This window comes from Mercenaria mercenaria, chromosome 9, assembly GCF_021730395.1.
Source record: "Mercenaria mercenaria strain notata chromosome 9, MADL_Memer_1, whole genome shotgun sequence".
NCBI classification, from domain to species: domain Eukaryota; kingdom Metazoa; phylum Mollusca; class Bivalvia; order Venerida; family Veneridae; genus Mercenaria; species Mercenaria mercenaria.
This window is the reverse complement of record NC_069369.1, coordinates 18,572,201-18,644,289: the sequence shown is the minus strand read 5'-3', so window position 1 is coordinate 18,644,289 and position 72,089 is coordinate 18,572,201. Positions and strand designations below refer to the sequence as shown.

The window sequence follows — 72,089 nt, the reverse complement described above, 5'->3', positions numbered from 1 at the left end:
GCAGGTTACAGTCAAGGGTACGGGTTCGGCCGCGGCAAGGGTTTCGGAGGAGGATACTAATTTCTGTTATGTAAGTTTCGCAAATCTATGAGTTTTATTCGAGCGCATTTTATCCTCCGTGGCAAATTTGAAATTTTGAATATTAAATTCATCACGAGTCTAAAATAGATTAAGATATAATAGTAGTTAGAATTAACAGTTATCTGGTTTGCAAGATATTCATTCTCTATTCATTTAAAGAATAATATTTTTTCATAACTCTACCCTTCCTTAATTTCAGATGACCCATCCAACGTCTTTCCCTGACTGATGCTTTGCGTGTTGTGTCGTTGCAAAAATGTATAATTCCGTTATTTTAATAAAACGTTTGTTTGTTTTCTACAAATTATTTGTTGTTTCTTTGTAACTGGTACAGACACTATTTTCTGTTTTTGTGACTAGCCTTGGCTTTCTAGTTCTTCAAAACTAGTAAGATACGAATTTGTCATATCATCAATGTTTAAAAATGAAATCTACACTAAGACTTTGAAATTCCAAATTTGTGTTTTGATCTGCCTTTATTATATGTACACAGCACACAGATTGGGGTGAATGCACCAATGCGCATGCTACATCACAACATGTTTATTACTATAAATGTGCCCCACGAAGTTACAGCAGCTTGAATATTTACTACTTAAATCAAAGTGAAATACACACCCTGAATAAAAAGATAATGAAGTACACCAAAGTCCAGATATTTCTCTGAAACAGCTAGCTTACGGGAGGCAGCTGGTTCTATTCAGGTATTTACACATTTCTGAAACAATGCTCGAAGGACGCCTGGGATCTTCTTAATCAGAAATCATGAAAAGTCATGATATTATCTAAATTGTGTCGATGTCACTCTAAATCTAGCATAAAAGACCAAACCAATTCATTGTTATAATTCTGCAGACAGTGATGCCATCTTTTAGTTTCACCGCAAGGTACTCTTCTCATAACAGAGTTAATCTCCGAACGTGTTGACTTTACCTACATCTTTCCGGATAATAATTTTGGGTTAATAACTTTTATTATCAACCCTATTACTAATAGCAAAGTACATGTACTTATATGATATCATGTAGCGCCAAGATACACTGAGAACTACTTTCCTTAGAAAAGCATAGCACAGTCCATGTTCATCCCTTTTGCAATCTGGAAGCTAACGAAGAAGGTAGGCGCGCTGGCGCCATCTTTAAAATTAAAAAAAAATCTTTTACCGTAATTAAAATGCTCTAAAAGATTTATTTGAAAGTCAACAATTCAGCAGTATATGTTGTTGTGTTTCCGCTAAAAGTAACTGAAATGTACAGCAGGCAAATCCCATAGCCAAGTTATCAATTAAGCGAGGGTTTGTGGCATATTACAATGACATGGCCCCGTTTTCACAAAACATTTTTTTCGGTCTCAGCTGTGTTTGAGTTTGAAATTTTAATTTCAGTTTTACTTAATCTTCAAAGGTAAATACCACCTGACACTGACCATCAATACTGGATAGACATTTGAAAACAGTTATTAACTTAAAATTTAGTTTTAAACATGCTATTTAGATATAAATGACATATAAAGTTTCATTATCAAACTCAGCTGAAACTGAAAATGTTGTGAATGTGGGGCCAGAACACAAAGTTCCAACCTTAGAAGGTTACAGCGGACTAAATATCTGTTCTTTTTTATTCTGTATAAAATTGACATATTTCCGATGGCTGCAGCACACATCAGGACCCATTTTGAATGTCTGTATTTTGCATTTCTTTGAAGAATATTGTCAGTGCAGAATTAAAATCAAAAGAAAAGTGGGGGTAATGTTTGATGCAAGAAACATATTTTCAGTCGGACACAAAACTGCAAAGTCAGCTAAAAATGAGACCCCAAGTTATAGTGATAGTGTATAATTTAAGTATCCATGACACATTTTGTCACGTCATTATTTCATTATGAAAATGCTACCAACATGTCAAGCAAACAGTTGCAAAGGTTCTGTACAAGAAGGGGGAAATCAAAATTGTTCAAAACCAGAGTTGTGGTTCTTGTGCTAGACTCTTCCTCTCGTTGTCACCAGTTGTTGTGAAACTCTTGCAGAATTTTCAGCTATTGACAGAACAAAAACAGAAAAATAGTTGAAAAAGAAAGATAATCAAAAACAATCCATGCAGTATTCAACTCTTACCGTGATGTAAAGTTCCTTAAGAGAGATTTATTTAAGGAAGAAAAAAACATACGTTATCCCTTGTTAGAAATTCTTTAAAGAAATTTAGTAGTTACCTCCCTTTACTATGAAAGTATTTAAAATCGGACATGTCTTCTGATTTCAGTATTATCAATTTAATTTTTTATATTCAATTTAATGTCTAGTTTTGCATTTGCGTTGATAAATGTTCGTGAGGATATTTCAACAACCTGAATCTAAAAGTAACTTCAAATAGCATGTAGCTTTCAAATTAACGAAGGAAGGTAATATTTATTCTACAAACTTGCATTTCAAGTGAGTTCAGCTGTAACTGTCAATACAAATATTTGACAAATATAATGAAAGAGCTCGTATATTCATATGATTCGTTAAGCAGAGTATGTTTATCAAATTTATACTATTTTCTTGGTTGTGCTGAACCAGGTTAGGAGAAATACCTCTAGTAAAAGCCGAACTGTGTGGACACATTTGTGGTGAGGTAGTTTCAAAATGATTTTACAGACATTTACCTTGTATAATTATCTTCCAAAACTATTGAAGCAAGCAGAGTATCTCAGGTAAGCGACCTAGGGCCATCATAACCATATTGTTTTGGGTCTGTTTTGTGTTAACTATGTCCACTGTGGTAATATACTGTATATTCAGAGTTAAAGGGACACCAGGCGAAGTCTTCTTGTAAACAATTACTTTGTATCTACTGTATTTTAAGCGGGGTTAATCAGACTTTGGCCAAGTGATGGATTTATTCCGGTCATTTATGTCACAGGGTGAGGGCACTTAACCAAGAAGAAGAGGAGATACAAATATTACAATAAATGTATTATACATATATTTACAGGTACGTTCCATCTATTTAAGAAATAATTTATAGCAAAACAGTGCTTTATCACTATTTATACACGATGGGCGGTTATACGTCGGGCGTAATAATTTCACGAGGGCGAAGCCCGAGTGAAATTATTTCGGACGACGTATATTCGTCCGAGTGTATAAACAGTGATAAAGCACTGATTTGCTATAAATTATTTCAATTCAAATATGTTCTTTATTGTAAAATTTATTTCAAATATGATGGAACTGTTTCTTCGCGCAAGCATGGCGCCAATAGTAGGTATTTGTTAAAACACGCCAGGACCGGAAACGGTAATACGTCTTGCGGCAGAATTCAGTTCGAGCGAAAATTATTGCGAATTATTCAGCAAAGCGAATAACTAATTCAGTATGTGTATAAATTAATCAAAACATTTGTGCAATGTGACATTTCGTTTAAAACATGTTATTAAGTAAAATATTTCATGAAATTTGAAAGCGCTATTTCTTGATGCGTACATGGCGCTATATATCACGTTGACTTGACGTCAACATAACATCGTTGTGATGATTAAAGCATTGTTAGCCATATTAGAATAACTAATGCACATCATATAATGTAATGTTTTCTCATCTTATTTTTGTCAGCACTTTCAGACTTGTCTCTTTGGCAGAACTAAATAGCCGACAGCAAATCATCCTCTTTAACTGAGCCTTGATCCAATCTTGTTGTATCAAAACAGTATTTCCCAAAATTGCAGGAATATCTTCACATTGCGATACTTCATTCTAGTAGATGAAGATGCATTTTCGATTACTAAACTGTAAACCACTGGTGATTTGTCAGTAGATGTTTCGGCAGCTGATGAAACAGTTCCGAAGATGTCCGGAAATACAAGCACCTGTTCATCTCCTTCATTGTATATGTATTTCCGCGATAGGCCCTCGGCATCAGCATTGAGATTTCCGCTTCGGTATCGAATTTGGCATTTATAGTTTGCTAGTTCTGCCACCCATCTATGTCCGGTGATATCAAGTTTAGCACTGGAGAAGACCTACACCAATGGATTATTGTCAGTTAACACGTCGAATGTAGAGCCATATAAATCGGGTCAGCAGCGTCATACAAGACGATTTTTAAAGTTTCCAATATAAACATATAGGGGAAAATGACCACTGACCTTGGCGGCCATGTTTTTTGATGAATCGAAAAATATTGAACAGTCTTGGTAGAGGGTCATACAAGGATCATATGTGTATATTTATTTTAAAATCGGGTCAGCAGTTTCATACAAAAAGACTTTTTTAAAGTTTCCAATATATACATATAGGAAAAAGTGACCATGTCCCCTGGCTGCCATGTTTTTTGACGAATCAGGATTATTTCAACAGTCTTGGTAGAGGGTTACATAAGGACCATTTGTATGAAATTATATCCAAGTCAAACCAGCCGTTTAGGAGAAGTCTTTCAAAGAGTTTTCTATTTTTATCCTTGACGGCCCTATGTGCAAATAGCGGAACCATTTGAACAACTTTGGAAGAAGACCACCCCAGGAACATCCAGGCCAATTTTCATCAACTTCCACCAAATGGTTTCATAGGAGATGTTGTTTAAAAGAAAGTATGGACGGACGGACGCCAGACACTGAGCGATCACAATAACTCACCCCGAGCATTTCGTGCTTAGGTGAGCTAAAAATGAAAAGAAACGCGTCAAAGTAGCTGAATTAACAATGTGTGGAAAAATTTACTTATCACGTTTGCATATATTCACTATAATGGTGCGCCAAACACAGAAAAGAAAGATAGCACAAGTCAGAGCCAAGGCGGATGAAGCAAAGAGAGAAGGCAAGACCAATTCAGCTACCGTGGTGGCGCCGGTTCGCGAGACCCCACTGACAGCTCAAACCCCTCATTTGGCTTTACTTTGTAACTGAGCTATAGGGTTCCCGTTAGAGGGCGAACTTTAACAGCTCATTCCTAAAGGACGCCAAAGAGTGAGCCTCAGCATGTGTTGAATATTTCACGCACAAAATGTTCAAAACAGTTTCAGCGAATTATGCGTTTCAAAACCCGCATCAAGCAGTCTAGAAGCCAAAACTGAGTTTTATATACCGCAAGATGAGCTTTGTCATTCTATACATAAAGCTTTCGTGGAATATCGGTGCGATCAGTATGAAAACCGCTACCGTAGTGTATACAAAAGCACTTTGTATGAATTTTGGAACGGTTCGTATTCCATATGGGCGATCACCTGGTAAGACCGGCAGCTGGGTGGCTTCCTCAGACCGGGTTAATGTCTTTAAGGGCCTTCTTGAGTTATTGTGTCTTCACAACTTTATCTACTAATGGCAGCAGCTTTTTTATTCAGTTAGCCTTTTTAGGAATATTTAACAGCTTTCGAAGTGTTGTGTAAACTTAACGAAATGCTAATCATTTAGGAAAACGTGACAGTTGTGTAGATGGTTATAAACAGATTTGTTATTATTCACTACTGAAGGCGGAGGGATATTGTTTTGGCGTTGTCCGTCCAGCTGTTCGTCCGGACGTCAGTGCGTCCGTCCGAAATTTATGCTTATAATTCAAAAAGAATTTCAGCTAGAATCACCAAACCTCAGATAGATATTAATTAGCACACGACTTTTGCTCACACATAGAAATATGCCCCTTGACCTAGTAAAAGCAGAGTTTTTCCCCTTTACACAGTGAAAGCAGAGTTTTACGCTTGATTTGGTAAAATGGGGATTTTTTACTGTATTTAAGTAACCTATCGATGGATCTTCATGAAGCTTTACACAAATATAGATCACTATATGGCAGTGATCTCTTGATTAACAGAATCTCTTCAGTAACTGCAGAGTTATTGTCCTTTAATTGATTTAAAATTCATAAACGAAGTAATCCATAGATGGATCTTCATGAAACTTGTAGTTCACTATAGAGCAGAGAATTTCCCCTTGATTTTGTGAAAAATGGGAACCAACAAACAGTTGCATCATCTTTTTGTACATACATTGTGTATATCTGGAAACAAAGTATCTTTGATATTAAACTCATTTACAAAACAACTTATTCGGCGTAGGATATAAATTCACTGAATTTGCTGATTTATAACTGATATGGACAAACGAAACTTTCGTTCCTATAATGATCTTTCAGGAAATGAAATATTAATATCTTCTTGATAAGTACTTAGTCCACTCATATTAACTAATAAACATGTTTACATATCAAACTACTCAAACTCCACGTTTTCCTTGATTATAACATACAGCTGAATTAATTCAATAATACGTTTAGATACATAAAGCAGCCAAGTCTGAGTTACAAAACTCTGCCTTTTCCAAAGTAACAGAAAAGAGTATGGACTGAAATAGTTACCAGACCAATTATATTTAGGCCCAGTTTCTAAGAACTGGAAAGTGTATACAGAGCATCCGTTGTACACATAAGTGCACACAATTTAAACAGTATTTATCAGTTTGTATATTTGTTTCGACTTCGTTATGGAAGCATAATTGTAACTGTTGTACAGGTCTTGTTGCTCAGGTTTGACAAGAACTTTGTCTATAACTGTCTTTGCGAGGACACTAGAACTCTATCTGGGTACCTTGTTTTGAACTACAGACACAAAAATAACGGTTAACAGTGAAGCTATAAAAATTTATTCAAGATTTTAACAATTCAAACTTTGAACCGGCTTTTCTATTTCTCGTTCACCATGCTTTTGATGTTCCTGCACGACCTGAAGCAAAAGTATGATAAATAAGAATAAAACACTGAGATGAATACCAAAAGTATAGTCTAGAGTAAGTCTCAAAATATATAGAGGATATTTATTTGTTTGAGTTAATATGGAATGTATCTCACAGAGAAGTGAGACAATTTCAGCGCAAGTGAAAAGTTGAAAGCTTTCTTATTTAAACAGTTCTATATTCAGCAAAAGCAAACTATTTTAAAAACATTTTTTTTGCATTATGAAGGTGAAATACGCATCTTACAATGCTTTTTTAGCAATGGAACACGGCATGCGTAAACATGGCGTCACTTGTGACGTTACAAAGACGCGCAAGACATATAGTTTCATTTCAAGATCATGCCCCACGAAATGTTTCAAATCCTAATCTGTGTTTAAAATTACGAAATATATATATTGCCCTGTCCAAAGACGGAACATCCAGTGAGCGATCAACTTAAACTTAACGTAGTGTCTTGGGGTCATGTGATCGGACCTACAACAGGACGCTGTGGCTACATTACATATATAATCAGGGCAGTAAACTTACTACTTTTTCTGCTGAAGTGAGTTAATTTTCTGTACCACAATCGCAAATAAAGTTGTTTTTGCCGGTACAACTGACATCAGTCATCTCCCAGGTGGACAAGCTGCTTATCCGCACACAGTTACTGTTCGTGCTAACACTTGGCTTGCCAGAAGCCCAAACCGTGTCTGTAAATTCTGTCCCCAAAGGTGCCTCAACAAAAGTACCTTCAGACATAGCGTCTAAGACCCCGAATATAACGTTTGTCACTGAAAATAGAACAAATATTCATCCGCCTGTGAAAGACACGTCTTCAGTCACGTGCTTAATTACTAAATTAATTTTCAACATACCTCGAATTCAGTTGAACACTCTAGCGGAGAGTAGGTTTGTGTATTTGATTCATTAATGCTTTTTTTAAATGTGTTGTTGGGTTTAACGTCTCACCGACTGAATTATTGGTCATATGGCGACTTTCCAGCTTTGATGGTGGAGAAAAAAAACCTGGTGCCCCTCCATGCTTTATTTCATCAAGAACGGGCACCCGGGTAGAACCACCGACCTTCCGTAAGCCAGCTAGATGGATTCCTCACATAAAAAAAATCAACGCCCCGAGTGAGGCCCGAACCCACATCGGTGAGGGGCAAGTGATTCGGAGTCAGCGATCTTAACCACTCCGCCACGGAGGTCCCTTAGTTCACTTATACTCGCCATACTCTCCATCGGAAAGTCATATGGTCAACATGCCAGCACTATTATATCTTCGAAGTTATGAATTTGCGTTGTTCCTGTGTCCGCAAAATATCTTTGTCCTCGTTTCTTGCTGCATCTTAAATGGTGGTTACAGCGATTTTCCTTGTTGCTTCATTTCAACCGGCTTTGTCGTATGGTCTGCATCCCGTCAATAGTCTTTTCCGGAATACTTGTCTCGGGAAGTCCACATCTCGTCATCGACAAGTCCGGTTTGAAGTCTAAAGATTTTGCCCAGGTGTCGATTCAGGGGCTGTTAACAATATCCAAACATTCTGACTCCTTGAGAAAGGTCCAACATCAATGATCGGCGAGATGAAGCCAAGTTCATGAAATCCCACTTTTTAGGGCCACGCTCCCTGTTTTAGTGATGTTAGGCAAAAAGGGCTAAATTTTGAGCTAGTTAGGGCCACATGTGCCTTCCTAGGACGTGCACGTGTGACGTGTACTCGGAGAAGTAGAGTAGGTTGTCGCACTAAGATCTAAAACTTAGATGACCACTCACAGTCTTGGCATTATCAATAAGTAAAATTGCTTTAGCCCTGCTCATTCTAGCGTCGTTTTAAGCGAACTTCTATTACAGTCAAATTGAATGCTCTCCATGATTCTAAAGGACCAGAAAATATAACAACACTGAGTCCATGTACAAGGAGACATTTTACAGCCGCCACATGGCACTCAAATGCTGCTGTTGTAATAATTAATAGAATTTGTGAGAAGATCCTTTTGATGCATAGAACGAAACCAAGCAAAAATAGATGATGTTTACAAAAAAACAGGCCCCAATTTTACGAAAATACCGATACTTAAGTTTATTGATTGACTTAAGTACGCTAATTTGCTTAAGAAAAGCAGAAACTTAAGCAAAATAACGTACTTAAGTCAATTAACAAACTTAAGTATTTTTGTGAAATTGGGGCCAGGAAAAGAATTTATTTTAGTTTGTCACTGACGTCAATGGAAAGTAAGATATTTCAAAAAGTTTGTTATACTTTACAGATATATATTTTAAAATCCAAACATTTTGACGATGGTCTAAAATAAATATTTACCTACTAAGCTGAATCTCTTGCGAGATTTTATTCTAAATAATTTGGTGAACTTTGAAAATACAAAATGGCTTAAGAACTATAAACATAAGTACAAATTTTAAATGTAAATACATGTAATCATTGGACGAAGCCGTTTATCAATTCAAAGCATGTTCCTAAATTGGAATGTAATATAACTCCAGGATTCCCAGAGTTGATCATTAAATGCAAAGTATTTGTTGTGTGCTAATTACACAATGTGTATCACGCAATTCAATATCCTTGTTTACAAGAGCCAGAAGGACAGCGCTGGAACTGCTTTACGCAAACCTTTCCTCAAGTTCTAGCTGACTGGTGGCATATTTCTGCCAATTTAATACCCTGTTATTTATGTAGACGTTTTTCTCTAAAAACTTTCTGTGGTTTTGTATAATGATTATGTATATCTTATTGTCATCATTATATTATACCTTGTTCATTATTGTATACAGATGTATACAGTGCATGCGATGAACATATGTTTTATTTGTTTTTGCCAATAAAATATTTGACTGAACATGAGTTTTCTGAATGGAGGTTATGAAAGTTTTCCTGTGAGTTAGTAAGCTTTGAAGACGTAGATGGAAAAAACACACACACCTCCGATATGTGTTTAAGTAATAACTTAAACATTCTTGTCATCCCCATAATGGAAGTAACTTAACGTAAGTGAATATTTGGGTGGCATTTTCCTGTTAAGATACTTTTGTGAATCTACTTGGAAGATAATGACTGAACATGTGACATTTTAAGAAACATTTTGTCATAGGTGGAATATATTCCACCATAATAATTACGCACAACAGAAGAAATGCTTATGAAAGTCTGTGAATGAATTACTTACAACCGTTTGCATTCCCAAAACTTTGCAGAGCTGATTTCAGACTTGCACTAGGAACAGCAATTTTACAACCATATCCCAAGCAATACATCTACAAATAAAACACGTTTAGCAAATTAACATTTTACAGGAAGACCTCTTAGAATCTGTTTAAAATGACTATTGAATGTAAATTTACAGGGTTATCACACACTCTCACTCACTCACTCACTCAATCAATCAACCAATCAATCAATTGAAATTAACGCATTTTTCACCACTATATCATTGTTTGGCAGATGTTGTTGGACCAAGTGCAGATCGGTATATCATTAACTGAACATTTTTTAATGTATTATTTGTATCAAATACATTTGTTGTAAAAGCATTCATATCAAAAGAGTGGATTTGTACCTGAGCATGTTGATATTTAACAGTTTGTTTAGATGCAATAAAGCAATGGCCGCTGTTTGCTGTGGATCCGACAGGACCTGAAAGATTCAATATAATAATAAGCCTTTATTTCACACCTATATATTTACATTCTCCTTTTTCTTTTCCATTGAAAATTATGTATTGACGTTCATTTCGTATGAACAGCCAAAGGAAATGCGCGGAAGTTACGTCATCACAAAAAGAAGTCTACATATTTTACACCTGAACATACGCAGTTTGTTACCAAAATTGACGAGAGTGTGCCTGACTATGAAATTACAATCGATAACTTTGTTATAACACGCAAAGAACGGTGTAGCGTGATTATCACACGGTCGTGACCAGGTCCACCGTTTATATATGTTTTTCAAAACCTGCCCACATACTTATTCTTTGTCCAGCATTACAAAATTTTGCAAAATAATTCCTGAAAGATAGCTTTTGGAACTTATATAATTTGAGTTTGATTTTATATTCCTGAAATTTAAATATATTGATTTGAATATGCCCAATTTGACGTATTTTACCGGCTTTTATGGTGCTCCTGAAAAAACTTGCAGAACACAGATACTTATCTTTTCCACGAATCAGATTGTCTTAAAACTTGCTAAAGATGTTAAATATTGTGTCTGGGACTGTTGTTTGTCAATAGCTACTCAAAATAATAAGATATACACGCTCTGAAAATGACCTTTTTGTCTTAAAATCTGCGAAAAACATGGCCGCGATATTCAAATAATGAGGTGCTTATTTCAAAACTGTCCTATTATTCTTCAGTGAAAACATGCCAAAGACAAAACCAGTTTTAATCGCAGCTGTGTATAGACCACCTTCTCAAAGTGATTTTTATAACAGTTCAGAAACAGTGCTTTTTTTTATCATTTTTAGAATTTAATACGAGAGAATCATTATTTTAGGGGACTTTAATACAGATGTACATGTATCTGAGAGGAAATTCTTTTAACAAAGCTCTGTGTAATGTTTGTGATCTTTTTAGTTCCAAACAATTTATTCACCAGATTACTAGGGTATGTTCATCTTCTATTATTGATCTTATCTTGGGATCTGATGAGCACAAAATTCCTCAAAGTGGCGTAATTGACTGTGCAATTAGCGACCATCAATCAATATTTTGCACATGGAAAGTGATTCATAAATGTATTGGAAAACACAATACTGTGAAAGCAAGATCACTGAAGAACTATTACAAAGATAGCTTTTTCTTGGATGTGACTGGTCAGAAGTCTTATTGAGTAACAGTGTTTGTGATGCTTGGAAAAAATTCAAAAAAATATTCATTGAATCCGTTGACAAATTTGCACAAGTAAAAGAAATAAGGCTGAAACAAAAGACTGAAAGATGGATCAATTCTGCTGTTCAAATGTATCAAATCACGTGACAAAGTATTTGTAATTTATAAGAAAGATAAAAGTGAAGAAAATTTAAATTATTTTAGAGAATTTAGAAATAAAACTTAATTTGAAATAGAGCTATTTGAAGCTAAGAAGAATTATCTTACAGAATCTTTAGAGAACAACAAGACAGATTCGACATTTTTGTGGAGTTACTTGAAAAAATTAAACTACATTACAACTATTAAGAAGGCTAATGCTTGATTGAAGTTCTTGTACAGAAAAAGTGAATTCTTCAATCCACATTCTAAAATTTTATTAGCAACATCTCTTATCCAGTGTCCTTTTGATTATGGTTGTGCAGTTTGGTATAACAGCTTGAGTCAGGAACTTAGAAATATGCTACAGGTCACCAAATGAAATGATCAGATTTGTGTTAGGTTTAGAGGCAAGAGCTCATATAGATCAGGGTCATTTTGTCAAGCTTAATTGATTACCTGTTTCGAAAAGAGTTGACCAAATTATGTTGTGTCATGTATTCAAAATATTTAGTGGTACACCAGGTTACCTTAAAGAACATTTCATTCCACGAAGTTCAATTCATAGTTATCTCACTAGGTTAAGAGTGTCAGTTGATTCTTCCAATGAATCATTTCCAGACACTGGAAGATTTTGTCTACCCAAGGTTAAAGGTTTTGGTAAGAGGTCATTTGCATTTCAAGGTTGCTCGTTATGGAATGAAATGCCACAGCTTTTAAGAGAAGCTATGGGTATCTTTCATTTTATGTCCGCTGTCAACGCCCATTTATTAGCTAGTGTCTGAGATTTTAATTCTATTCCTGTAGTACTATAAATAGTCCAATATGACTTAATGTCTTGTTTTTCGTTTTGGTAATTGTTTCCAAAACAGATAGCAATTTTTCTACATAGAAAATAATGATACATTTTCTGTCTGTGATAATAATGATCCCAAGCTTTATACTGCCATTTCATTTTTTCCTTTCATTTAATAAAACAGTATATGTTGTTCTTTCTTGTGTCAGCTAAATTTTGTTTAAGGACCAAATGGAAGTAAGGTTTAGTTTCTTTTTTTTGTGTCAACCTTATATTTTAATGTTGTGACATGGTTTAATATTTCTTATTTTTCCTTCTAATTATATACACATATTCTAATCAAAGCTATTTATTGGAATGATATATTTTTATTATAAATCTCTTATTCACGCAACCCTTTGTAATAATCTTATTTACAGAACTTGTAGCTAGTTTTATTTGTGTTAATACCATTTATAATTTAATGCAGTTTAACTTCCATCTTTTTCTTCGTTTGGCAAACCTGCTTTATTTTGTTTTATATATGTATATTATGCACTATGTTATAAAGTGTTGAAATATGAATTAAATGAATGAATCGCTGCTTAGTGATAACGGAGCGCTGGTTTGACGACGTCGCGAATAGTCAGGGAGAACGTTCCTTGGATGACGTCGCAGTTGAATAGAATGGCCGGGAAGCTGATTTTAATGTTAAATGCAACAAAATGGGTGCAATTTATGATATCATCTTGTTTAAAAATGGAAAGGAATTATAATGTAAGTATAAGAAATGAAACATTTTTTTCGGAATTCATCGAAATGAACGACAGAAAAGGATCGTCAAATTAAACATGAATCACTCGATTCATTGATTTGCCAATCCTATTCTGTCGTTCATTTCTCATGAACACTGAAACACATTTCATTTCTTAAATAAATTATACCAACAGATTGCTTTTCTTTCCGTCATATGACGATACAATGGAAACCAGTATTGTATTGTATGATTTAAAGTGCGTTTACGTTTTTTAAGTACATGTATATGTAATAAGGACTGATTACTTCAAACAGGAAGTTACTATCCAGTATTCCTAAATGTAGCTCCATGATGTTTATGAAATCCGGTATAATGAGTCATATGAGGGTGTGGCAGTGAGGGGATGTGGCAGTTAAATTTTTGGCTTAGTTTTATTGCTGATTGTGTTGAGAATAGATCTAGACCATTTTCATGGTGAATTTCCAGGTAATAGTTTTATTCATTGAGAAAATGTCTACATACTCGTATAATTGCTAAACGGCTATTTTCACGGGAGCGTTTTCAGTGGGAGATGTTTTTCAGAACAGATTATTTTTCTTATATGTAACACAACACGTCAATATTTTTCTATTTTTTATGAGAAGACATTTCATACTACTAGTAAATGACCATATATGGTTTTCATATCATAAAATTGCTATAAGTACTGAAAATGAGGAAGGGATTGAAATGGTATATTGCAACCTAGAAGATGAGCAGGGGTAAAAATTGAAAATTGTTTAGATGTGGCTGTAAATGGGTTAGTTTAGTCGGATTATAACAGAAAATTACAATTTCGGTGCAATTTTGCAGAGAAAGTGTAGAAAAACTAAACTGATTTCAATTTCACTGTTCATGGTGTATTTTTTTAACAATGCATATTTACTGACTAAATATTGCTAAATTCTAGGTGTAACAGGTGCGACTGGGTATATTTTAAGTAACAGTGTGTGATCTGAGTGTAGTTTAAAGTAAAAATGATATTATATGGCAAAAAGTCCAAGCAAGGAAAAGTGGTCATAAATCGCGACAGTTATTTTGGAGGAAATCTGGCGCTTTCATACGTTACTGAAACTGAAACTTTTTTCATGCATTTATATTTCTTGAACAATTTAAGTGAAAATAACACTTTTATAGTACAGAAAGTTTTCCTTAAAATGTCCAAAACCTACAGTCAAGAAAGGTCATTGGGCCAGTGTCTAAAGGGAGACAACTCTTCCGATTCCTTAGATCAAGGAGTCAATCGGGATTACTTCTCTTGTATTATGCATTCCGTCTGCAGCCACCAGCCACCAAATAATGATGAAAAACTGGGGTAACTTTCTTATTTCTAAATGAAATATATAAGTGTGAGCTCTCGGTTTCTAAGCTAGAACATTTCCTATCCGATGGGCATGGTTTCGGTTAAATCGCTGATGAAAAGTTGTTTTCATTTTTTTCTTTGGCGCCGGAGTAAAAGCATTATATAATGCACACATCTAACACAAACATATATATTTTGGGAGAGGAATATCAATTTCTAATGATTGTTGTATTTGGAAATGTTTCCAGTCGTCATTCAAAATGTATATATTTGCTTTTCTATCATTTCTTTTTTGTTATTATCATCATGGTATGAATTAAAGAGGTAATTTAACAATGTTGATTACAATACCGATCGTACAAAGTGGTAATAACCCATATTTGGACTCAGCATTCACCTAGTCAAGGTATACGGATTATATTACTACTGTGTACTCGTCCAATATAATAGGGTTGTTATAATAGTAGCTCGATCTGGGATGCTGTATTCGGCTAGAGATCGGACCTGACGGGGCGCACAAGCAACCTAGGGTGATCCAACCTTGCAAAATCCACGAGAGCCAAATACAAAATCCCAGATCTAGCTACTTTTACAATGACCCTTTTATTATGTACCTCCGACTTTGTGTTTATTGTTTTGTTATCGGACGAAATCTTCAATGCTTGTCGATGTTAAAATAGAATTTAGTGAAGTTTTATGATTGCTCTCTATAGAACGTACTGAGTCAGGTCATGCATATCTTGAAAATGAAAATAGTCCGGCAACATACAATATGAAAGGTACAATGTGGATTTTTTACCCATTCATATTTACTTGTGAAATACAAGCCGTATTTTTGACAGATTTTATATAAGCCTATATGATAAAATTCAGTATTGCACTCAACACTGTTAAATAACCTCATATTCCATAGGCCATTCCAAATAGTTGAACCAGAACATAGAAATATATATATATTTTCCGAAAACTTGTGGATAATATATTGACCTTAATGTTCGAGAGAGAGTATCAATGGATCTTTCAAGTACTCAGAAGTAATGCCATATATGTTTTGTACATCAGAACTACTTTTATAGAAAAAGAACAATGTAACTGACGAATGTTATATAAACATTTATCATAAAATACTTCTAGCAGCTTTGTGAAACACACGTATCAGTCCTAATAAAATGCGAGTATTTCTTTGAATACATAATTTATTTAGATAAATGAGTGCAATGATATGAATAATAATGTCTGTGAATTCAAGGAATAATAAAAACGCCAGAAAATTTAATTTTATTGAAGAAATGACGTTTTTGGTCAATTATTCCTCTTATCAATTTTGCCGAACATTAAAGGCAGTTATTACTAGATCTAAATCTAACATGTGGCAATGCAAGGACTGCAAACATGTGCAGTGGCTGGTATTTTTCTTGTGTGTGTATGACATCACATTTTATGACGTCCGAGGGTCATGGCGTCACTGGTGTAGGTAAGTACTATCCTCGGGCCAACATGACTTTTGTCATTTATCTGACTTGTTTCTTTCTGGACCGATGAAAATGAAAACAAATATAGATTTAGTAATAAAAAAATAATAGACAATAAAGAATTAATGTCTGTAATGATTAGATCTATAATCAGTAGATCTACATTTGCCAAGTGATAATAAAATAGTGCCTGCTAATTTTAACATAATAAAAAAAAAACAATTTCAGTGAATTAATTGATAACAAAAATACATGTAATGTCAATGAATTGAAAGATAACAAAAAAAATCATTTATGTGAATTAATTTTTCGAATACACATAAGGCCTACAAAGTTACAAAATGATAAAAAATGTATGGGAAGAAAAACTGTCAGTACATTTTAAGATACTAAACAAATAATCTCTGTGAATTTAAAGATTAAACATTATTTGTGAATTTAAAGATAATAAAAAATAATGTTTTAGATGTAAAAATTTAAAAAAATTACATGAAAATCTAAAGAACAACGGCAAAATAATGTATATGAATGAACTGGTTACAAAGTAATACTTAATAATAGATCTAATAAAGATAGCAATAACTGAAAAAATGAAAAATGATAAAGCATTTATGTGTATGAATTTTAAGTTTAAGAAAGATATCTCTGAACATATATGATATAAAGAAATAACGCTTTTTTGTAAACTTACACGCAGAAAACACTCCTTCTGTACAAAATACGACACAAATAACGCAACTGATGAACGCTGTAATATAAAAATCCGTTTGTCAAATTGAAAAAGTACTAGTATTTTATCAAAATATTAAACTAAATGTCTTTAATACCGGTTTTTATAATTTAGCCCAGGCATATCGGATTATTATATCTCTTCTTCAAAAACACGCAAAGTAAACAAAATACATACACACATCATCGTTTTCGTCACTCCCCTCCCTTTTTTGCCCCCTCCCCTCCCTTACAAACTCCACTATCATGATCCTAGCCCCCCTTCACGCATACAAAACTTATCATAATCCCTGTTCCAAACCCTCTAACCACCATACATGATATACACCTATCATAATTCTTATACAACATCTAAACACTATACTTACCACAATCCCTGACCCCACTACCATATCAAATATACTTACTGTAATTTCTCATCACATCCATCCATACACAATATACACTACTGGATGCACATGCCATTAAAAGGGTTATGAAATTGGCCTTAATTTTTTCAAACGTTTTAACAGGTCACCATTAAAATTCACCCATTACTTCTTACTTTTAATGGAATTTTCATGACCATAGTTTTAATGCCATATATTAAAAAGCCATGAAATAAGTGTATTAAAACACTGGTAAAATATACCTTGTTAAAATGACTTTGATGGACATGAAAAGCTGCTTAAAATAAACCATTAAAATAAGTTAATTGGCTCCTTAAAACTCCATGAAACTTTTTAATTGGCATGAAATTAATGTGCCATTAAAAATTACCCCTTAATTCCACATTAATTAGTAAAATACTAATTGGGCCATTAATTTTTTAATACTCTGTTAATGGCCGTTAATTATTAAGAATTGATTAATGGTCTCATTAAATATGTCAGATTCAATTTTAATGAGTTCTTAATATTTTAATGGTATATCAAATTAAGAGCCAGGAAAATTTGCCATTAGAATTAGACATCTTAAGATAATCAACTTCATATTGATATTTGCCGTATTGATTTAAACTACGTATTACTACACATGTAATAGTATTTCTACATATGTACAGTTTTGTAAAACGCTAGAAGAATATTTGATTCTTCTTTTATCTCACATTATTTTGTAATGTAATCACATGTAACAGCCTCGTACAAACATTTGTCATATTGTATCCTCATTCTGTCATATGTTCATATGAAATGAGAAAATAAATGGATATTGTATTGTATTGTGTTGTACTGAGAAGGGTTTGCAGGTACCGGTTTAATAGATAAAGTGACCATTTTTATATTGACAAACATTCTGACCAAGTTTTTATTGGTACGGACATTAGGCGTCAGGTGTCAGCGCACAATGGGCGATCACAATTTAGCTCTCCTTCAGTACTTTGTGCTCAGGTATATGCACTTAAACAGCTAAGAGCAAATGTTTGAGGGATTGCATCACAAGCAGCTCCCCCAATCAAGCGCACCACACTCTTTGATTCATTGAAACGAAGAAGCCAATAATCTGCCCATGCCCCAAATGAATTTAAATCAGACTGTAAATCTTCTTAGTTTCTACTCAAGGATTAGAAAATTTGAAAATCTAAACTGGTCTGAACACATTTTATAATGTAAATTCCTTACCCACCCACTTTCTTATACAAATGCTGATTATTTGGACAGGAAAAAAAAAAAGAAAAAGAAACCAGAAAAAGTGGCATGCATCAATACGTATTTACCCTTGCCAAAATAATGTAGATTTATGTTATCAAATAAATTTAAATTAATATATTTTCTTCCTACTTTCATCAATAAATCCGATTTTTTGTAGGAACACAATTTGGCAAACATTTGTAAAAAAAATGGCGTAATTACATAAAGGGGAAATAACTTTAATGCAGTTAAATATAACATCATGATATTATATATAGATGATGTATGCGTAGTATGTATTTATTTTGATTAAAGTCAATTTTAGAACAATATGGGACTGGAATTATAAGCATTCAATGGGACGAGTGCAAGCCAAAAACAAAAAAAGTAATATATCTTTTGTGCTTCTGAAAATATACGAATCACATTTTACAGAATGTAGGATTTAATGGGCACCACATTCTTGTTAAGGGCCATTAAGTTTGCTCTTAAATGAAATCGTACAGAACCTGAACATTTAATGGGCATTAAATCAAATGTAAGAGCCATGAACAATCCTGTTAAATATAAAATATACAGAATTTCAATGACAATTTTTTCAAAGCCATTAACTATTTTAGCTACCAAACTAAATTTTTAACGGCATGATTCATGGTCAAAAATGGATGTTTTAATGGTATTTTAACATGTAACCCATCAATATTGTGAAGCCTGTTAAATAAAGTGATGCAAGAATTAATGGGGTTTATTAACGGTTTTTCCTATTTTAATGGATATTTTACAGGGTTTTAAACCATGTTTAATGGTATGTGCATCTAGTAGTGATACTTATCATTGTTCCTTTCCCCTTCCCCCTCCGCATCCGCAAAAACTTTGCTTATTATAATTTCATAATTCTTGCCCCCTCTTCCACACACAATATACTTATCATAATTCATGCACCCCACCACTCCTGCACAGCACCCCCCCCCCCCCCCCCCCCCCCCACACACACACACTTCCACACTCAAAATACTTATCCCCGACTCCACTTTCAATTTTGAAACCTATTTTAAACACGGCGAAACATTGCACATTACTGAATACTAACATTATTTTTAAACATTTAAGAACAGCTCACAGACACTTAAAGCATTTCTCTTCCGCATCAGTTGGAAAAATCTTGTCAGAAATAGGTTTCGTGTGGCAAGCCTGAGAAGTTTCTCTGGTTCTGTTGTAGAAATCTGTTTTACCGAAAGGACAATATGGCCAAATCAGCCAATTAAGCCAAGTTAAAACCTGTTTTATCCAAGCAAATATCTTTTCTATCTACAGAAAGTGCAAAATTTGTACTTCTAGTTTGTATTTTTATTTATAAATATTGTTTTTAACTTCAAAAATATAACATGGTTAACTTTAATAATAAAAAGCTATGCATTTGAACATGAAATAATGAAAAACTTACCTTTCATTATTAGTTTGATTAGTAAATCAGTAACTTAACAAAATAAATTTAAATTTGTTACTAAACCCCTCCGATTATGGACGTACAATGTATATACTAAATAAAATATTTTTACATGTATTTTGTTGTCAAAAATATTACTTTTCCACTAAGTTGTAATAAAAATTGGCCACCGGCTATTGTTTCAATTAGGCTCAATAATTACATGTTTAATGATAACGTCTTCGTTCAATAATTATGTTGCTTCATAGATTTTATCATACAGTCACGAACTAATTTCTTCAATAAATAAATAAAACATGACGAGAAAAACAAAAATTTTCAACAAATCACATTTCCTTTTTAATTTTGCCACAGACATGTGAATATCGACTTTAACAAAGTCATCATTTTTAAAATACACGGTGCTATATTAATACGGAATACAGCAGTGTGTCATACTGCGTTTTGAAGTCCGTAATAGCAGTACTTGTTCATGTGGCACATTTCAGATCCAAACATAAAGTACACTCAACAAAATTCCTAACCGGTCAGTTTATATTGTAGTACTATTTTGTTAATAATATATGTATTTACACGAAATTTCAAATACCGACTTTTGAATATAGGTACTGCAGCCAATTATTAATTTATTTTTGACCGACTCACGACCAAAATAACCGCATTAGTCGTTTTAACCTGTATAGCATATTTTGCACGTGCAGGACATGTGCACCAATATGCACGTGGTTATGAACGCTTTTGGCATTATTGGCAAAAGTCCTACTGGAAAAACACATATCATCGTGAAATTTGACACAAAAGCGACGCGCCCGGGCTGTAAGGAATTATACAACAAAATCCAAAATCGGTCACTTCAATGAATAGTACTTTGGTTAAGTTTTGCCAAAAGAGCACGGATGGTAGATAACCGATTGAAGGTTCTTGTTAACGGAAATAGGGTTAGAAATGGAAATAACCATCAAAGTAACAGCTGCAAACAATTTATATCAAAATTCGTTTGAAGTTGCAAAAAATAATTACACAAGTGTCGTAAATGTGTCCCGGCTAGCAACATTCCGACAGCTCGATCGCGTTGCTCTTGTGTCAATTTCACCATGATATGTGTTTTTCTAGTAGGACTTTCGTCAGTAATAACAAAAGTGTAAACGAACACGTGCACATTGGTGCATATGTCCTGCACGTGCAAAATGTGCAATATTAGTCAGAACGCCTAATGCGGCTAATTTGGCCTCGAGTCGCCAAAAATAAATAAATGATTAGCTGCAGTACCGATTCAAATGTCGGCATGTTGAATTTCATGTACATGCATTATTAACAAAATAGTAAAATAAATATTAACTGACCGATTAGGAATTTTGCTGAGTGTATATACGTAGTTAATCAGGTGAAAAGTGTATGCTGTTAAAATAATGAATAAATACTGTACATAATTTTTAGTATATGTACAGAAATTAAGTACAAAAAGAGTCGTCAATATATCGTTTCTGTCATTTTACACTGAAGCAAAAAGAAAAAAAAAAAAGATGCACTAAATCGCGGATTCCAATTCGAGCAAAAGTAAGGGTATATAAAGAACGTATATATTATCAGAACACATGAGGAACACAGACTGAAAACTCTTTTTTCAAGTTGTTGTTGAAAATTTGGCGCTAAGGTTGGTTATTAATTATAATACTCGAGGACACTAGAACTCTATCTGGGTACCTTGTTTTGAACTAGAGACACAAGAATAACGGTTAACAGTAAAGATATAAAACTTTATTCAAGATTTTAACAATTCAAACTTTGAACCGACTTTTATATTTCTTTTTCACCATGCTTTTGATGTTCCTGCACGACCTGAAGGAAAAGTATGATAAATAATAAAACACTGGGATGAATACCAATATTATAGTCTAGAGCGAGTCTCAAAATATATAGAGGATATTTATTTGTTCGAGTTAATATGAAATGTATCTCACTGAGAAGTGAGAAAATTTCAAATATTTTTCACAGTTCTATATTTAGGAAAAGCAAACGATTTTTTAAAAACATTTTTTTTTTTGCATAACGAAGGTGAAATACGCATGTTAAATTGCCTTTTAAGCGCAGCAATGGAACACGACATGCTTAAACATGACGTCAGACAACTTGTGACGTTACAAAGACGCGCAAGACATATAGTTTCATTTCAAGATCACGCCCACCGAAATGTTTCAAATCCTAATCTGTTTGAAATTACGAAATATATAGCCCTGTCCACTGGCACCAGATCAGAAAGAAAATGCCTCCGTACGTGTTATACCCTACCCCTAGGTATTCTATAAGAACCATGGTCGTGAACGGAAAAATATACTAACCCGTTTCAATCGCGCATTTCATACCTTAAACACGCAGTGGGGTAAATGTGTACTATGGATATCAAACAAGTGGTAATTTATCTTCCATTGTGTACCGGTCACATTTTTTCAATACATTTTATCTTAGAAAAACAACGCGTAGTTTATAGTAATTTCAAAATAACACAAAAAACCTGCTTGAACTTCCCTGGTGAAGTTCCGTTCTAGATTATAAAACGATTCTGATTGGCTGTTGTAAAAATGTATGTCAATCGTCATTTTACTACACGTGTTCGCTAAAATGTGAAAATGCAGCAAAATGTGCAAAATGAATAAAATATAAAGAACAGATGCAGACCAATGTACGATTTCAAATTAAAGATCATATACAAGATGAATTTCATTCATCATTTCGAGTTTTAGTGTAAAATTGTGATTTTTGAAAAATCTGTTTTTGTTTGTTTACGTTTCGCCAAACATGTGCGCACTGCCGTGACCTCTAGACCGGATGTTCATTAGGGAAGTTCAAGCAAGTTTTTTCTGTAACGTTGACGAAAGCATAAAATATGTTTATAATCTCAGCAATATGGAATATTGAGACAATGTGACTGGTGCACGATGGAAGATAAATTATCGCTTGTTCAATATACTAGGTACCCATTCACCGAACTGCGCGTTTAAGTTGAGAAATGTACGATTGAAACGGGTTAGTGCACTTTCCCGTTCATGACCATGGTTCTTATAGAATACCTAGGGGTAGGGTATAACACGTACGGAGGCATTTTCTTTCTGATCTGGTGCCAGTGGCCCTGTCCAAAGACGGAACATCCAGAGAGCGATCAACTTAAACTTAATGTAGTGTCTTGGAGTCATGTGATCGGGCCTACAACTGGCCGCTGTGGCTACATTATATATATAATCAGGGCAGTAAACTTACTAGTTTTTCTGCTGAGGTGAGTTAACTTTCTGGACCACAGTCGCAGATAAAATTGTTTTTGCCGGTACAACTGACATCAGTCATCTCCCAGGTGGACAAGCTGCTTATCCGCACACAGTTACTGTTCGTGCTTACACTTGGCTTGCCAGAAGCCCAAACCGTGTCTGTAAATTCTGTCCCCAAAGGTGCCTCAACAAAAGTACCTTCAGACATAGCGTCCAGGAGCCCGCACCAAACGTTTGACACTGAAAATAGAACAAATATTCATCCGCCTGTGAAAGACTCGTCTTCAGTCACGTGCTTTATTACTAAATTAATTTTCAAACATATCTCGAATTCAGTTGAACACTCTAGCGAAGAGTAGGTGTATGTATTATACCCCTCCGTGCTTTATTTCATCAAGGGCGAACACCTGGGTAGAACCACCGATCTTCCGTAAGCCAGATGGATGGCATCTTCACATACATAAAGCATTCTACACCCCGCGTGAGGCTCGGACCCACATCGGTGAGGGGCAAGTGATTCGAAGTCAGCGACCTTAACCACTCCGCCAAGGAGCCCCCTAGGTTCATTTATACTCGCCATACTCGCTATCGAGAAGTCATGGCCAACATGTCAGCAATATCTAATATTTCTTCGAAGATGTGTGTAATCTGTGTTGTTTCTCTCTCCGCAAAATATCTTTGTCGTCTTTTCTTGCTGCATCTTAAATGGTGGTGACAGCGATGTTCCTTGTTGCTTCATTTCAAACGGCTTTGTCGTATTGTCTGCATCATGTCGATGTAGTCCTGGCAGTGGACGTCGTTCTCGGCAACAGTCTTTTCCGGAGTACTTGCCTCAAGGAGGTCAACATTTCGTCGTCGACAAGTCCGGTTTAAGCCCAAAAATGTTGCTCCAGTGTCGATGTAGGGGATTGTTAATAATATCCAAGCACCCTGGCTCGTCCAACATCGATGATACATCGACGATATGAAGCCAAGTCGATGAATTTCCCTTTTTAGGGCCACTGTCTCTGATTTTAGTCATGTTAGGCTAAAAAGGCTAAACGTTGATCAAGTTAGGACCACATCTCTATAGGTCGTGCACGGGAGATTGGAGAAGAAGTACAGTAGACTGTCGTGCTAAGACAAAACCTTCCATCTAAAACTTTGATGATCACTCACAGTTTTGGCAATGTCAATAAGTAAAACTGCTTAAGCCCTGCTCATTCTAGCACCGTTTTAAGCGGACTTCCATTACAGTCAAACTGAATGTTATCCAGGATTCCAAAGAACTAGAACATATTTCAACACTGAGTCCAGGTACAAGGAGACATTTTACAGCCGCCACATGGCAGTCAAAAGCTGCTGTTGTGATAATTAATGGAATCTGTAAGAAGATCCCTTTGATGCATAGAACGAAACCAAGCAAAAATAGCTGATGTTTACTAAAGAACAGGAAAGGGATTTATTTAGTTTGTCACTATCGTCAATTGCGAGATTTTATTCTAACTAATTTGATGAACTTTGAAAATATAAAATGGCTTAAGAAGAATACACATAACTTTTAAACAGATACAACTACGTGAATTTTAAGTTAAATAAATGTAAATACATGTAATCCTTGAACGAAGTTGCTTACCAATTCAAAGTATGTTCCTAAATTTGAATCTCTATATAACTTCAAGATCATTAAATGCAAAGTATTCGCTGTGCGCTAACTACCCAGTGTGTATCAAGCATTTTAACATCCGTGTATGCAAGAACAAGATGGTAAGCGCAGGGACTGCTTAACGCACTCCGGCCCTTCGAAGCATTCACCCAAGTTCAAGCTGACTGGTGGCATATTTCTGCCAATTTCATATACAGTTATTTATGTTGACACTTATTTTTCTAAATACTGGCACATATCCAATTATTATACCTCACTTTCATCTACAGTCGTAAAATCCCATTACCCGAGAAAGATATATGTTGACTATCAGAAATAGTTTTAACCTTTTTGACACGTGATATAGCGAAAATGACTGTCAGGTTAAGTGACCGCGCTGATGTTTTGAATGTCATATAAGGGCAAATAACTGCTTCATTTTTTTTTTAGCCAAATCATGAAATGATTGCCTCCCTTGTACACATTATGGTAATGGCGTAACTATTCAATGTGTACATAGGCGATTGCTACGCTATTTAATAATAAACTGTTAAACTGAACGAGTTAAAAAGATTTTTTTTTTAAACTTTTTATGTACTTAAGTTTGTTCGGTATAATAAATAAATATCAAATGGCAGCATGTGTGACATTGATATTGTCAACCCTCGAAACAGAATGTCGCCACTCGGCTTTCGCCTCCGGTAACATTCTGCCCTCGGGTTGACAATATCAATGTCACACACGCTTCCATATGATATTTATATATTATTATCCAGGTGAAAAGGTCTGTACAATTCAGATAACTATGTTAGGTTTCAGTTATATTTTATTGTCATCATTATACTATTTCTTGTTCATTATTGTATATAGGATGTATATAGTGCATGCGATGAACATATAATTTTACTTATTTTTGCCAGTAAAATATTTGACTGAACTTGAGTTTTCTGAATGAAGGTTACGAAAGTTTTCCTGCGATTTAGTAAGCTTTGGAAACGTAAGTGCGAGAACTCACATACTTCCGATATGCGTTTAAGTGTAAACTTAAACATTCTTATCATCCCCATAACGGAAGTAACTAACTGAAAAGTATCTAGTTAACGTAAGTGAATATTTGGGTGGCATTATCCTGTTAAGATATTTATATGAATCCACTTGGCAGGTAATGACTGAATATGTTACATTTTAAGAAACATTTCGTCATAAGTGGAGAATATGCCACCATAATAATTATGCACAGCTGAAGAAATGCTTATGAAACTCTGTGAATGAATTACTTACAGCTGTTTGCATTCCCAAAACTTTTCAGGGCTGATTTAAGACTTGCACTAGGAACAGCAACTTTACAACCATATCCCAAGCAATACATCTGCAAATAAAAATTTTTTTTTAGTAGATACACGTTTTTACAGGTTTCATTAACGATGGACACCTCTTAAAATCTGTTGAGCCTTAAATGCATTTACAGGGTTATCAGGCAAGCAGGCAGACACGGACGCACGCACGCACGCAGTCCGTCCGTCCGTCCGTCAAATTTAACGGATGCCTATTAAAATATCATATTGTTTATCTTTTTTCTGCGCTCTATATCATTGTTTGGCAGAAATTGTAGAATAAAAGATTTGGACCAAGTGCAGATCGGTATATTATTAATTGAAAATTCTTGAATGCATTATTTGTATTAAATACATTTGTTGCAAAACATTCATATCAAAAGAGTGGATTTGTACCTGAGCATGTTGATATTTAACAGTTTGTAAAGATGCAATAAAGCAATGGCCGCTGTTTGCTGTGGATCCGACAGGACCTGAAAGAACCAATATGATAATAAGCCTTTATTTTATACCTGTGTAAATTTAACCAGTAGAAAGTTTTTCTTTCTGTCATGTGACGATACAATAGAAACCAGTATTATACTGTGTGAATTTAAATGTATTCAGGTTTTCAAAGTATACATGTAGGGATGTTGTATTCGGCTCAAGTGGCTTTCTGCCAGATCAGATCTCACGAAGCGCGCAAGCGCCTAGTTTGATCCGACCTTGCAAAATCCACGAGAGCCGAATACAATATCCCAGATCCAGCTACTGATATAATGACCATTTTATTATATACCTCCACCTTTTTGTTTGGTGTTCTGTTATTGAACGAAAACTTCTATGTTTTTCGATGTTAAAATGGAATTTAGTGAAGTTTTTTATGTGCGTTTTTTATAGAACTGTGTCAGGTCATGCATATTATTGAAAGTAGTCCAGTATCATACAATACAAAATGTACAATACGGAAGTCTGTTTATATTTACTTGTGAAATACAAGCCGAATTTTTTTACAGAATTTATACAGGGATATAATAAAACAATGTCCAGGAAGGCCATATTTTTCTTGAGTCTAAAGGGACAACTCTTCCGATTCCTTAGATCAAGGAGTCTATCGGGATTACTTCCCTTGAAGAATGCATTCCGTCTCTTGAAAAAAAAATAAATAAATAAAACTGCGGGAAGAACGAAATATATGTGTGAGCTCTCGGATTCTAAGCTAGAAAATTTCCTATCCGATGGTCATGGTTTCGGTTAAATCGTTGATGAAAAGTTTGGTGGGGGAGTAAAAGCATTATAATGCACACATCTAACACCTACATACATATTTTTGGAGAAGAATACCAATTTCTAATGTTTGTTGTATTGGGAAATGTTTCCATTCGTTATTCCGTATTGTACATTCGTTATTCAAAATGTATAAATATTTACTTTTCTATCTTTCTTTTTAATTATTATTATTAGCGAGCGCGTAGCTCGCCTTACGGCAATGTGTAGGCGAATATAACAAAGGTGTGCCGAATGGGCCAAAGTGATGTAGCTGAACAAATTTCCTCTCGTCTGGGCGCCGCCATTTTGGGTGCCGCCATTTTGTTCTACTTTCGTCAAAGTCAGGATTTTTTTTGGAATTTTATATTTAAGCTACAATCTCTATGGTCATTAGGTGTCTTTATTTCTAAAAAAGTTATGTTATGGAAATAATTTCAATTCTGCTTTTATTTTACGAAGTGCGTGTCCCTAGAGAACAGGTGCTCACAGGAAATGCTTTGTTGGCAGTGAATACAGAACTTCATTTGATTGCTGAATATTATCCATCACACAAAAATAATGCAAGAAAGGTTTCCAGTTGGTAGAAAAAAATATGATTTTCGTTTAAAGATCAAGCATTGGCCAGAAAATGGATAAAATGTCATAAATAAGCGTATCAGCAATAAGAACGCCACAAACAGGTAATGACGTCACCGTGACACCGGCTTTCCATAAATTTTGCAACGTATGATATTCGCTGTTACAGGTATAATGACACTAATTTTTTGTTTCTTTTCAACTTTTCAAGTGAATAGGTTCTCGGAATTGTTTTAAGCAGTGAATAGTTTCTTTGCCTTTTGTGCTACGCTCGCTCAGAGGCTTTGCCTTTTTCATATTATGGTATGAATTAAAGTACAATACTGATCGTACATAGCAGTAATAGCAGAGCTACCGGCGCCGCGAAGCGGCGCCGAAAGCGTCGCATTACGGTTAAACGTGTGAAAAACAAAATGAATAAAACTGTGTATAGAATTACTATCTAGTTGAAAATTCGTGGTATTCTTTTGGAATCGGTGTTGTTCGGGTTTCTTCCAGCACACAATGCTCATAGTAATTAAGGCTGTGACTAAATACAGAGTTGGTGCGCCCGTGGTATATACCGGATTAACTAAATTAGAACAAAAATACCTTAAATGTATATATTTTGTAACCATGGTGATTCTAACCCTAACCTTTAGTCAGTATATTATGCACATTATACACTAAATGCGTGCGGACATGCAAAAAAATGAGTATTTTTGCCGTGCGTTCCATTTGATGGTAATAAGGTACAGTTACCTGCCCTTCGTTACCCAACTAAAGGAAGTGTATCCGAGAGAAAAGAGGTCCCTCATTTCATGATGGATTTGATTGTAAATAGATATCCTGAGCTTCTGAAAGTAGTCAAATTTTATAGATCTGGTGTAAATGAAGAGAAAGTGGTAAAACATTGCTGGAAAATCATGTTTTTTTTTTGGCAAATGACTGTCTGCGGATTTGTACAAAAAGTAGGCTGAACCGCTTCATTTTGTAAAAATGCAATACACTATTCATTCTGACAGATGTGAGGAGAAAAGTAGCAGGTCAACAGGTCACTTTAAAGTGATTTTTGTGCTTCTCTCGGATAGATTTCTAAAGAGAAGGTATTTGCATTTGTCTTCAGAACATTGTGTCAAAGCCTTGCATTGATATATTTGTATGTAACCCTATGGGAAATTAATTGTACTTTTGGGCCTGATAGGTAATAAGGTACAGTTACCTGCCCTTCGTTACCCAACTAAAGGAAGTGTATCCGAGAGAAAAGAGGTCCCTCATTTCATGATGGATTTGATTGTAAATAGATATCCTGAGCTTCTGAAAGTAGTCAAATTTTATAGATCTGATGTAAATGAAGAGAAAGTGGTAAAACATTGCTGGAAAATCATGTTTTTTTTTTGGCAAATGACTGTCTGCGGATTTGTACAAAAAGTAGGCTGAACCGCTTCACTTTGTAAAAATGCAATACACTATTCATTCTGACAGATGTGAGGAGAAAAGTAGCAGGTCAACAGGTCACTTAAAAGTGATTTTTGTGTTTCTCTCGGATAGATTTCTAAAGAGAAGGTATTTGCATTTGTCTTCAGAACATTGTGTCAAAGCCTTGCATTGATATATTTGTATGTAACCCTATGGGAAATTAATTGTACTTTTGGGCCTGATAATAATTCCGCGCATGCGCAAAACGGCTGCACCAACACCGCAATGAGAAACATTCAGTAATTAATCAGTAAGACGTCAGTAGACGCTTGTTGTTTACGGTTGACAAAAGCGTTTCGCTTACTGCTTTGAACGTTGAATAAAAATGTAAATGGGCGTCTGATAATAAGAATTTAGTACTAAATACATATTCTACGAAGAAAAAAAGATAAAATACAATATTTTCAATGCGAAACGCTTTTCGTCACGCTTCCATAACTGAATTTTATTATATATATGCCTCTTTCTCGTAATTCCGAGCCTTCTCATTGATCCGAGCCATTGAAACATTTGCACTTGCAGCTATTTCCTGTTTCTAATTTTTTTGTATGTTGTAGCAAATCATATGACAGTTAAACAAAAATAAAAAGAAAATAGAATTACTTGCATTAAAATAGAAATATACACAACAGAAAATTTTGGCACAAAATTTGCTTATCTAAAATCATTGGGGTAATATATAACCTTCTTACAGAAAACAGAAAGCACTTATTTTAAAACTTTTTTGTCTGCTACCACAATAATATATCTGTTCTTAATTTTAACAAAGAACTTTTTCAAAAAAGCCTTATTTTTTCAGAGCTAGTACAAATGATTGCAAGTCTCGGTTTTAACGAGAAAGAATTTGGCTGTTTCAGAGGGTTAGGGTCATCATGTGAAAGCCTGGATTATTCATTAACAAAAATCCTTAGAATTTTTCTTCATGTGGATTTTATAAGTTTAGATGTTGGAGTATCAAACTATAACAAAAACTCTTTTGAAACTTAAATCTATTACTGACCAGCACTGAAAAACCGGCTTAGGGGCTCGGAATAACGAGAAAAGGGCATACTGATATTTATGTTGATTACGTCATACTTCCACATTGGTGCAGTGGTTAGCGAGTTCGCATTGAAAACCAAAGGTCGGGAGATCGATCCTCATCAGACGCAATTTTTTTATTTCTTTTTTATTTCAGTTTTTTTTTTTTTTTTTTTTCATTTATTTATTTATTCTGAGTTTTGAAAGCATTGTAAAAAAATAAAGTCATTCATGTGAAATTTAACAAGTGTTTTGTTAGTGATGTCAGGTTCCAATGTACTGTCTGTACTGTAGATAAAACTTACTTTCAAAAAAGGTTTTGGGATCAAAACATACAGGCATTGAACTGTGAAAAGCACATAATGCTCTTCTCCCCGTTCACATATATTTTATCCACAAGCTTAAAAATCACTGACCAGAGTTTATTATTAGGAAAAAAAAACTATTGCCTATGAATTACTGGTACAATAAAAATCAAAAAGGCTCCTACTATTCTATACCAGTAGTGTTAAAAGATTAACCATAAAAATGTCATAGACTGTTAACTTAGCAGTTCAGTAAATAAAATAGGAGTTTTCGAGAATTTCGGCAAACAGTGATTTTCTCTGGGTAAAATTCTCATCACTAACTTTTTAAAGATGGCTAGTCTTTTGGATTTTAAACAAGCTTTGTACATGTTAATGATTTTCATTCTCCCATACCAGATGTCCATCATAGCAGTACTTTTGCCTTAAATTTGGACACATTCTTCCTTCTAAAAAGAACCGTAACTTTCTTATTTTTTAGTTCGTATATAGCATATTTGTACAGTAGAGTTTTCGCATGTCAAGATTTAATCTTAATGCATTGTAAGACATTCATTCAGAAATCATGAATTATCATCAATTCCTATAATTTTAATAGATCTTAATAAACATAAACTTCCCAAAACGGATCCATAATTCCAGATAATTCCAGCAGCACTCCTTTAATTTTCAAGGGAGCTCTGCCTTCTAGGTAGCACCTAAGTTCATGCTAACTCATATTTGATCATTATTCACCTCGTCTAGATATATGGCTGTATACTCGTCAAATATAATAGGGCTATTATAATAGAAGCTCGATCTGGGATGCTGTATTCATCTCGAGGGCGCGCAAGCGAGTGTGATCCGACCTTTCAAAATCCATGACAGCCGAATACAAAATCCTAGATCTAGCTACTGTTATAACGACCCTCTTATTATATTCCTTCACCTGGCAACATGCAAACCTGTTAATATTTTCTTGTGAAATATAAGCCGTATTGTTTACAGATATAATAAAATTCAGTATTGTACTCGACACTGTTAAATAACCTCATATTCCATAGAAATGTTTTCTGAAAACTTGGGGATAATATATTGACCAAGACAAGACAAGACTTGTCTTGTCTTGTCTTGTCTGTGAATATAATAATATAAATAATAATGTCTGCTAATTCAAGGAATATTAAAAACATGTCAGAAAATTTAATTATTTTAATATAGTACATTTAATAACAAGGTGTCTCTGAATTTCAATATAATGAAAAACAATACTGAATTTCAGTGAATTAATCAATAATAAAACTAATGTCGTTGAATTTAAAGAGAACAAAAAAAAACAACATTTAAAGATCGAAAAGAAATAAAGCCTACAAAGTTTAAAGAATAATAAAAAAGTATATGTTAGCTTACAAATTAGAAATGTATGTGAATGTCAAAATTATAAAAAAAATGTATGTGAAGTTAAAAACAACACAAAAATTCTGTACATTTCAAGATACTAAAACAATTCCTATGAATTTAAAGATTAAACATTATTTGTGAATTCAAAGCTTACAGAAAATGATGTATGTGATTTTAAAGATAATAAAAATAATGTTTTAGATGTAAAGATAAAAAAGTCTATAAAAATTTAAAGACTAACTGCAGAATAATGTACATGAATTAACAGGTCACAAAGAAATACTTTATAATAACTGAAAATCTATAAATGACGAAGCATTAATGTGCATGAATTTAAAGATGAGTTTAAGAAAGATGTCTGTGAACATATACGATACAAAAGAAATAACGCTTTTTTGTAAACTTACATGCAGAAAACACTCCTTCTGTACAAAATACGACACAAATAATGCAGCTGATGAACGCTGTAATATAAAATTGAATAAGTATTTTATCAAAATATAAAAGGAAATGTCTTTAATACTGGGTTATAATATAGCTCATGCATATCGGATTATCACATATCTTCTTCAGAAATGGTGTTTTCAGCTTCTATGAATATCTAAACACTTTTTTCAGAACAAGTCTTATGCCAATTCAATTCTGACTGGGAACAGAACATAAAAGTACGCAAAGTAAACAAAATACATACACAAATCATCATTTTTGCCCCCTCCCCGCCCTTACACACTGCACTATCATAATTTCTGCTCCCCTTCACGCATACAAAACTTTTCATAATCCCTGCCTCACCCCCTCCAACCACCACACATAATATACTTATCATAATTTCTCATCACATCCTTCTATGCACAATATACTCATCATTGTTCATTTTCTCTTCCCCTCCACACAAACCTTTCTTATTATAATTTCATAATTCCTGCCCCCTCTTTCACACTAAATATACTTGTCATTATTCCTGCACCCCTAACACTCTCCACCTCTTCCCCCCCCCCCCCCCAAACACACACACTTCCGCACACAAAATATTTATCCTCGTCCCACTTTCAATTTTGAAACCTATTTTTAAGCACCACTGAACATTACCCATACCTGAATACGACCATTATTAAGTAACATTTTTGAACAGCTCACAGACACTTAAGGGTCAAGAAGGCGTACTAGAGCGCCGTCTAGTGGAACGTCAAACATTACGCTTGGCGACGCTACATCTTTGCGTTCTAAATGTTGATGGTAAACAGCTGAAGATTTCATTTCGCATCCAGTTTTTCGTCATATGTAAACAATTAAATATCTACTAGTTGTTCATACTGCCTACTTTAAATGTTTTTCTCTGATATATTGTTTTACAACAAAGCTAGAATAAACGCCTTGAAGCAAAAAAAAAAAAAAAAAAAAAAAAATATTTACTTATGTTTACAGTAAAACTATGGCTAAGATTTTATCAGCATTTAACCCAATTCATATTTAACAATCAGATAAAAACTTCCACCGTTTTTATCAGTATGAATTATTGCTGGATATAGCCGCTAAATCGCTGTCATTGGAACAAAACCGGTTGATACATAAAATATGAAAGATCGGTATCGTTTCCAAACTTTGACGGAAAAATTTAGAACCCGGATCTCCCAAAACATGACTACTCAGAGTCTGTTTTAATACAGCGCTATAAAAAACACGGTAAAATTTAATATGAATAAATGGGATGGTAGTGATAACAATGAACTTTCGCGTTTTAACAATTAACTGCTATTTTTTTTATTTTGATCATATTTGATTGCTGTTTGTTTCATAAACAAAATAATACAAACACTTCTTTATAACACAGAATAAATAAATAAAAAAAAAATTGGTCCAGCTACAATTTCAACATCAACATATACAGCCATCTTTCATCTTTTCAAATGAACACTTTAAACCATGGTCAACAATTCCAGTTTTGAAAGTTCAAATACAACTGACCCTTAGAAAAATTCATACAGTAAAAAATTACCCCACCCTTCATGTCGGACCGATGAAAACACTGGTTGGGGCGTTCGCCGGTCATTCGAGCGATCATAGGTTTGTCTCTGTGATCTATAAATCTATCCGTTACTAATATTTTTTAATGAGACAGTTGTAAGTTATTGTAGAAAAAGAATTTAGTGTTTGTGAAAAAATAAGAGACTGGCGAAAACGAGCGTAAAACCAGAAATCAAATAATACAATTATTCCCGGCTAATTCTGTCTTTTAAGTTGGTCGAAATATTCACAGATAAACGATATGAAGTTAACGTCAGACGTCTTGAGATAAAATAAATTACTGCACTTATACATTTGATTGATAACTATTAACTGTGTTTCTTAACAACTTTCCAATTATGTCACGACAACCTGTCTTTATAGTTTCTAACCAGTAGGCACAGACTCTCAGTAAGAAATCGACAACTTTCCCCACTTCATAGAGCGCTGCAGCTAGTCATTTAAACCAAATACGAAAATATATTTAATAATGCAACAAGCCGTTAGATAAAGACTGCAAATAAATCCTACAAACAGACAATGTGAACTTGGTTGAAATACGCGGCTTAAAATTCCCAATTTCATAGCACCGTGGCGTGAAAATGAACCTGGTAGTCAACGAATTTTATTAACTTATTTTACTCGAAAACATTTCAGGAACACTTTCAGAATTTTTTTTTTTAAAATCTGTGTAGGGGAGAAAGAGCAGTAAAATGTTTAATAAAAAGTATCATTTTTTTTTTCATTACGCTTTTTTTGTGTAACACACAAGTGTGACAATAAAAATCTGAAAGAAATCGGAAAACGGCTTACAAAATTAGAATACGTTTAAATCGAAAGTAAAGTTGTTGTAAACCTTTTTGTGATTAACTTATTTTTCCCTAAAATACAAACAGTTCTTTGAGAAATTTTGATGCACAAAAGATGCGCGTGAAATTGGAATAGGGGAAAATTGGAGACCCCCGTATTATTTTCGCTGATTTTACAGTAAAATAAATCTGTATGATAACTTTAGTTTTTACAAAAATCTATGGAACAGTTTTTACACACTACTTAGTCATTCCGCTCGATAACAAAAATTTTTGGCATGATTTTTGCATAAATTGAACATTCCTTCGGCGAATAGTTGGTGTTCATGTTTGAAAATTACATCACCGTATAGGTTTTAACGGGCATGCTATATTGAATGAAAAAAAAAATTTTTTTTTTAATTAAATGGACGCCCCGAAACTTAATTAATCGCCTTAAACGTGATTATTCGACGCCATTTGCGTAAAGTGTGCGTTTAGCCTTTTCAATAATTGTACATCGGGTGAAGATCAGCTTTTGCTTTTGTTCAAACATGTTATAAAGGATGCAACTTATTTTTGAAATTCCCGCTCATTACGCCTTCTTTACCTTAAAAGCATTTCTCTCTCGCCTTAGTTGGAAAAACCTTGTCAGAAATAGGCTTCGTGTGGCAAGCCGTAGAAGTTTCTCTGGTTCTATGTAGAGATGTGTTTTACTAAGAGACAAATGTTGCCAAATAAGCCATTAAGCCAAGTTCAAACCTAGTTCATCTTCTATCTACATAAAGTGCAAAATTTGCAGTTGTAGTTTGTATTTTTTACTTACAAATATTGTTTTCTAATTTCAAAGATATAATATGGTTAACCTTAATAATAAAAAAAAACTACGCATTTGAACATGAAATAATTAAGAAATTATATATATAACTTACCTTTCATTGTTAGTTTGAACAGTAAATAAGTAATTTCACAAAACAACTTGTTGTTGAATCCTCAAAATTATGGACATACAATGTATATACTGAAATAATTATGTGTTTCACCTATTTTATTGTCAAAATATTGCCTTTTCACCATGTTTCAATAAAAGTTGACCCTAGGCTATATTTTCAAGTAGGTACAATAAATACATGTTAATGAAGACGTCTTTCATTTGAAAATTAAGTTGCATCATAGATTAGGTACAATAATTACACGTTAATGATAACGTCTTTCATTTGATAATTATGTTGCATCATAGATTTTATCAATTGATCACGAACAAATTTATCCAATAAATAAATAAACAGAATAAAACATAAGTTTATTTTCCAGGAATTGAACCGAAGACCCTTTTCCAACCACACAAATAATAATAATAATAATAATAATAATAATATACATAAAGATCAGATAACAACTGCATAATTATATACATTTACATCACAACAAACAAACAAATAGATAAATTTGGAGCAAGAAAAACACTACTGACAATGTATTTTACATCACATTATTTTAAAACATAAGATGCCAATTTTGTTAGTGTGTTTTTATTTTCAGACTTCAACAGTTCTACATACTTGGTTTCCTCCATGTTTTGGAATGAGTTCTTTTCTTATATTCTGGGCACTTAATTCAGTATAAAATGATACTCATCTTCCATTTTCTGCATCACATATCTTCCGTATAGAGTCTGCCACGGCCATAACGACCCGTTTCTACTCTTACACACGCAGTTTAGTTGCATTTTGATATAACTGGTTTAAATATCCAGCATAACTAAAGTTTGTTTTAACCCTTTGCCTGTTGGCGGCAGTAATTCTGCCTTTGCGACCAGTGCAGACCAAGATCAGCCTGCACATCCGTGCAGTCTGATCATGGTCTGCACTGTTCGCTATTCAGTCAGTAAATTTTCAGTAAACACCCCTTCGAATAATAAATGGTATTGCCCAAATTGAATGATGGACCAGTCCATTATAGAAATTTAGCAGGCTAAGGGTTAATATATTTATTTAATGTTTGTACTTATAAAACATGACAAGAAAAACAATAGTTTAATACTCATATAGTTTTCAAAAAATCACACATTTCCTTTTTAATTTCGCCGCAAACATATCAAAGTTATCATTTTAGTATAAATGGTGTTGTAGTAATACGGAATGCAGCAGTCTGTGTCACACTGCGTAATAGCAGTACTTGTTCATGTGGCTCACTACAGCACTATGTTAAGATATCAGACCCAAACATACGAGGGATGAACAATAACTACGTAGGCTGCCTCTACATCTTTAATAGTGTAAGATGTATTAATAAAAAAACATATCAATAGAAACGTCGTTTTATCCCCTTTAAATATCAAAAATGCCTGTCTCTCCTGCATCAAATGACAGCGACATGAAGACGCACACTTAGTCTATCGCGCTGCCGGCCCGCGTCGTTATCTATTCGACGATGTCAACGACGTCGCCTATCCTGAATGTGCTCGAAATACGTCTGGTGTGATCTGCTGTATATTAACTATCATTGTACAAGAGAAGTGAATACTGCTAATTACTTTCCGCATGTTTAATTTGGTGGTCAGAATGCTGTGTGCGGTTCCATAGCTGACATTGGCAGCCTCTGATAGCTCCCGAACGGCCATTCTGCAGTCCGCTTTCAGTTTGTCTTCTATTGACGTCACGGCTGACGGTCCGATTGTTGACTTCCGCCCGCGACCCGCATCGTTTTCAAGGGACTGTCGGCCATCAGAAAAGTTTTCTCCCCGTGTCTGCTTCAGTAGCTTACACGTTTTCGATGGTGTTTTGCCTATTTCTTTGCAAAATTTAATGTTTGCGCAACATTCCAAACGTTCTTGTGACGACATATTTAAAATCATAGCATGCATGGCTGTCAAGCAGAAGCTGTTTATTTCACAATGCAACGGCCGATTGACGTCATATTTTCAGATAACGTCGTACAAAGTATATTGTAAATTAGGGGATAAGTGTATGCTGTTAAAATAAAGAATAAATAATGTACATAATTTTTTATATATATTCAGAAATTCAGTATTAGAAGAGCCGTTATTGTATTATAATAATATATTGTTGTTTTCATTTTACTGATGAAAAAAAAATATAAAAAAAAAATTTAAAAAATGATGCACTAAATCGATGCCTCCAGTTCAAGCAAAAGCAAGGGTATATAAAGTACGTGTTTATCGAAATACATTTATTTTTTTATTTTTTTAAGATTTTGTCGAAAATTTGGCGCTGTGGATGGTTTATATAAACGACTATCATATCTTTGCCATTATTAGTGAAACCATTAGATGCCAGACGTTTTTCCTTTTGAAACTAAAATCTATAAGATCATTTGTGAGCGGAGAGAGCAGCAACTTAATAACAAACAGTATACTTGGTTTGATTAACCTGTGGTCTGCTCGTCAGATGGAATAAAATTGTTAAAACCCTTCATTCCTCTCATCACATATAGCACTGGCTTGAGGGGAACTCTTTTATGAGACCACATTAAATGGTTAGCCATATCGCAAAGGAACTGAATTTTATAGCAACACCAAGTCAAAATAACTTTAATAGAAGGGACAGGACGAAAATAACAACATGACAGTGCTGTCCTGGCGTTTAATAAAATACATTTGGTAGTATAGAGCGTAACAAGTAAAACTATGGTAGACTAGATTTGACCGAGTCTGTGCAGGAGAAACAACGAAATGCAAAACAGCTCATAATCCGCTAGCCACGGACTTCGGATTTAGAGGGTTTTTCTCTAAGAGATTTTCTCTAAATATTTAAAGGTTCGAACGACAGAAAACATACTTCTGATATTCGTATGTATCTTTTGCCTACATGTATAGTATTATTGACAGTAAAAATCAGTGTGTTGTGTTATACATTACAGTACCGGTCTCTGCTAATACCATATATGCGATTGAATAGTGCAAAAACTATATTTAACCAATATAATGTTTCTACCTTATTTTCTTCTTAGTTTTGGCACATTTTAACAGCTCGACACAACATATGTCTACCTTATGAAAGCTTTTAGATTGAGCTTAATACTAACTGCATTTTACTCACATATAGCATGTTCTTTATATACCGTAGGATCTAACCGAAGACAAATTTCTGGCGTTCCCTGTCTTCCTTGCGACGTGATGGTACGGCTCGAATGATACGGAATGCGACATTTTGATGCCACGGTACGACGATAACACTTCATCTCATGTTTATGCATTCATTTTAAAAAGTTACAACTTGTAACAGATCTGAAGATAACGGCGATTCCTATCCCTGCTAAATTTCTATAATGAACTTGACCATCTTTCAATTTGAACAGTTCTATTAACTGTTAAAAGGGGTGCTTACCAAAAAGATACTAACAGAATTGCGACCAGTGCAGATCATGATCAGGCTGCACTGATTGCAAAGGCAGAATCAATCGTGTCCAGCATTATAAGGGTTAAATTTTGTCTGTCCGTACGATATCTAATATACTTCTTTTTTAAGTCAAAAGGTAAGAATAAACGCAATACAAAATATAATTTAGGAGAACAGCAATAACTATATAAACGTTCTGAATAACACGAATGTCTGTTTTTTTTTTGTAAAACAAGATACAAAGTGTGTGCTTGTACCCTTCCGTGCGGAAATATTTTTTTTTTCCATTGATTTCAGATAATTGTAGAATGTTTCATACGATACATTTTGAAAATAAATGTCTTAAATGATTCAGTTCAACAGTTTGACTCAATATACATGAAAATCGTATATATGTATCTTTCACCCCTGACGGAAAGAGCCCCAAAACATTACCATATTTTGGCGTATATATACTTAATAAGTTATATATCAGAATGTTTGAGAATAAAAAGAAACAGCCATTCAAAAGGAATAGCCACTTCACCTTTTCATAATGTGATACCATATTTTGAAAAATGCTCAACTGCTGGAAAAAGCAGGCTCGACCTTGAGGACTAAGGTCCAGCCAAGAATGAACTCAGCGTTCGTACGTTTGGGGTTGAGCAATCCTGTCTGATCCTTTGATACAGCCGACCAAATCTTTACCATTATATTTGACAAAGATATTTTTTCGACTACCTCTTTATACTCGTGTATATATTGTATGTGTAGATACACGGCTTTAGGGAACTCGACCAAAGACCAAAACTTAACATACAAGGAATATCCTTATGTTTCAATTCACTTAACCTTTACCCTGCTTAATTTCTATAATGGACTGGCCAATCATTCAATTTGGGCAGTGCCATTTATTATTCAAAGAGGTGTTCACTGAAAATTTACTGACTGAATAGCGAACAGTGCAGACCATGATCAGCCTGCACAGTTGTGCAGTTGTCATTTCATTCCACAGTACAGTTAAATCGTCTGTCTACTACGGTTTTTAATCTTCAGAATTTCTTACTTGTACTTCTAGATGTAGTACATTTGATATGCTTTACCTGTAATTTCTGCTTCATTTCTGAATTAATGCAGTTAGTAATTTGTTCATAGCTCTTATCACTCAAGTGAGTTACTTTTAAAGGTGACTTTTATAGGCTAATAACGATACATGACTAATGTTTATGTTGATATACCGACATGAAATTTGTTTTTTACTCTGTCATCTTATAGTTCTATAGATAAATTTGAACATTTGATTGTCCTTTGAAATGATATTAAATCTGCAAAGTTCAAATGAAATGGGCCACTTTCACGGACGGACTTTTTTATTGAACAATCAAAAGATAGAAGAAATATTACTACTCAGAAAATCACATTAAAATATCTGAATGTACATAATACACTGTGGAAGTTTGCTGATATAGACTTAAGAAAACTTCCAACGTCTCCTCGATATTTTGGCACTAATTTTTTATGTTAGCAAAAGAGAATTTATGAAAGGTACCATGTTTAGGAATATATGTTCTTAACCTTTACCCTGCTAAATTTCTGAAATGGACTAGACCATCATTTGATTTGGGCAGTACCATTTATTGTTCGAAGGGATGTTCACTAAACATTTACTGACTGAATAACGAACAATGCAGACCATGATCAGCATGCACGGATGTATTAAGAAGCTGTGTGTGGGTGTGAAGACATACAATGGAACACCACTGTGAATTGTGTGGGTGTGAAGACATTCAATGGAACACCACTGTGAATTTTCCGTATTTTATTTTTCACTGAATTACAGTCAAAAGTAACACTGTTTATTCTTAGTATTGGAACACCAGGCCATGAGAAAACCAACATAGTGGTGTGCGACCAGCATGGATCCAGACCAGCCTGCGCATCCGCGTAGTCTGGTCAGGATCCATGCTGTTCGCTAACGGTTTCTCTGATAATAAAAAGCTTTGAAAGCGAACAGCATGGATCCTGACCAGACTGCGCGGATGCGCAGGCTGGTCTGGATCCATGCTGGTCGCTAAGCCACTATGTTGGTTTTCTCATGGCGCTATGTCGGCTCAAATGTAGTTTTAGTAGAAATTTCCAGCATGAATAACCACTGATCTAATGGAAGAACACCATTAAAGTTCAAAAACAAATTTTTAGATAAGAACTGAAATATAAATGCAACATATACAACTGAATATACACAAGATGTAACATCATTGGTTAACTAAATAACGTAAAATGATTGGTCAATTAGTGACAGTATATTGGTGAGTTGTGCATAATTACCCTTAACCAATGTACCAAATTCAAATGGTATTCAAGGGTGACAATTTAATGTGTCTATTTGGAACAGTCATGTTTTGTTCAGCTTATACAATAATAGTTCACAAATGGTCTTATCATGAAAAAAAAATCAAATCTAGTTTATTTGTCCAGACAATGTTGTTGGTAATAAATGCCTCAAACCTTAGATAGTATCAGTTAAAATGTTAGTATCAGTTTGTTATGTCATAAGGTATAAAAATTGTATAATTTATGTTAAGGTATGTATTGTATGTAGAAATATAATAGAATTGGAAATGAAATGAAAAATATGTGAAGTATGTTCTACAAAGTCAACAGTGTTGGAAATATAAAATGCATTTAAACATTAAATATACAATATATGATTTTTGTTACTAAATATGTCTTATTTTCGAAAAACTGTTTTACACTATATACTATTAATTAGTATTATTTTTCATTTGTGGCTTCCTTAACCTAAAATACTAAGGAAGAAAGGCTGTCACAATCAATTGATAACCAATTACAGCTTGGGGATACACACATAAAATATATTTTGAAAGAAAATTTGGAAGTTTAATAATAAAAGATACCTGGTTATTACACATTAACAGTTTGATGGGTGAAATTTTGCTTCGTAACAGATGTGCAGGCTGATCTTGGTCTGCACTGGTCGCAAAGGCAGAATTATTTGCTGCCAGCAGGCTAAAGGTTAAAATTATAACAAAATAGAGTAATGCAACTATAACCTACAAAAATTCTGTAAACACACGGCTTGTATTTCACAAGTAAAATAAAAAATTCTTTCATTAACATTCATTTCACGGTTCTATAAGCGGATCTACTTCAAATCAGAAAAAAACCTATTCTAATATAAAACATGAAAAGCGAGTAATTAAGAGTTTCCTGTTTAAAATAGAATTTCAAACGACTGATAATAGCATCATTCTCATTCATTTTAAACACTTTTTTTTAAACACGCTTTTTCGATCAATAAATATCGTGTAAGGGAAGCGTTAGTAAACAAAATGACGTCATGGCATTCCAAATGCGATTTCTATTTCAAGATATACAGTTTTATTCTATATCTATTTTATTTATCCAGTCGTGAATGTTTATTTGCAACACATGACCGTACAATATAATACCATAATGGACGCACGTGTTTTTTCCCCGTATTTGGACGGTTCAACAGTCCCTTGTTAAACATACGTAAATCGGGTGAAGTAGGCGCTCTATGAACAGAGTTTGATTATGCGTCTTGAAATCAGAAAAGGCAGAAAAAAAGCAATATTCAGAGAAAATGTTTTAATTTAAACTGAAATAAAAAAAACATAGAATAAAAAGGTTATTTAACATTGTACTGTACAATACGAGATATATCTCCGTATTGTACAGAACATTGTTAAATAACCTAATATGTCACACCACTGCTCAATGTCACAACCATGCGGCTTTAATGTCGCAAGGTTAACGTTAAATGTCACAGCCACAGCTAAATGTTATAAAAATCATCAGCCACATGACCCAGATTCTTACCTGACCTAGGAATCACCAAGATAAACATTCTGACCAAGTTTCATGAAGATAGGGGTCATAAATGTGGCCTCTAAAGTGTTAACAAGCTTTCCCTTTGATTTGAGTGGTGACTTAGTTTTTGACCCCAAATGACCCAGTTTCTAACTTAGCATAGGAATCACCAAGTTAAACATTCCTACCAAGTTTCAAGAAGATAGGATTATAAATATGACCTCTAGAGTGTTAACAAGCTTTTCCTTTGATTTGAGCGGGCGACCTAGTTTTGACCCCACATGACCCAGTATCGAATTTGGCCTAGGAATCATGAAGACAAACATTCTGTGCAAATTTGTATTAAATCAAAGTATGAAAAGAAACCTTTATATATAAATCTGGTATAATTATAATATAATTATGACTGAAAGGGAAAGAATAGAAAATTTTGCCCCTTTCGGGGGCAGTAACTCTGGAACTCATGATGGAATCTAGCCGGTTTTCGAAAGGAACCGAGATCGTATTGTGACTTAAGTTGTGTGTAAGTGTGGTTAAAATCGAATGTAAAATGTCACTTTTATCGCGTTCACAGGGTATAAATTTTGGCTCTTTCAGTGGTCAATCAAGGGAACTCCGGAACCTAAGATTGGATTTGACGGATTCATCAAGGAATCCAAGATCTATTGTTGTTAAATATATTTTGCAAGTTTGTATCAAATCAATTCATAAATGAAGTCTCTATACGGCTGCAAATGCCAAACTAGCAAATTTTGGCCCTTTAAAGGGCCATAACTCTAGAACCGTTAATGGGATCTGGCCAGTTTTCGACAAAAAAAAACGAGATATTATGCCAATACAAGTTGTGTGCAAGCTTGATTAAAAGATTCAAAATGTGGTCTCTATCGCGTTCACTAGGCAAAATAGCAAATTGTGGCCCTTTAAGGGGCCATAACACTGGGACCCATGACGGGATCTGGCTAGTTTTCGAACGGAACCGAGATATAACGCCAGTACAAGTTGTGTGCAAGTTTGATTAAAATCGATTGCAAAATATGGTCTCTATCGTGTTCACAAGAAAGTGTGGACGGACGGGCGACGGACGAAGAGCAGTCACAAAAGTGACAGGTGAGGTAAAAGCGTATTTCTCCCATCATTTAACTCTGAGAAAAATCATTGAACCATAATATACCAACAATGTCCTATTGTATAATAGCCAAAATATCATCAAATTTGACGAACTCATGGGACAATACTTTATTGAAAATCATCAACAGCTTGGCAGTTATCACTTTTGTGAATTTATTTTTGTAATTCCTAGATGTTTTCGAGTTCCATATTATTCACGTGTTTTCACTGGTTCTTAATATTGTCTCTTAGTATTACACTATCCCGTCACCCTCCTACCCTCACATACACAGAGACTTATCCCCCTTGACATTGAAAGAAGCGAAAAGGAGTAAATTCAGCGGGTTCTATTTAAAGAACTGTTGTTTTTTTTATACAAAAGTAAACACCCCCTTTTCTGTTTCTTCTGTAGTAACGATAATTATAGTTCTTCATGGGAATATAAGTCTCTGAGAATCTGATATGCTAGAACATGTCGAAAAACCGTTATCAAGTAAGTGGATTTTAAATGAAGTAATGAACAACCGGAGATGCGTATATTATCTTCATGTTCCGGTCGGATGATTTTTTCACAGAGTTATTGCCCTTTGGTTATTCAATATTAGTATACAAGTGGAGATGCGTATATTATCTTCATATTCCGGTCGGATGATTTTTCACTGAGTTATTGCCCTCTGATTATTCAACATTAGTATACAAGAGGAGATGTCCGTATTATCTTCATATTCTTGTCGGAAGATTTTCACTGAGTTATTGACCTTTGATTTTTCAACATTAGTACACAAGTGGAGATGCCTATATTATCTTCATATTCCGGTCGGAAGATTTTCACTGAGTTATTGCCCTTTGATTATTCAGCATTAGTTCACAAGAGGAGATGCCTATATTATCTTCATATTCCGGTCGGATGATTTTCACTGAGATATTGCCCTTTGATTATTCAACATAAGTATGCTACAGAACAATTTTGTATACTAATATTGAATAATCAAAGGGCAATCACTTCTGAGTATTCCTAAGCACACATTGTCTGATATTCAGCAAAAATTTATAGGAAGCTTCACTCCCAAGAAGAGAGGCATATTTCTTGTGCACACTTCTTAGCAACAACTTGCTGGAGTTCTAAGAAACTTCTTTAGATGCTGAACTACTAAGACAAAGGTATTGTGCCCAATCGACGAATTCCACTTTTGTTCTTTTAAAATTTAATAATCTTATTCCGTGGAGCATCTATGGTTCTATCGATATTTTCTTGTTTGATATTGTCACGTAGACCGAACCCCATCCTCTACCACTATCCCCGTCAAAATTATCCACCTCCATTCACACACCCCCATCCTTCGATATATTTCTATTTTCACTTTAAATGCGTATCTCAGTATTGTTCCTTGTTCAGCCGAACCAGCACTCTGTCTCATCCCGACCCCAGTCCCCTCCATACAAACAAAATATTCAGAACTAAAAAAAAAAAAAAACTCTTAGAATATGCTGCTGTTAAACTTTTCACCTTTTGCAACAAGCTTCCTTGTCTGCTGACATTTCTTGCTATTTCTTTAATCTCAATACGGTTCTTTAGGCACTTGGAAAATAGGAATTAAATTTTTACATACCCTTTAACTCAAGGACAAGCAAACAACCGCAAACCTAGAAAAAAAACTCATTTCTATGATAATTAACTTGTGACAACGTGTTTTAGGGTTAATTGTTGCATCAGTCATTCTCAAATATGAAGAATTTGGGGTTATTTTGGTACACAAATTTTCACTCATGGGGAAGAATTGACCCAACGAGCAATATGGTAGAAAATCTAACGGGAATGACAACAGCTATGTGGTAACGGTCACCAAATTGCGATGCCGACGTTTATTACCTCCGAGTATTGTCGCCTGAATAATGTAATATGTTGAAAAACAAAAATCAAACAACACCAAATCATAGAAAGAAAGAGTTGTTTAACATGAAAATTGAACAGCATGTAAAACATGTATATTACTTTACGAAACAAGTGTCAGTATACTGATATAAACATTGAATTCCGGAAAAGGACTGCTTAAAAGGGCCCCACTTCCGGACAGTCAAACGCCTTTAAAAACTCACCATTTTCAAAGAACTGTTGCACCTGTTCGTTTTGATACATTTGCAATAGCGTGCGAGTGGTGAAATTTCACCTAACAAGGTGGAACACAGTTTTCAGCAATTGTTTTTCTTTATTTCTTTACAAATGGCATTCATTTTCAAGGGAGATAAATTTTACCCGACGGATACTTGAAATATTCGGGAAAAAGTTGTCTCCCTTTTAAAATGAATGCCAATTGTAAAGAAATAATGAACTATTTCTGAATAGCTGTAACTAATATGTTTGTACAAAGTATTAAAACAAATTTTCAGCATGCTGAAGCTGGTTTTGGCGACTAATTTTGCTATCATCATTAGCGAGTACAAACATTCATTTATGCACATCGCCCATGTCATAAAGATTCACATCAATATCCTTAGCTTTATCAAATAAAACATTTCTAAGCTTAGCTAGTGTGCTCTAGGTTAAATAGGTACAATAGGTATAGACACATAAGTCTCGGTTTCGAAATTTGTTTTTAAATAATTTGTAAGTTCTGTGCTTCTTTAAGCCATGACCACCAAGACAAGTTTCACTAGTTAAACATTTTATTTTGCACTCACGGACACATAATATTAAACTGCTATTACCAACAAATCACAAAATCTGTGATGAAAAATGAGTACATGTAATTCATGAAAATCACGTAGATTAATTTGATGTTTGTGCTTATTTATACCATAACCAATAGGACCAATTTTACTAATTAAACAGTTTTTTTCCACACAAGGATATATAATTCTATACTGCTATTATCTCTTTGCGATGAAAAATGAGTAAATGAATTTTGCAAACCACGTAGATTAATTTGACCAAATTGTTGTAACAAACTACAAATGTATATTATCAGATTTTTGTATCTTGTGCTTGCATTTTGTTTGTTTTCGTATAAACATATATGTTAAACAACCAAACCTTTTTAACTTTGCTTTTAGGAGCCCATGTCCCCTACAGCACTTTGCGCCACAGACTTTGCGGTTTAGCTCATGCAAATGAAGATTTGAATAGGGTAATGGTCGACAATTTAAAAAAAAAACATGTCTACCACATGTGATAACTACTATAAGACTCTTTCACTTGTTGTAGGCGCAGATGGGAATATCTGGCTCTAGTGTAACTGTTTAGGCGGTAACGAGGCTCCGCCGAGTTACCGCGTAAACAGTTTCCCAAGAGCCAGATATTTCCGTCTGGACTTACAGTCAGTGATCGAATCTTTTTCTTGCATACCAAATTCAAGAAATTATTGTAAAAATAAAATCAATCGAATGACTTTCTTTTAAGAACGATTCCTTATAGTAGCGTATTTAAACAAAGCGCAGTAAACCAACGTCCGTAAACAGGAACGACGTCATGACGTTTCAAAGACAAATGACAAAGCTTAGTTCCGGTTTTGTTTTATCAGTTGCAGCGTAACGTTATGTTTTTTTGATAAAATAACGTTTTTTGAATCGAGAAATATACTATCAGGAACAAAGAGGACCTGTCAAGGTATTCCATTTTTATTCCGTTTGTGAAATAAAATATAAATCACTGCATAAATCTTCTACATATATGTAGTTCGTCATTTACAGCACGGGGTGTAAGATGTTTTTTTCCAGCCGGAAATCTACGTCTGGTATGCAAGAAAAGATGTTCTATTAACCATCCGAGGTCTTAAATGCACAATATTACTTTTTTTTTGAAAATTAACTGTTGTCATATTAACAGAACACTAATTGGACAAAACATCTAACAAATGCTATAAATCAATTTCATTCTCAGCTACTAGAATAATTTCATCAACATACAGTAAAATACAAACACTTTATCTTCGATTTAAGCGCCTTCCCAGTAGCCTAAATTTCAGTGACTAATTCATTAAATCAATTAAACAACTAAGGTGATAATGTAGGAATAATACACGTTTTTTGTGTATTAACGTCTGCAGAAGCCCGCGGGATTGTTTGTGACCGAAACCGAAGGTCGAGTTCACAAACATATCCCAAAGGCTTCTGCAGACGTTAATACACGAAACAAACGTGTATTGTCGCTATTCTTGCATAAAAATATATTTCACGACGATTTATGTATTGTTTTATATATGACTTGACGATTCCGGTACATTTTTTATTTACCATTCCAGTTGTTCTTGGAAACGGTAAACATGTTTTAAATATCCGTATCCAGGGCCTGGAAATAAACAACACTTAATCTATCAAAAGCTCATCCTGAAGGTTTTTAAGCGATTTTTTTATCTCTCATTATTACAAACATAAAATTACCAATAATTGTTCATATCATTTCACAATTTGGTGGACTCGATCACAATTTCAAGAATTTTAACTTTACATCCGAGTTATATGGAGTACGGACACGCAGTTGGAATACGGATGAGTACGAACGTAGTGTCAAGTTTCCAAGCTGTTTATATAAATTCTTCGAGAAATTAGATAAAATCATACTGACTGATACTTATCAAAATCATAAATATGATACCTAAAAACAAAGAATCGCACAGGTAAACACGCGATTCGTCTACAAAATCTGAATTGACGCAGAGTTCTAAAAGGGGAGTAAACAAGGGAAGAAACGAGTACGCACAATGTTAGGGGCAGCTTATTTGGCGTAAGTTACTGATACAGTAAAACATTCTATGGTTTAGATTGCATTTTTAATGCTTGAAGAAGAGGTTTTTATGAAAGAAAAAAGACGCAGATACCAGATGTCAATCTGCGCAGAATTACATATACGTCCCTGGGAAAGCACTTCAAAAATAAAAATCGGGTATTAACAGCACGTGAATTGCCTTGTTTGCACACGATTTTTCTCCCGTTAATACATGGGCGGATCCAGTGAAAAAAGTAGTTTTTATGCAAGAATGAGCAGCCTTGTGGTACCTGCAAGCACTATCAAACCGACCTGTAAACACTCCATTGGTTCTTATATATGTTGACAGAGACTGATATAGTAAATGCAAAGCATAAATCATCAATCGATAAAGGCATAAAAGGTAGCCTGTTTAAGTGTTTTCTTCGTATTTATGATATTACATAATGTAGCTGCATAATATGTTGCATTTCCATTAACTTCAAACATGTATTAGTTTGTTATTGCTACACTTGTTTTATTCCCTTCAAAGTCTTATAACTACAATGGACCTGGCAAGCCTCTATCAGAAGAAACTGTTCTAAATGCAAAAGCATTATCATGTCCAGAACACCTCAAATTTGTAATCACAGTAAATTTATTGTCAATCATATCTCTAATGTTTTCAAAGCAGATATTTTCATCGTTCTTGTCTGGTCTTATGTCACATGACGCTATTTCCACAGTGACAGGATTGTTGTATGTCCCTAACGCCTCTATTAAGTTGTTCAGCGCTCTACTTTCCATCTTTAGTTCTATTAGTCGTAGATGTTTAACAGTTTGCTTCTTTGTTAATATCACTTCCCTTTCTTGCAGATCCATGTCTTTCAGCTGAAGATAACGAATACCGTCCAAATATGGCAACTTATTCAAAATGCATTCAACAACTGCTGCCGAGTCAATAAACTCAAGAACAAGTGTATGTAGCTTGATAGCCGAAGGAGCGTAGCTGGTCAAAAAGGATGTGACAACTGGCTCCCTACCTCCCGCCCAAAATTCCTGTAACGCCAACGAGTTGACCTTGACATCAGCAACGCATATGTCCCCCACTCCAACGATGTCAAGATGCTTGTGTTCTGACAGATCGAATATAAATTCGTCAGAATTGCAATTGTAATCTGGGTGGTCTAAGCACTTTATGCGAGCAACCTTAATTTGTTTCATACATTTTCTCTCTTCTAGCCATGTGAGTATTTTTCGTATCAGTTCATGTTTTAGCGAGATGCAGTACAGGTCTATGCTATTGAGGATGACCAAAGTCTGCAGTGAATCAAAACTGTCTTCAGATATCTCTATATGTTTTTCAAGTTCTCTAGTACCTTTCATTTCGCATCCGTGAAGAAGAAGACACGTTAGCGTTTTTGGGGATGCCTGCAGAAGAATCTCTACATCTCTTTTGTCTGGTTGACCCCATAAATCAAGTTTCTGTAGAGATATCATGTTTTGTACATTCAGGATTTTGTGCAAATCAAGTACTTTTCCAGGGACAAGAGACCGACCAAATTTGACGGATTTAACATTCTTGTGTTCAGTCAAATCACACAAAGCGCTAATATAACGTTTCTTTGGTTCACTATCAAAATTCAAAAAGATATCTTCTAAGTGATAATTAGAAATATAACCATTGTCTTTAGATTCATTCACACAGGTAACCATCATATTCTGAAAGTCTTGTTTTAAATCACAGATTTCCCAATAATCAAGAAAAACGTAGGTGTTTTTCCTAAGCCTTTGTGTGAGTTCATCATTTGCTAGAAGTTCAGACAAACTATTCAAAATCATGCTGCCAGTGGCGGGACTAAGTCCACAAAGGAATACAAAAATACCTGCATTCTGAAGAATCGAGTTCAAGTCTCTGCACGCTTTTCTCACAGCGTCCGTTACAACGTCTGGTTCTCCAAGTGCCAGATGCAGTGCTGCGAAAAACTCATGAAAGGTATTATGAATGAACGACACGCTAATGTCACGTGTTGTGAGCCTTATCTTTCTTGTGACTTGTGTTAAGATACCCGTCCTTAACCAAAATTCTAGGCACTGCTCAGACATGTAGTTCTTTGCTATCACATCTGTAAAAACATACTTAGTTTCTGTCTTTTTGTTAAAGCACGTTTTAAAAGCAAGATAGGCTAAATCTTCGATAAAACGGAAGTTTGTGCAGCAATGCTCGTTTCCTTCGAAACATTTCGGTATGCTCTTGTTTTCATCTGCCAATTCTGGTAATTTCTGCGGTTTTGGTACTTCTTGTAACAACATTTCCACGATGTTGCTATACAAACTGCAACGAGAGTCACCAAGTGGCTTTTTGTCAAACCAAAGACATATCAGATAAAGTAAAAGCATTGGAGTAGTCTCGAATTCTACTATATGTCTTTTAGCTATCTCTTCGTTAAAATCCTCTAATTGACTTGCTGACTCATCATCAGTACTGTCACCTGTCAGGACTTTTAAAACGTTAAACATCAGTTTCTGTTTTCCGGCAGCATCGATCCCTGCCATTTCAAGTTGTTGATCTATTTTACTTTGTCTTATCTTGGCGATTGTAAATTTCCAAGATCTTGTTGTCGTGAAGAACGTGCATGTTTTCCTTGATTTTCTATGTGGAATATGTTCTGTGGAATGTGACCATTCGTCTAAACCATCCAAGATTATCAAACATGTCTCATTCGTTAAGATCCTTTCTACAAATTCAGTCCTATAGCTTGACACTCGTGCCAGATGCGAAATTATCTGTTTTACAATCATGTCATCAACGTCGCCTTGTGTCTGATCCGTCTCTTTCAATGAAATGAAAAATACAAAACCAAAACTCTTCATTACATCTATTTCCTCTCGGGTAAAGTTACATTCCTTTTGATCCGCTTCGTTTGCTTGGCACCACATCAATGCAAGTCGTTTTCCATATACAGTCTTACCAAGTCCAGCGTCAGAGCATAAATAAATCTCGCGGTAGCGCCCATCACAACCAAAAAATATGTCCTTAAACGTTGCCACGGGAGTTGTTCTTCGGTCATCACTTTCGTTTGTATTGCCAGAGTGGACCCTGTGTATTATCGGTGGTACGTATAGTTCCTGAAGAGGGAAGTCTCTCTCCTTTATCGCCATTGATATTGACGTTGTTCCATGTACATCTTTATTAAACTGTATCAAGTCCGCCTTCAGATCTGAAAATAGGAAGAATAAAATACCTTCACTTAATTTAAACATAAAAAATAATAATAAATAACTAGAACTTACTCCAATACCAGAATAAAACGAAAATTTATCTTTATTTGTATTCTTTTTTATTCTTTGTTTATCTGGCGTTAACTTTACACTGTTGTCTTACTTTTAGCGTCTAATCATGCACAGTGAATACACTTTTTGAAATACAAAACAGCTTTATTTGCAAAACTGAAAGGAAAATAATTGAAATATTTCGTATATCTTAAACAAATGAATTTAGTTTAATTACTTGATAGGTCTATAGAATTGTATAAAGAATAACAGCATGTGCTTTATGTTTGTATGTATATCGTAACAGAGAAAATTAAAAGAATAAAAAAGAATAAAACGAAAAATTAAATAAAATCCTTTTTAATGCAGGAGGACTTGAGACGGTCCAAGTGCATGATGGAGAAGATTCTAAGATGTAATGAAAAGTGTACATCTCAAACCATTTCATTTTCAAATATGATTATAATGTTGGAATAATTACCTTTTAAAAGATCTTCATATTGATCGTTCATACACTCTTTCACATCACCCTCATTGATTGAAAATGATTTACCCTTCAACTGGAAAGGAGGGAACTAAATACATGTAATGCGATAGTAATAAAAAATCAATAAAAGGTGGATGTCTTCTCTACAAAAATGGTCGGACTGCAGCAATACGTCAACACCTTTCTTGCTGTATATTCAATCCAAAGCCAGTTCTTCATACAAGCTCATTATACACCAAATTTAGTGACATTCTGTCAATCCAATGTTGTAAATTAAATGGAAACCACCCTTTTGCTGTTCCTAGTGATTTTTGTTTGTAACTGTGAAACTGACCTTGACCCTTTATTTTCTAAATAGTTTATTTTTTATTACAAAACAAGTTGGTCGCGCTTGAACTAGGACAACCTATCAGCTGCCCTAAATATTGAAATATTACGAAAGGAACAACAGATCAAAGCATTAGCCCACTGCGCCAAAGTTGAATTTTTAAAGCATGCAGATTAATTAAGTTATGCTGACCTTGATCTTCACCCAACATATCCACATACAATCCAACCTTGGCTTTTCTATAAGTTCTATAAGTTTAATCTTAATACATCAATCCAAACTACAGTAATTGGGCAGAAATTAGTAGCTAATTAGTAGCTGTGACCTTGACCTTGATACCAAAACAAATGCAACCCCAACATTGTCTTACTGTAAGCTACCAACAGACTAAGTTTCATTAAAATTTCTCAACAGCAAATAAAGTAACTGAGCGGAAGCGATCTGTTTGAAGAATGGCATTGTTCAGAAAATATAAGAAACGACTCTCTTGACAGCATTATTCTTTACAGAAGAGAATTAAACGAAGCGAGAGAAATGTACGTGAATAAACATGTGTTTCTCTATAACTTTTTTCATATTTAGAACTATTCTGGAAGGAAGAGAGCAGAATTGTCAAGGTAAATCATTTTTACCATGTTTTACATAGTAATAATAACAACTGATAGTTTAACCATAAAAATAGTTCGCTTTTATATGATTTACAGCAAGAAAGTTATCTTTCACCCGGCACCGGAAAAATCACTGGGAACTCCAGTCCAGTATGCAAGAAACAAAATTCCATCACTGTATAATTACATAATTTATCATGACCGTATGAATTATACTAACGTGCAATCAGACGGACAAGACTCAATCTTCTACACTATCAACCATTATCATGCTGGACACGATTGATTCTTCCAATGCGACCAGTGTAGATCATGATCATCCCGCACATCCGTGCAGTCTGATCAAGATCTGCACTGTTCGCCATTCAGTCAGGACCATTTTTAGTGAGCACCTCTTTTAACAGTTAATGACACTGTCCAAATTGAAAGATGGACAAGTTCATTATGGAAATTAAGCAGGATAAGGGTTTAAAGCGGCAATAAATACTGACTGGTTTTATACCTCTTCCAGTTTCAGTCTAGCTTGAGATGTCCGAGTATTGTACTTGAATTCTTCGCAACATGACAGAAACTGCTGAAGGACGGTAACTATGTCTTCAAGCCGCTGGTCACTGACTGAAAGGTCTGAATTATGTCTTACAGCATTCACAATACTTCGCGCCTGAAGAAAAGAGGCGAACTCTATAGACTGAGTCTGATGTTTAAAAAATACAATAGTTTTGGACATGGATGTTTGATCAGTATCTGTGAAAAGAGTTTTGTTTTCAAACATCGGCTAGTGCAAATGGTTACCCAGGCAGCATTCTATATCGGCCCGATATCAAACAGACTTCGTTGTCTATAACGACCCGATATCGGCTTCAGTTTCGGCTGCAAATAGAAATGATGTCGGCCCGACGTCGGCAGACGATATCGGTCCAACATCATAATGACAACGGTCCGACATTGGCAAACGATATTTGGCCAACATCAAAATGGCATCGACCCGATATTGGCAGATCATATCGTTGTCGCGAACTAGTGTGACACAGTGCCTCATCAAAGTTTTCTTCAAATATGCACTTTATAAATTCTCAGAGTAATTTACTTGAGAACAGATGTGTCTCGCATCATGTTTATGATGGTTATTTGATTTTATTGATATAATATTTTTCACAACTATATACTACATGTTTTATGCAGTTACGCAAGTTTTCTGTATATTCTTAACACTATTAAAATTGTTCAATTAGAATTTTAAACATATTTATATTTTCATTTTTTTTTGTAAATATAAATATTTCTATGGCGGCATTCTACATAAAATAAAAATTCATCTTAATTATAACCTCCCTTTATTACATATAGATTTTTGTTAAATACGTCTACAAATTTTGTTTGGAACCTAGTTTGATTAATTCTGGCATACATCATATTTGCTTAATAAATTAGCACACAAAAACAATTAGATTACTTTTTCACGTTTATCAATAATATTTTGAAAAATATAGCTATATTAGAGAATCCAATATCGGCGCGATGTCAATCCGACTTACGAAATAGTTACACTGATTGATGTCGATCTACAGATTTCAATATTTTGCGGCAGTTCAACGGTCCGATCTCGGCGATATATGATCATTTTGTGTCGATTCGCCGTAAAACCTAACTCACTCACTCATTTCGGCCCGACGTCGGCCCTACATCGGCACATGTTGCCGACATTCCGACATTATACCTATATCGGGCCGATATAGTCATGCTGGCTGGGTATATGCTTACATGCCATTTTTGAGAGAAAATCAAACAAGGAACATCATTTTAAGGTACACTCCCTGGAAGCAGGGTGCTTAGCAAACACTGACAGAGCGTAGACCAACTTCAACATATTATATAGTGGAAAGATATTGTAGACGGATTGCATCAAATATCCATCAAAAAGAATATTTTAATCTTATGAATAAACAAAGTATATTGAAATGTTCCTTTTTGTTTAAGCCGGCAGTACTGGTTGCACACACTATGGTAAATAGCTTCAGAAAATGATTAAGATTCATTTCTTTGTAAAACAATAAAAGGTTACATAACAGTAAAAAATATGCTTCCTTGGTGTATTCGAAAAAAAAAATCCTTAATAATTTGATCCTATTTTTCCCACTTTTAACGCATTTGCGCGTAAATCGGGTACCAAGAGGGTATTACTTAACTCGTGGATTACAGTAAGACATACTTGACAAAAAGTAGGGTGTTTATTCTGCGGATCGCTTTCTGAAATGCGGCAATAATAGGGTACTTTACTCAATTGATTGCATTTCACTGCATACTATTCAACATATTTTTTCCTTTTTGTTTTCTCGAAGCAAATGTATGTATGACTTGTGGAAAGTATGTCTAAGATGGAATGAAAATATAAAAACTGTATCAAAATAGATATAAAAAAAACTGAATTTTATATGAAACAACGACGATTTCTTTTATTGGTATCCGAAAACATTGAGTAAAAAAATAATATTATAAGATTATTTCATTGGTTGTAGGTGTAGGTGGGAATATCTGGCTCGAGGGTAACTGTTTAGGCGGTAACGGGGCTCTAGCCGAGTTTCCGCGTAAACACTTACCCGAGATAAAATAACGTTTTTTGAATCGAAAAATATACTATACGGAATAAAGAAGAACTTCATGTATCAAGACATTTATTTTTTATTTCATTTTATGTAATAAAATATAAATTCCTGCATAAATCTTCTACATGTATGTAGTTCGTTAAACATCATTTAGTGCACGAGAGTCACTTACAACCCCGGGTGTACGATGAAGTTTTCCAGCACCGGTGAAAACACTGGAAATTCCCGTCTGGTATGCAAGAAGTATCATATGGTTTTTGCAGAGGTAGCAATTATTACTCCGGCATAATTGTTTTCTAGATTTAGCTCTGGCAAACTTTATTTGTAATAAACTATTTTAGAAGCAAAAACAGAAAAAAAAATCTTCGAAATATGGATAAACAACGATGGATCACTAATATTTAGTATAATTAAAGCGGTGGCACCACTAATTTGGTAAACCAAACTTTCTTGTAGGAACCAAAAAAATTTGAAAAGTTGAGATTTAGAGTTCTACACATGCCGTTACACCGACACTCCCCGACCACCATTCTTAAGGCAAATCGACGCTTGACAGTTTCAGAAAAGAGCATATGGAATGCGCCACTGTTTGTTGTCTCTAATCATATTTCTTTAATAGCAAATTTACTTACTTGTTCACAGACATCCTTAGTGTCAATCTGACTGGCAAAAGAGGACTCGTTTGTCACTATACTAATGATTCCATTAAAATCTGTTTCAGAGAATGATGGCTTATCAGAATATCCACAAGGGGGCATAAAGCATTTAGCGTATTCCCAGTATGAGTTACACCACGCTTCAGCCCGTGTATTTTTCCATGACGGTTTGTTAAACACATGTATCTTCTCTATTTTATCTCTAATCCTATCACAAATTCGATTTGGACATTCTCGGTACTTTGCTTGTTCATGAAATGGACACACATTTGCCCGACTATTGCACGGAAATTTTGTCGAGCAGTGTATAATGCTCTGCGTTGTGCAATCTGAACAAAAAATGTTATTGCGAATCTGATCGTCCGTTCGTGTGCTGTTTAAAACATCCTGGTGAACAGCTTGCAGCTTGTTACAGACAACATCCTGCAAGCCATTCTTCGTCACAGATATAGCGAGATTTGCTTTGATCCAGTTACAAAAACCTTTGTCTGCAAGCTTAGAACTATAATCTGACATTGCTGGTTAGTTCTTCATGGACTCTCTCCTTCCGAAATTCTGAAAAATAGGAAAAGATATCTATATCATTTTTGATAACAAGACGGCTACGATTCATGTATACACCATCTTCATTGACGTAAGAGGAGTTTCAAAATTCGGGTGGCAGGATAATGGGTGGGATGGTCAGTTTATTAACTGTTAGCTTGCCGGGCTCTTGACTTTAAAACGTCCTTAATCTTCAGCCTGCTGGCGGCAAGTGATTCTGCCTTTGCGAAATAAAATGTCGTGACCACGAGATAAGACGTCGTGCGCACGAGATAATTTAATCTTTAAAAACATAAATGCATGTCCTAAACCTACCACCGTAGTATTAACATCCGCTTGAAAAAGTGATTAATCACAAATGTACGCCTACGTCTGACTTTTATAGGTCAATGTAATAATAAGCGTGAACTGAAACTGAAATGATCAAAACTGCGACATATCTGATGCTCAACAAAATAAAGCACGAACCCTTACTAGCAGAGGTAAAAGTACATGTATAAAATCTAAACCTCTATATACTAACACCTATCACTGCAATGTACTATAATTTTAAAGGTAAACAAGGTATTGTCAAACACTACTTCATTTAAGAAAAAATATATTTACCGCCTGTGGAAAAGTCTTTCTGAAAGACATTGAGTTTACCACTACACTTACATGAATCTATTATGTCACATGTTCGTGTGACCTCACTGTAGTCATATGATTCTTCTTTTGTTTGTTTGTTTGCCTTGGGTTTTTCAACACTGCTTCAGTTATGTAACGGCGGGCAGTTAACCTAACCAGTCTTCCTGGATTCTGTATCAGTACAAATCTGTTCTCCGCCAAGTAACTGCCAACTTACCCTTATGAATCAGAGGTGGAGGACGAATGGCTTCAGACACTGTCTTTTATCATATCATCACGGAGAACATATGCCTCGCCCAGGGCTCGAACTCACGAACCCGCGATCCGTAGATCAGCGCTCTGACTATTAAGCTAAGCTGGCGGGCTCGAGATTCTTTTTAACGTTCTTCTGCTTTTTCAGCTTTAACGTTCTTCAGCTATTAGAATTCTCAAACAATATCCTTTTCGTAAAAAAATGAAGAAATTGGTATATTGATAAATGACCTTAATTGAAGACATGACGACACATTTTTGCCAGATTAAACAAGATCTGAAAACAGAATTGTTATAAAATTCATTCGTGAAATATTTTGATTATTAAAAATTAAGAATTGAGAAAATACAAGTACATTTATACGGTAATATTTAGTGCATACATGCCTTTTTAAGTGTATATAATATTCTTACGAACCCATGCCCGCGTTGTTTCTAAGAGTGCACTTCGACGTCGTCACTTTTTGTTCGTCTGATATGGGACGAAAATTAGTGATTCAAAAGAATACTAGATGGTAAAAGTTCTCCATTTTTTAAAAAATTGTCATAATTCATTTAATCTTATAATCCTGAATATAGAAATTTTTGGCAAAAAAAAAAAAAGATCGAGCCCTTTTCCCGTTAATTAAACGAGTGTGCGATTTTTTTTTTTTTTAAAGAATAGAATGTCGTTTTTCTTCATTTTTTCCGTCATTTTGAAAAGTTACAAATATTGTCTAGCGTCGTAGACCTTTGTGATGTAAGTTTCATTGCTGTAAATTGAAAATGTAAACAAATGAGAGAAAATAAACCGATTTTTATCGCTTTGTAACGTAGCGCCAAAATAGACGTGCATGGCAATATTTGCGACGTCACAGCTAAAACGTTTCACTTAACCAAGAAAACAGTTACACATTCATGCCAGGGATAACTTCTACTTTAATAAGATATCAAAATCATAAGCGGGTTGTAAAAAAAATAGAAAGTGCTATTCCCCCTAAACTACGTGATATTGGGAATATCTCGGCGTAAAATGTATCTTTTTCACGTTAAGAATGATAAAGTGTAGAGGTACAAAGGTGGGCAAAACAATGAAGAGGTCCATTTAAATACTTTACAGGTACTGCCTGAAGCTACCACAAATACTTCAAATTGCACGGATTGCCAAACTCCTGAAACTCGCCATACGACACCAAATATCTTGTCAATCCATCAAAATATGAAGAAGGGAGAAAAATATTCATGTACGTAGTTTCAGTCCGAGATCTGTCAAAAACAAGATCATTTCTCTATGTGATTATATAGTTTCCGCATTGAGGTTTAATTCTGAAATTGCCTCGTGGATGCATTGCAAAATCCTGATTCTCAATGCTGATAAAACAGAGGCAATGTTGTTCATATCGAAGTATAACTCCAGTCACTTTACAGACGTCTCCGCGAAGGTCGACGACTCTATAATATGTTAGGAATCTTGGTGCCGTATAAGACACCACTACGGATATAGAACAGCAAATCAACAGAATATGCACAACTACATTGAATACGTCACATCTTTTCAGTGATGCCACAAAGTCCCTGGTTACCTCACGATTACCTACGGACTACTGCAGTAGCAGCTCGCGTTAAGACTAGGACATCCCGTCACAATCATATCACATCGCGACTTTAGGAGCTCCATTGGTTACCAATGAAATACAGGTACAGTATACAAGGTTTCGACTCACACTTTTAAGGCCCTACACGATACATACCCTATTACCTGATGTCCTCCACGCCGAGGGATGCGGCTACCACAGAGGTCAGAAATCAATAACTGAGTAGTGGTGTTAGTTTTTTCAGCTGTACTTTTTCATTTCGACTTTCCATGAAAATATTCTGGTGCAGGCATACGTGTAAATGCATAAGCATATTATATAAGTAGTCCTGGTCGCTAACTTTGCGACATAAAGAAGTATTCAGCTTTTTAAACTGGATGTTTATTAAATTTGATGCGAAAATCATATTCAACGGTCAAATTTGAAGTGTTTACAAAATAATTTGATCGAATTATCCTCACATGTCAAACGATCAACCATCTGGGGATAATCCTAACAAGTTTCAAGTCTTTCCGTACGTCTACACCGACGCTCTAACCCTTCAAAAGTACCCGTTTACAGCTAAAAAAACTAACACCACTGCTCACCGTTATTGATTTCTGACCTCTGTGGTAGTCGAATCCCTCGGCGTGGAGGACATCAGGTAATAGGGTGTGCGATAGGTCCCCTGCGAATATTATGGATATTATTGAAGTGCATAGAATGCACTGAATGTGTTGAAACACGTTGTCTTTGGTTGTGCCAAAGACTAAAACTGTGATGTTTGGCTATCGGAGCTTTTCGTCTGAAACTCCCTTGCCATCAACGCTGGCTGCTTTCAAAATCCTGCTCAAAATCCACTTTCGCAAACTGACCAGCACATTTTCCTACAAAAGCGTAAAATAAATTATCCTTAAAGCTACTCGCCCACAGTTTGGGTAAAAATTTTCAACATGTCCATTTCCAAGATTATTTTTTTTCAAGATATTCTTATAGATAAACACAAGTGTCGTGCAGAAGGTAGTAAACCGCTGAAACGCTCTTGAAATGATGTAGCAATTTACATTCTTCTTGTATTTCAAGTTAATTTTTTTAACAATATCTAACTTTCACTCAAATAATCATTTTCAGTGTCATTCTATGCCAAACTTGGTGGCAATGAACATGTAGAAACATTTCACCCAAACTATGATCGAGTGACTTTAATGGCCACCAACCAAGAAGCAACTGGCTCAGATTAATTAAGCAGAAGATGGACGGACAAATGAATGAATTCTTTATTTCGGGAAATCTCTAAATTCATTATAGATGACCTTTTTGTAATAACTGTTTAACAACTCTCATTCCTATAACTTACTTCCTCGTGTTTTGGTTTTGTATGTTTGTTAAACCTGTGCTTTTATTTTTTTTTATTTGTGCATATGTTTATAAACTTACGTGTAGGTGTAAACATTTCAATACTTTTGTCCTTGTTTTTTTTTTCTAATGTGTTTTTGGGAACCCAGCTAATATAGATTTATACTTGTACTTTCACTTTCTAGTAGGAAAAGAGTCATCTGAACGTGACACATTATCGGCTGGCGCTTTCATCTCACACAATTAAAGGAAGAACCAATTGAACCGCATTCCAGCTGCGTTACAATAGTGACGTAAATAGAAACAGTTGTTCTGAATGTTTTGCGATATGACAGTTTTACATTTCAGTGCAACTGTAATCTATGCATCTAACAATCCTCGAATTGCTTTCATATTTCTAGTTTTTTGTTGCATACATTGACGCATGTTCAATGAAACGCAAGTTCACTGGCACCAGAACAGAATGAAAATGCCTCTGTACATGTTATACCATATCCTAGGTATTCTACAAGTCGAAAGATTTCCTGCGGCCAGAAGTTATACAGACCAGAATTTCTTGATAGTAACTTATGGGTGAATAACGTACTTGTTTTTTTTTTATTATTATACCATTACGCTTTAATGTAAGAAATATTATTCCATTCTACATGGTTTACAAGTAGATATATGAACTATGTATTTCTTAATTCTGAAAGTTATTGTTTTGAGCAAAAATAACTATATTTCCCTTTCATGTATAACATAACTTTTAGCTCTTCCTTGACTATTGAAATACTTTACTAGAGCTTTCACAAATGTGATTCGTGCCTTCACATGGACTTGCTTGACAACACAGGACCATAATGATCTAGGAAATTGAAGAGCAATTAACATACAAACCCTTATGACAATAAGGTATCAATATTGATCATTGCTAAAAGTTTGAATATATTATATGAAATAATGAATGAGGAATTCAGGTCACAAACATTTCTCTATATATCATATAGAGTGCTAGCTATATTGCAAGAACGGCGTTCCATGAATGCGATAAGCCAATCGCATATCGGTAAAAAGTCACGTGAAATCACCCAGTCCCCATGTGCTATACTACTTGTTGCATTCCAATATACCTGCGGCCTTCAGGCCGCAGGTAATAAGAACCATGGTCATGAATGGGAAAATATACCTATACCCATTTCAATTGCGCACTTCATACGGACGTTCTCACGAAACGGTATTTATGTGACACCCCCATTGTTCTCTCTATTGTTCTATCAGTCACATAAAAAGAAAAAGGTCACATAAACAGAACGGAATGAATGACATCAAAGAAAAAGTACCGTTATGAAGTCACTTAACCATCATTTCGCGGGCACATAAAACGCGCAGTTCGGTAAATATGTACTATTGATATTTTTACCTTTATTGCGTACCGGTCACATTTTTTCAATATTTCTTACTTGAGAGAAACAACGCGTAGTTTATACTTTTTCCATGTTACACAAAAACTTCGTTGAACTTCCCTAGTAAAGTTCCGGTCTAGATTACAAAACCATTCTGACTGGCTGATGTGAAAATGTATGTCAGTCGTTGTTTAACTACACGTGTACGCTAATATGTTTGTGTGCAGCATACATGTGCAATATGAATTAAGTAAACAGTACAGATGTATACAAATGTATGACTTCAAATTCAAAATCATATACAAGATGAATTTCATTCATCATTTCGAGTTTTATTGTGAAATAGTGAATATTTTGCATTCTGTTTTTGTTTGTTTACATTTCGCCTAACATGTGCACACTGCTGTGACCTCTAGACCGGATGTTCATTAGGGAAGTTCACGCACGTTTTTCTGTAACTTGTACAAAAGCGTAAAAAAATGTGGAGTAGATCTATCTCTGCAATATGAAATATTGCGACAAAGTGACTGGTACACAATGTATGATAAATTACCGCTTGTCACATTGCACAACAGTTTCTGTCTTGATTAATTTACGCACATACTAAACTGGTTATTCCCTTTTCAGAAAAAATCGCCATCATTTTCGCTCAAACTGTACTCTTCCGCAAGACGTATTACCATTTCCGGTCCCATTGCAGAAGTGGAGCGGACTTCTACGCATGTTCGGAGTGACCATATCAGTTAGACCGCACGGCAAAATACGCAAAATATATAAAACAAAGGAGCTCGCAACTTACCATTTTTGGCGCCATACATGCGCGAAGAAGCAGTTCTATCATTTTTGATCTAAATTTTACATTCTAATATGACTAACAATGCTTTAATCATCACAACGATGTTATGTTGACGTCACGCCAACGTGATATTTAGCGCCATGTACCCATCAAGAAATAGCGCTTTCAAATTTCATGAAATATTTTACTTAATAACATGTTTTAAACGAAATGTCACACTGCACAAATGTTTTTATTAATTTTTACACATACTGAAATAGTTATTCGCTTGGATGAATAATTCGCAATAATTTTCGCTCGAACCTAATTCTGCCGCAAGACGTATTACCGTTTCCGGTCTTGGCGTGTTTTAACAAATACCTACTATTGGCGCCATGCTTGCGCGAAGAAACAGTTCCATCATATTTGATATAAATTTTACAATAAAGAACATATTAGAATCGAAATAATTTATAGCAAAACAGTGCTTTGTCACAATTTATACACTCGGGCGGTTATACGTCGTCCGAAATAATTTCACGCGGGCTGCGCCCTCGTGAAATTATTACGCCCAACGTATAACCGCCCATCGTGTATAAATAGTGATAAAGCACTGTTTTGCTATAAATTATTTCTTAAGTAAATGACATATGATTAAGAATCGAAATAACTTATAGCAAAACCGTGTTTTAACACTATTTATACACTCGGGCGGTTATACGTCCCCGTGAAATTATTACGCCCGACGTATAACCGCCCATCGTGCATTAATAGTGTTAAAACATAATAAATGGCACTAGACAGTCTTGTTTCGTCATATATATTCATGACCAGGTACAGACACCGTTCTAAAAACATTTTGGTTCAGATAAAAAACAGACATGCTCGGGCCTTATTGTAGCCTTACTTATTTGACTTATCGGGATGACTTAGTTTATAATATAGTTGTCATCCCTCTAACGGGACAGCGACAGTCAAAAGATTTGGACTAACCCTATTGATATTATAAGCCCGGATGATAACTCTTGATCTGAACAGAACATCGAAGATCAAGCTTCTGTTACAATAAACCTATTTTATCTATGTCCTAAGTTCGTATGTATACATTCATGTTTTCATCTTCCAGTCTATGTTGCACACTTAACTATTTTATTGTCCTGCTCGTCCGTATGGTGTCTCAGCAGAGTATTTTCTAAAATTCCTACAAGTACATGTTCTCGTGCAAAAATGAAAATCAACGTACTTTTCTTTACTTATCACAAACGTTAACTATACTCCATCAGCGCTTCTAGGGAAACCAAAATTGTTGTTATCCGTCGGACAGGAAAATAAATTAGTTAATGACTTCCGGATAAGTCAATCACTTTAAACGTCCTTAGTTTAACTCCTTATTAATTTATAGTGATTATTTACAAATGGCTCTATGTAAATCTGCTCAATAGTAGTCAAGCCTATTTGATCACTTAATAGTAATTTACGCGTTTTTACTAAGTACTTCACTAAAGCTCAGTTACGCAACTGCAACTGACCTTGATGCTGTACCAATCGAAAATCATAAAACATGTTCACACAAATGTTTTCATGCTGGCAAATAATTGCAAGAATAACTTCAGCATTAACCTGCAAATAAGTTATGATACTCAGTGCTTAAAAATCAATTAAGGCGTAAAAAAAAATGTTTGTTTCCGGTACCCCGACCTACCCTAAATTTTTGACCCGACCCTATATGTTTTTATGGCCTTGGTGAATATTTTTTTTTATAACTTTTTAACCAAATAACCAAAAAAATGCTTTAAACATGGCCAGTGATGTTAGAAATCAACTTACTGCTGCTCTAAAGGCATACCCCCCCCCCCCCCTTATTTGTAATCATTTTTTGACACAAAAATAATTTCCGAAAAGTCTCCCTTAATAAAAAAAAAATTCCAAAACAAAAAAATTTTCCGACCTACCTACCCTGATTTTTTTGAGCATGTTACCGGAAACAAAGATTTTTTTTAGACCTAAGCTATAATAAGGAAAATGCATAAATACTAACCTTATAATGAATCGTCTGATACTTAAGTCCGGATGTTGCAGATCCAGAGGCGTATCTAGAATGTGTTTTTTTCTGTGTTCGGTACTACCCAAAACCTTATAAACTATATCTCTATCCATCAATTTTAGTAATAATTGCATGGTTTTATACATACATGTGTTGTGGCGCGAGTTTATAAATAGAACATACTTGTGAGCTAAATATAATATTCATTTTAGAGACTGATTTCTACGGTGGTATGTTTAGGACATGCATTTATTTTTTTCAGATTAAATTATCTCGTGCGAACGACATCATATCTCGAGCGCACGACATCTTATCTCGTCGGGCGCTCGAAATAAGATCATCGTGCGCACGAGATAAGTGGTCGAGCGCACAAGATTAAATTACCTCGTGCGAACGATATCATATCTAGAGCGCACGACATCTTATCTATATATATTAGGGCCCTTAGTTCATCAGTAAAACAAACGGACAAGTTGATAATTAGTGTCCCGCCTATTCAGATGTTATTTAAACTTCCCACAAGTACAAGTTTATCACATCATTTGGGAATTGTGAAACGGTTAAATAAGTATATACGAAACAAAAGCAAAACCGGCGGCAATCATGACCTGAATACACACAAAAGGCCTTAATATATATAAATAAAATGCCGTGCGCTCGAAATAAGATGTCATGCGCTCGAGATAAGATGTCGTGCGTACGAGATACTTTGACCTTAAAGAATAAATGCATATCCTAAATATACCACCGTAGATTTCTTATGATAAGGCAAATGAATGAGCAATAACTTTCTAAATAAATATCAATCGGCCTTTGAGAAATTTTCATTTTAGATAAAGACTGGTTCCAGCCACGTTGACAGCAGAATGAATGGTGTGCCCAATTTCAGGCTGATGAGAAGGTTGAGATAGAGGGACCAGCAAGGCAAGGTTGGGGACCTGATGAGCAAAAGAGACTGGTATCAAACTGTATGAGAAGGTTTAAGTACAGGGTCGGGAGACAAGAGGCTGGTATTCCGCTGTGAGGAAGTTGAGCAGAAGGTAATGCTTAAGGACACCCTAAGGGGTCAAGGGGTGACTTGCTTTGACATAATTTTCTCCACATTTTTGAAGAATAAGCATGATGTATAGCATACCAAAATAAAAGTGAAAGATTGAACTATACCATGTTACTATTGTAATAACATTTTATGCATCATGTTTCTTTTAAGATAACAAAATATGTAAAAGTCTGTTGTTATCTTCAAACAGATTCAACTGTCATATCTGTACTTCAAATGAGCCAAAATTTTACGTGTAGTATGGGAGGCCTATAAACGACCAAAGTGTTTCAAAACTTTTCCCGAAATTCCAGGAAAAAGAGTTACAGACAAATTAATTATATCTGGGTATCTGTTCCCTTTTCCGAGTAATTAAATGTGACATGTTTCAAGAGTGGGTTCATTTATTTAAAAACTGTGGTACCCTTAGAAAACCCTTCAAACAAACAGAATGCCAGTTTTTATGCTATTTCATCCATGAATAAAGGAATTGAATCATATCAAACACTTCACCAAGTTGTGAATTTCAGCTATATATTACCGTCGTTTTATAATTGTTCTTGAATAAGGGGCGTGAGTTTATATGCATTGTTTCGAAACAAGTAATGTAAGCTCAGTAAAGATTTTGAGCGTCCCTTATTTAAAAACTATTAAATTGAATTGCACCTTTCTTCCAGGAATCTGCTGGTACTCATTTACAACTAGGCCGACTGAAGCAATCATGAAAAATGCCTTGTCTAAGTAAACACCGCAACTGGAGCGGGATGGATTCGAACCCGGAGCCTTCAACTCCGGAAAGCGTCTTAGCACTCTTGAATGATGCACCTAGTAGAACCTATAGGTTGGTAGAAACGTAAATTTAAATTAAAAGAATCAAAGAGTCAAGAGGCTTGTATCTCGCTTTATGACAAAGCTGAAGTTGAGAGACCAGCAGAACCAACATCCAGTTTGAGACTGGAATCCCGCTGTATGAGACGGTTGAAATAGAATAACAAGCAAAGCCAAGAGACGAGTTTCATTCATAATTTTTGTCTGTTTACGTTTCGCCTACATATGCACACCCCAGTGTCATCTGGACCTGGTGTTTTCATCGGTGCGGGGATGTAATACAAATATCCATGCACATTTAAAACACGGCAATATTGACAAAATGTCCATATACATTATTTGAGAAAGAATGCTACAACATTTGATCTACTACTTTATATAAAAGACGTTTAAGAATCGAAATGACACGAAATGTGTTCACACACACACACACACAAACACACACTACCGATTATATGCGCGACGAATAAATAACAGGACGTGTTACTTAAAGACCCACCACAAACCCATCTGGGACTAATATGGGCAACATATGGGCAGGCCCTCGTGGGCAAACTGAAAATGGTCTCACATGGGTCCCATGTGTGATATTATGTCATTGCTCGACCCACATGGGACCTATATTCAAATGACCATTGTAAAACATTGAAAAACATACCATCTACAAAAAAAATAAAAATAAAAAGAAATATTGACTTTTTATGCAATGTAATTTTGATTCAGTTTCATAAACTGCATGTTGGTATGTTGCAAGTGTTTGGTTAGTTACCCATATGGGACCGACATTGGACCCATATAACAATGTTTTACCCTTTTTGAACCCACATGGAGGATCTATATGAAAGGATGATGTGGATATTATTTGTTAACAAAATGTTGTGTACATAAGAAATGAAGTGAAATTTAATTTAAGATGTCATTTGATGGAATTAATCTCATGATAACTGAGCAAGTGGATTTCAGATCCTATAGGTGTATCATAGATGGGACACATCTGGGACCCACATCCACTGGCGCCAGACCAGAAAGAAAATGCCTCTGTACATGTTATACCCTACCCCTAGGTATTCTATAAGAACCATGGTCATGAACGGGAAAATATACTAACCCGTTTCAATCGTACATTTCTCACCTTAAACGCGCAGTTCGGTGAATGGGTACCTAGCAATATTGAACAGTGCATGAATATTAATTTATCTTCCATCATGTGCCAGTCACATTGTCTCAATATTCCATATTGCTGAGATTATCAACATAGTTTATGCTTTCGTCAACGTTACAGAAGAATATTGCTTGACCTTCCCTAATGAACATCCGGTCTAGAGGTCACGGCAGTGTGCACATGTTTGGCGAAATGTAAACAAACAAAAAATAGAATTAAAAAAATCACAATTTTACACTAGAACTCGAAATGATGAATGAAATTCATCTTGTATATGATCTTTAATTTGAAATCGTACATCGGTCTGCATCTGTTCTGTTTATTTTATTCATTTTGCACATTTAAGCTGCATTTTCACATTTTAGCGAACACGTGTAGTAAAATAAGGATTGACATACATTTTCACAACAGCCAATCAGAATGGTTTTGTAATCTAGAACGGAACTTCACCAGGGAAGTTCAAGCAAGTTTTTTGTGTAACGTTGAAATAACTATAAAATGTATTGAAAAAATGTGACCGGTACACAATGGAAGATAAATTACCATTTATTTGATATCCATAGTTCACATTTACTGAACTGCGTGTTTTAGGTATGAAATGCGCGATTAAAACGGGTTAGTATATTTTCCCGTTCATGACCATGGTTCTTACAGAATACCTAGGGGTAGGGTATAACATGTACAGAGGCATTTTCTTTCTGGCCTGGCGCCAGTGCCCACGTCGCACTTTTGGCCCTCATTGGACCCTCATGGGACCTATGTCAAAGAATACATATATTGGGATATATTTATATATATATTTTAACCAAAATGTCTTGTGCATTATGAATTAAATGAAATGTGATTTATGGTGTCACTTGATGGAATTCATTTCAGAATAACAGAGTCAGGAGATTTCAGACCCTATGAGTGCCACATAGTTGGGGCCCATCTGGGACCTGCATTGGTCGGTTTTGCCTTCATTGGACCCATATAGGACCTATATCAAAACATTTTATACTTGTGTAAACAAATGTCATGTACATTATAAATGAAATAAGATGTCACTGATGTTGCCATCTGATAGAATTCATTTCATAATTTTGAACCAGGGGAATTCATACCTTACAAGTGTCCCATATGTGGGGCCTATCTCGGACCCAAACGAGGTTTTGCTCTCAGTGGGCCCAGTGGGACCGATATGATAATAAAATATCTTAAATCGTTTATTCTTATTGTCCACAATAAAGATAAACACAGATCCACATTTGCTTGGTGTTTTGTCTTGTATTTTTGTCTCACACACGCACCATGTTAATGTACACAATGCATACAATATTAAGGTAGTAACCGCTGCAGTATTTGCACACAGTCACGTGCGTTTGGGGTAAGTCGTTTTCTTTTCTTCTTATTTAAAATACGTAGAATTTAGTAAAACCAACTTTTTTGGTGATGAATAAGAAATAATATATTTCATTTAGTGATTTGTCGCTGAATAAATCATTGTTTGGAGTTCAGATGTGAAGGAATTATATCACAAGGGCGCAGCTCGAGTGATATAATAATACGCATCTGAACGACAAACAATGATTTTATTCAAGAGCAAATCACTGAAAAGGCGGGACAAATTCGAAACAGTGCACCATCTTCAAAACAAAGTGAATGAACTGCAAATTAAACGAGAACATTTCAACCCACAGTATAGGGATATATTTGTTAAAAATATCTATAGTAAATCTGCCAGTTATATGTTGTTTTGTTGAAAGAGCGTGCAATATTTTAAATTCCGTACTGATGGCTGATATGCATTTTTCATTTGTCTGTGAACTGAGGTTTTATATCGCATGTAAGTGACCTCATGTAATATATGATAATAATAATATGTAATGTATGTTAATGTATGGGGTCTTCTACTGTTCTTGAAACCTAGCTGATCTCAGTGACTATGTTGTTGAGTTTTCATGATAATGACTGACATTCATTTTTACAGACACAATTCAACAAGGAAGTGGCTAGGGGTCCAGTAATTAATATATATAAAAATGTATGTACACAATGTACTATTATGTACTGTATTAGCAGTGTATAAGGTAATTGCTGGTAAAAGTTATGATTAATTGTCATAAATTGCCGTTATTACGTTGTTTATGTTTTGGTAAATATTTTATTTATAATTAGCTCTCCTTATTGAATTAAAAATTTTAACAGCGATTTCCGGTAGTCCCCGCTATATATATATATATATAACAGTAAAACAAATTCAACAGTTCATAAGCACTATCCATGTCTTAAAGAGGCACCACAAAATAACTGTAATCTTTTCCATTTCCATGATGGTAATTATACATGATTTGCATGAAAAATATGAGATATACAAGAATTTAGTTTCAAATTGAGAGTGACATATATTAGGCCAAGACAATGTGTTTAATGTCTTGACATTTTATTGAATTAATGTATACTGAACAGCAAAAGAAACTATCCAGTTTTATAACGGGGGTATTTTTTATTTAAAAACTTATATTAAAAATTTATAAATCACTTATGTTTTTCATATCACATTACATTTGAAGAACTTCACGTGTAAAATTTTAAAAAATCAATCAACCGTGAAGACATTAGTCCTACAATAGCCGTTTTGCAAGAAATTCACGTGCGCCTGTAATCAACAATTTTCTTTGTGAAATTTTATTGTCATTGGAAATATTGATAAGTTGCTAACTCGAAAAACAGCATAAAGTTTAAAAAATATTTTTGGTTGCACCGCACGACTGAATAAAATTTAGCGCGAGCGCCCAATTGGGATGTTACAATGCAACTGACGCGCAGAAGATATAGCCTTTCAAACGGCTATTGTGGGACTACTGTCTTTATGGTTGATTGATTTTTAAAAATTTATCACGAGAAGATCTTCAAGTGCAATTTTGGTATGAAGAAACAATTCAAATTTTAAAAATTATTTTTTTTTTATTACAAAATATACCAGTTGTACATCTGGATAGTTTCTTTTGTTGGGAAGGAGAATACATCCTTATGCTCCCAAACCTTTCATGTTTGGAAATTGGAAATAAAAAATAAGTAATATTCCAGAATTTCTTCAAAGTTTTGTCAATGAGATTAATGTTCTTAATGAATCTGGGCTCAAGGTCCATCGTACAGACCTTATTAATCTCATTGCAATTTCCTGTGTAATCTTTGACACACCTGCTAGAGCTTTCGTGAAGCAGACCAAAGGTCACTCAGGGAACTACGGATGTGACAAATGTGTTCAAAGGGGCCGTTGTCGTGATCATAAAGTAACTTTTCCTAAAACAAATGCTGCTTTGCGCACTGATGTACACTTTGATGAGATGTATGAGCATCATCATACAGGTCAGTCGCCTCTATCGGTTTTACCTATTGGCATGGTCAGTCAGTTGCCACTCGTTGCAGAGATATTATGGGAAAACAGTTCGGGAACAATGGACTACTGTTTTATAACAAATATTATTTTTAAGTTTTAATATGTTTTGGAACTGTTGGCCCTACACATTTATCATGTAACTGTTGCCAACATTGTAATGTGGAAAATGAAACTACAGTCTTCTTTCAGAATCCTATGAAAAGGCGGGCGAAACTGAAGCTAGCCGAAGAAGAGTCCGACCTGCAAACTGATGATGCCTGTGAGCGGAAAAGAAAACAAAGGTAGATAAAGTTTGCATCATGTCATAATAAATATGCAAGGCAA

The 72,089-nt window shown here is 34.8% G+C and overlaps 1 protein-coding gene and 1 long non-coding RNA gene across 2 annotated transcripts; both read right to left on the bottom strand.

Moving 5' to 3' along the window:
* Positions 1-21,430: 21,430 nt before the first annotated feature.
* On the bottom strand, positions 21,431-33,020 carry LOC123547788 (uncharacterized). Its single transcript, XR_006685740.2, has 5 exons — positions 32,497-33,020; positions 26,499-26,575; positions 26,050-26,137; positions 23,140-23,384; positions 21,431-21,723 (listed from the first exon to the last, which is right to left on the bottom strand). It is a non-coding gene; the product is annotated as an uncharacterized LOC123547788 (long non-coding RNA).
* A 13,095-nt stretch (positions 33,021-46,115) lies between these two features.
* LOC128559421 (uncharacterized) lies at positions 46,116-65,488 on the bottom strand. Its single transcript, XM_053550933.1, has 5 exons — positions 65,349-65,488; positions 56,796-57,374; positions 54,063-54,221; positions 52,619-52,697; positions 46,116-52,085 (listed from the first exon to the last, which is right to left on the bottom strand). The coding sequence occupies exons 2-5, from the start codon at positions 57,333-57,335 to the stop codon at positions 49,426-49,428; spliced, it is 3,438 nt and encodes a 1,145-aa protein (XP_053406908.1). The 5' UTR covers positions 57,336-57,374; positions 65,349-65,488; the 3' UTR covers positions 46,116-49,425.
* Between the last annotated feature and the right edge of the window lie 6,601 nt (positions 65,489-72,089).

Coding starts and splice junctions, on each gene's coding strand:
- LOC128559421 (XM_053550933.1), bottom strand. CDS start 57,335: ATGTCAGATTATAGTTCTAAGCTTGCAGACAAAGGTTTTTGTAACTGG. Junction 52,698..54,062: donor CTAGACTGAAACTGGAAGAG/GTATAAAACCAG, acceptor CCTCCTTTCCAG/TTGAAGGGTAAATCATTTTC. Junction 52,086..52,618: donor ATATGAAGATCTTTTAAAAG/GTAATTATTCCA, acceptor TCCTATTTTCAG/ATCTGAAGGCGGACTTGATA.